Below are 70,511 nucleotides of genomic sequence, written 5' to 3'. Positions count from 1 at the left end.
CTGCTGCATTTCGCAACGATGCCATTGATCTATCCAGTGATGAAGATCTTGCAGATGACGCTCTTGAGCAACTGATCAAGAGCAAAGAAGAAGCAGAAATCTTCAACAATTTGCCTCTCTTTGACGTGGCAATCATCCACGACTTCATGATGAGTGGTTTGAAACGCCCAACCTCAGCTTTGAAGACCTGCAACTTCCCATTGGTCTCAGTGTCGCCTTCCATGGCGCCATTGCTTCAGAGCTAGCTCTAGCCCAGCGCATCGTCGAACTGAAGCAAAAGATTGACTTGAAAAGCTCAGTTCAAGAAGCATATGGCCAAGCTCAGCGTGCAAGAGGTCAAGAACTTCAAGCCCATGCTGCACGAGCTTAAAGAAGCCTTTCTCAAGAAGCGTGAAGAAGCTCAAGGTTCTCGTGAGCGCATGAAGAGCCTGGCTGACAAGTGTGTGCAAGCCTACAATGAGGCTGAGAAGCGCAAGGCCCTTGGGCGTCCTGGCATCGACCCCAGGATGGCTGCAAAGAAGAAGAAGAAGCCCGCTATGGCCAACCAGACGCACCAAGGCAGGAAGCAGATCACATTGTCTTCCCAACTAGCATGACTAGCTCGAAGCCAAAGGCCAGGTCAACCGCTTCAGAATTGAAGAAGACAGGACTGCTGAGGCTGAAGCCAGAAAGAGGAAACATCCTGAAGCCTCTGCTACTGCTCCCTCCAAGAAGAAGCGGAAGACCAAGAAGGAACGGGCTGCTCCCACAGAGCCCTTAATTGTTGAACCCATCTCCATGGTTCGCCCTGACGCTGAACATCAAGAGCGTCAACTGACTGTCCATGAGCCTGCTTTCACAGAGGCTCATGAAGCTGAAGACTTTCCAGCAGCTGATCCCATCGCTGCTGAAGACATTGGTCACCATGACCATGTTGAAGATGATGCAGTTCTTCCTCAGCTCGAGCACCAACAGGTATCATCGCCTGTGCTAACGCACAGCGAACTCATCAGCATTGGTCGTCCTCTGACGCCAATTGCTCAGGATGCATCATGGGCTGATCGCCCACAAGCACAAGAGGAAGAAGACTTTGAGGCCCAGCCAACTCCAACTCCACAGGCGTCGCCAGCGTTACGCAGGCTTCGCAAAGGACCAAGGCCTCCAGTCTCTGAGTCTGAAGCTAAAGCTGCTGAAGACATTCCGGCTGCATCAGCCGATGAAGAAGAAACCCCAAAAGCTGCTACTCCCCTCGTCCCACCAAGAAGCTGTTCTCGAGGAGAACGTGACTGTGACCGACCCTCCAGCTCATCAAGTGGAGGTTGAGAATCTTGAGGCTGCCACCGACCCACTTGACGCTGTCATGGCTGAAGCCAATGTGGAGCCTTCACCAACCCAAGCACCAGAAGTCAGCGAAGCCACTGATGCTACTGCTTCTGTTCCTGCGCCTGCTGCTGGTCCTCAGTTTGACTATCATGTTGAGCACAGGCCTCAGGTACAGAAGCCAATCCCAAGATTGCCCAGGTTTCCAGGTCCTGCATCAGCACCTGGATCCTTCAATGTCAATGGCTTCAAAGCAGACAACACTTTCTTCAATAGCTCCAGGAACCCCTACTCAAGGGAAAGAATATCATCTGATCGGTTCTGGAGCTATCCGCAGCGAAGCTATTACTCCTGCATTCTATACAATCAAGGTCGCATCTTCCCACATAAGCGTCTTGACATTGAAGCAATAGCTGGTCTGCCCTGTCTGGAAGAAGCTCTGGATTGCTTCAAAGAGGTTGGATTGCTGCCGTTGTCACCGACCAAGAGCACTGGAATGAAGAGTTGCTGCTCCAATTCTATGCCACACTTCACATCGTGGGATACAACAGAGATCCGAAGACTTGGGTCCTGGAGTGGATGACAGGAAATGTTCATCATGAAGCCAAAGCCTTTGATATCATTGAGCTCACTGGTCTGCCCACTCCTGGCGATCTCTACGAACCTGGCTGTCAGCTTCACAGTGAAGCTATGGAGAGCATCTTTCAGAAGCCTGAACCAAACATGAGTCAGATGCTCAGTAATGATGAAGCCATTGCCACAAGATGCTGCATATCCTAAGGAGTTCCTTTGTTGAAGACCTTGAGTATCTGCCAAGGACTATTTATCACATCATAAGGCGAACTCTCTGGCCCATCAAAGGACATTCTCCACATGCCAAGCTGGAAGGTGCAATGAAGACTTTGGTCTTCTATATTCTTCATGGCAAATGCTTCAATGCACAAGACTTCTTCATCCGCCAACTTGCTGCATCAGGCTCTGATCTTTTTGGCTTGAAGTTCTACGCTCCATGGATAATGCGGCTGATAAACTCCACTCCGCTATCTCATATCAGCCATCTGCTCGCAATCATCGGATCTTTCTGCCTGATGTGGATATGTCCGTTGAAGCCATTTATCCTGAGCCTGCCAAGGAACCTCTAAGTCTTCAGAATGCGGAGCATCAAAGTTTTTCTCAGAACATTGAAGGAGTTGAAGCAGTCACTCGTGTTTATCCTTTGGCTGGAACTACACGTGCACCACATCCTGCCCTTACTGAAGCCACCGATAGCACAATTGCCCAACGACCCAAGAAGCGCACTCGTGTTCTCAATGACCGAGAGCTTCTGGTGGCTCTTCATCAGAAACAGGATAGGCATCATGACTGGCTGAAAGCGCCAAATGCAAAGCCTCTTGGTGGATGTAATCGCATTCGCAATCTTGCCACCAAGAATGCCTTTGTTGCCCATGAAACCTCTCGACGCACATGGAAAGGGCTGACGCTGATGTGCTGAAGATGATCTTCAAGAGGATGGCTTCTCTGAACGCTTCAAGTTTGACTCCACACCTCCTCGAAGGGCAGTGCTGCGACGAACTCCATCTCTTGAAGACTCTGAGTTCTCTTCCTCTGCTGCAACTGTGAATGCCAGAGTGATCGAGGATGAAGACGATGCTACTTCACCGCCACCTCCTTCAGCACGCTTCGACACTGCTCCAAGTTCTTCTGCACCGCCGAACACCACCGACGACCCTGCTGCTTCACCTACTCTTCATGGGAACGAGTAGATGCTCTATGTCTTCAAACCTTTTTGGTCCTTACTGACAAAAGGGGGAGAAGCATATGAGTTTGATAGTCTTCAAGCGGGTCCATATGGGCGGTTGCTTTATATTTTGCTTCGTGTTTACAACTCTCGTTTTGATACATTTGGTTCTTTGAGTTGTAACACTTAAACTCGATGGTCGTCTGCTACTTATTTGCCACTTTGTGATGCGATGATAAATTCCGCATGTGCGACGATAAATTCCGCACTTAGATCATTTTGCAGACGTCCATTTTCCATTATGCATGTCATTATCTTCACATACCTTCACATGCATAGTGGATTGTCATCATAAGTTGAAGAGGATCTCCACAAGCACAACCTGCCATGTGCATTTGCATTCCAAAAGCAAATTACTTATATGCACATCTTCAGGGGAGCCCTTGCAACTTATGAAGACAATTCCTTATCCTTTACAATTTCACATATTATATTCCCCGTTGAAAACTTCAACTAGTTTGTCATCAATCACCAAAAAGGGGGAGATTGTAAGTGCATCTAGTGCCACCCCTAGTTGGTTTTGGAGTATTGACGACAAACCTAGTTGAGGGACTAATGTGTTTGTGAGAATTGCAGGATAACACAGGTAGAAGTCCCTCATTGATTCGGTTTTCCTACCAGAGATGACCCCTAAAAATGTATGAAGACATTGAAGTCAAGGTGGTATATGAAGATATTCACATTGAAGACTATGACAAGAGAAGACATCGCATGAAGCCTATGGAGCTCGAAGACTTAGTCTTCGTGTAGTCCTGTTTCTTCTTTGTTGAGTCATAGGAACCACCGTACTGTTAAGTGGGGTCCAAGAGAACCAGGCAGATTGACTGAAGTGATGCTTATGAAGTGATGCCTAACCAAAAACTTATGTCTTCGAGTGAAGACTATGAGAGCGAATCTTGTCCAGAGTCGGACAAGTCAGCTTTGCTTGTAGCCCAAGTAAAGTTGCCGTGTGAGTTTGAAATCTGACCGTTGGAACACGTGTCAGTTCCTTAGTGACCCAGGGTCATTTCGGACAAATCAGGTCGGGTTGCCTAGTGGCTATAAATAGCCCACCCCCTACAACCATAAACGGTTGGCTGCTCAGAGTTAGTGTACGGCTTTTGTCGTTTGAGAGCAACCCACCTCGAAGCCTTTGAGAGAGAATTCCTTGCGAGGATAAAGCCCTAACCACCCAGAGCCAAAGAGAGTTAGGCATCACTTAAGTCTTCTTGTCTATGTGATCTGAAGACTTATTACACTTGAGGACTGTGAATCCTCCAGCCGGTTAGGCGTCGTGTTCTGAGCATCCAAGAGACATTGTGGATCGCAGGTGAACGAAGTCTGTGAAGGTTTGGGAGTCTACCTTGAAGACTTACCAGAGTGATTGGGCGAGGTCTGTGTGACCTTAGCTCAAGGGGAATACGGTGAGGACTGGGTGTCCTGAGCTGCGTGTTCAGGACTGGGTGTCCGGGACTGTGTGTCCTCAGGTTTAAATACCTAGCCGCCCTAACCAGACGTACAGTTGTCACAGCAACTGGAACTGGTCCAACAAATCATTGTCTTCAACGAGTCACTGGTTTCATCCTTCCCTTCCCTTTACTTACTGTAGGTCCTTGTGAAGTCAGTGTATGATTGCACTATCTTTTGTCTTCACTGAGTGACTGCGTGTTCTGTTTGGCTTCATAATATCTTCCTACCTGATCCGCACTACATTGCTGCTATTAGTCATTGTGCTTTCACTTCTTGAATACTTGACTATGGTTTGCCTAGTGTAGTCTACCTTCCGCTGCATGGTAATAGGTTTATTTCTATCGTTTGTCTTCGAAACTTCCACGTTTTGAAGACTTTCATAAAAATCGCCTATTCACCCCCCCTCTAGTCGATATAACGCACTTTCAGGATACCACGAAAACCATTTCCGCCTTGATTCTTAGGTACACACATTTTCCACCAAGCCATCCAATGTATCCTCCTCTGGTTGTCTTTGTCTCTCCATTAGAAATGTGACATCACGTCAATAATTCCTTTGCAATTTTTTTAGGAATTTTAAAGGCCGACATTGCATATGTGGATATGGCTTGAACAACTGCTTTGAAAGAATATCCTTTCCTCCCGCTGAAAGAAGTTTTTCCTTCCAACTAGATTTTCTTAACAATATGATCAATTAAGTATTGGAAGCAGTCGGTTTTATCTAGTCCCACATTGGCTGGTTGTCCTAAATATCTGTCATTTAGGGCCTTTATCATGATATTCAAAGTTGTACACATTCATTCTCTAATCTTCACACTCGTATTTGGACTAACAAAGATACTGGATTTATCAACACTGATCATCTGCCCCGAGGCCACGCAATACGAATCTAGAATTGATTTCAGCGCTTCCACACTTTGCAAATTTGCTTTCATGAGGATTAAAGAGTCATCTACAAAGAGAAAGTTTATAACAGGAGGTGCGTCTCTACCCACCTTCACTCCTGAAGTATTTTCATTTTTCTCGCATGTGTTAGCAGAAAAGTCGGACCCTCCGTGCATGACAAGAAAAGGTAAGGAGACAACGGGTCTCCCTGCCTCATACCCCTGGTAGGTTTAAAACTCTCACTTTCCTTCGTATTAAAACAAATTTGATATTCAACAGTGGAGACACATTGCATAATAAAATTAACCCAATTCTCATGGAATCCAAGCTTGAGCATAATCTCGTTGAGAAAAGGCCACTCAACCCAATCATAAGCTTTGTGCATATCCAATTTATTGAACACAAACCTCATTTGCCTTCTCTCTCTTTTTCTTAACAGTGTGGAAGCATTCATATGCCATCAAGACATTATTTGTAATTAGTGACACGAAAACACTTTGAGTCGGACTAATAATATAAGGTAAGAACACCTTTAGGCGAGAAGTTACCATTTTTGCTATTATTTTGTGCACCACATTGCAGGAAAAGAATTCTATGAGACCAGGTCTCACGCGAGACCCGGGGGTGGGGTAGATGCTTTGTGATTTGTGAATGACACATGTCATCCATCAGGGCGGGTCTCACCTGTTAACCATGAGACCTGGTCTCATATAATTTTTTTCCCACATTGCATAAACTAATCAACCTAAATTGGGTTACCTTCTCTGGAGAATTGATTTTCGGGATCATCGCAATCACAATGTCATTCCAGCCAGATGGAATAGTACATGTATTCTCCACTTGCAAAATCTCCTCGATTAGATCGTCTCCTAACACCGGCCAAAACCTTTTATAGAAAATAGTGTGCAGCCCATCCGGCCCCGGGGGCTTTAAGGTCCCCAACATCAAACAAGGCTTTGCATACGTCATCAGCTGTATACGGGCGCGAGGAGGAGCGTTGTTCATCTCAGTATACACTCTTCTCCAAACTAGGGATAAAACATCCTGATTAGGTTGCTCAATTTGTGTAGACATACTGTAGAGACCGTTACGACGTCTCTAAGGGCATGTACAGTGGTTCTATCCTATGAATGTCATGTAGGATAAATGATGAGATGGAGGGGAGAGAAATTATAAGAAAAGACTTATTTTCTCTTATTTAAGAGAAAACAAGAGATGATCTTTTAGCACAATATGTCTCACTATATTTTTAGAAATAGCTAGTTATCGAAGATAAGACTAAGAGATGACTCATTATAAACATATTTTTTTGTCATCTTTAAATTACATGCAAGACTACCTTATCAACCGTTGTGCATTGCCCTTATCAATCGTTGTATACTGCCCTAACCAGTACTACGAAAACAAACCCAAGTAGGATTATACTACATCAAGCGCATTAAGCGCGTGACCTTGCACTTATATAGATCAGATTGATTGACGCTGAACGGCAGGGACGTGATTGCTTCCGTAAAGCATTCTCGGTTGCTGTACTCCGTGATGGTCCCTGGCATGGCAGCCGCATGGCAATGCCCATTGGCCCTTGATGTTGCTGCCACACGCGACGATCAAACGGGCCACCCTCCACAAGATACGTACGCGTGCTGGAATCCGACTGCGCTCTTAATGCGAGATGCTTGCGTCTTGCGATAGCTCGACGTACCGCCAAATTTAGGCCTTTTTGGTTTATAGGATAGGAATTTTACAGAAATAGAAAAATCATAAAAAATCAGATGACATGCATCTCAATTTTTATAGAGAAAGAGATGTCATTTGATGCATAAGATAGGAATTTTTTCATTAAATCTTAGCTAATGTTTTTTTTTCTTCAAAATGTAAAGGATTGATTCTTATCCTACGTAGAAATAGGAATTCATTCCTACAAATCAAAGGGCTTCAAAGAAAATTTTCCTTTATAAATCCTATCATATAGAAATCCTGTGATATTCCGAGGCCTTAGCCGGATTATGCGACTTGGACTACTCCAACACTGTGCTCGACTCCTGAACAACCCGTGGCATGGTTTGATCCGCTCAACACGCGATCCATATACATAAATAATGTGTCCCACACCGCCACACGGTGACAACATTGTTGCGTGGAGCATCAGCTAGCCAGCACGGTGCAAGTTCGGAGGTCGCATGTGGCATTAACGCCGGAGCATTCTTCCGGCAACAAAATATTACTATCGTCAACAGTGCCGAATGTTTGCATCCAACAGTGTCGAAAATGCGTGTCCGATCCCAGGTCAGTTTGCTTTCACCGTCGTGGCTATTGATTCCACGGAAGGTGAGACATGCACATATGAAATTAAACGTCCGGGTCCTATCGAATATCAGGAAGTCAATATTGACAGCACGACTAGCTAAAATAGACTGATGGCATCGGAAAGACAGCGATCTCCACTGCCACTACTGCAGAAACCGTTGTGACAGACTTGTCATCACAGTCGGGTGGATCACAGTATGTGTACGTGTTAAACATCGGCAAAGACGACTTTACAGAAAAATGTATGCATCATAACGGTTAGAAACGCCTGTCATGCGTAAGTTGTGACATTAGGGTAGGCGAATCCCTCAAACCACCCGCATTCATCAGGACCGGGCTGTCTGGACCGCGGGAGCCATTTAACGCGGGTTTGTATTGATCCACAGGATGGTCCGGATGTGATTTCTCTCGCAAAATAAAGACAAAAGTGAAGGAGCTTTACAGGAGTCCCAACACGCGAAACATAGGAATCTGACATCCCGGGCCCACCCAAAACTCTTCCCGGACCCCACGACTCCATCCTCCTCATATTCTCTCCTTCCTTCTTTCTCTATTGCCGTCACCGCCCTCCACCATCCCGGGCACCACGCCACACCTCTGTCGAAAATCTCTGTCTCCGTCACCTCCGGCGCTCCTGCAAGGCTTCCCGCCGCTTCTCCATCCATTCAACCCCCTGCTCTCCGACCGCCCTGCCGGGTACCATCCTCTACCGTGCCCGGCAACTGTTCAATGAATCGCCGGAGCTGAAAGCAGTTGTCCCTTCTTCTTGTTAGCAATGGATTCAGATTTGAAGTACATATAGGAGCAGTATGTTGAGTCGTCCGACGGCTCGTCGGACGAGGAGGAGTACACCGATGAGACGGCGATGATGTAGGTGGTCCTTAAAGACGCGGAGCGTGCAGATGAGCATATTCTCAATTTCAAGGGCTCGATCAAGGGTCATCGAGTGCTCAACCGCAATAGGGCGCGCAGGCATTTGACACTGATGGCTGACTACTTTGCCCCCAATGCACTATTCATTGACCATTTTCGCAGGCGTTTTCGGATGCGCAAGACTGTCTTCGATCGTTTGTACCATGGCGTCCAGTCCTACGATGACTACTTCATCCTAAAGAAGGACGCCGTGGAACGATTGGCTTCTCTGGTTACCAGAAGTGCACGGCCGCACTCCGGATGCTTGCATATGGCACGGCCACTGATTCATAGGACGAGTACCTACGGATGTCTGAGAGCACATGCGGAAATGCCATGGTCAGGTTTGCAGATGTCGTGGTCGAGGTGTTCGAACCTCAGCACCTGAGAGAACCAACTGTGGCAGACACCGAGAGGCTCCTGTCAATCTCAGAAGCAAGAGAGTGGTCGGGCTTGCTTGGATCTCTTGACTGCATGCATTGGAAATGAAAGAACTGCCCGAAGGCTTTACAAGGGCAATATCGGGGTCATGTTAAGAAGCCCACCATCATTCTTGAAGTAATTGCATCACATAATCTTTGGATTTGACACGCTTTCTTTGGCATGCCCGGGTCTCACAATGACATCAATGTGCTGCGAGGATCGCCGCTGTTTGCGAGACTGACTGGAGGAAAAGCTCCTCCTTGCCACTATACTGTCAATGGACATGAGTACAACATGGGCTACTATCTGGTTGACGGTATCTATCCTCCATGGGCTACCTTTGTCAGCACCATCTCAAACCCAGTTGGCCAGAAAAAGATTCACTTTGCCCAAAGACAAGAAGCAGCTAGAAAGGATGTCGAGATGACATTTGGAGTTCTGCAGGCCCGTTTTGCAATTGTTCGTGGACCTGCTAAACAATGGGATCTGGAAACCTTGTGGGAGGTGATGACATATTGTGTGATCATGCACAATATGATCGTCGAGGATGAGGGTGATGATGCTACTGCAGCTATGGAATTAGAGAACATGGGTGATCATATCCAACTTTCGGACCAGAATCTGGCTACAGTTGAGGAGTTTATTCAAATGCATCAACAAATTCGGCATCGACCAACTCACGAGTAGCTAAAGGAAGATCTGATTGAGTATCAGTGGGCGGTGGAAAGGGACAACAATGTTGGGATGTAATATTTGAACCTTTTTAAATTTGAACTAGTGCTACATGTGGCTATTTGAACGTCTGTACCCTTTACATGCGGCTACTTGATCGTGCGGACTAGAAAAAAACCGAAAGGCCTGATGTATGCGGGTACAGTTGAATGGCGTCCTCCCGTATCCGTATCCGCGGATTGGCCCCCCTACCCGTGGTTGAATGCGAGAGAAAATTTGAGGGTTGCCATTGCAGATGCATTTATATCCTCCCAAAAATTGTGTTCGTTGCATACATAACTTCCCGACATATAGTCACTCTACACGGCATGCTTTGTCCAGATAAAAACCAATTCTTTCAGTGTACTAGATAAGAGCATCTTCAATAGATAATGCAAATTTAGAAATGTAAAATAGAAGATGTAAAAATTTACATCTCTAAAATATGCATTTTACATCTTGGAAAAAAAACAACTCCAACAGATGATGCATATTGGAGATGTAAAAGTACAACTCCAGTAGATGATGCAAATGAAGATGTATAAAACTGCCGATAGCTGCGCGGCTGCTGTACTGTCGCATTTGGACATTCAAACAGCATCAAAAGTGCATCATATCAATCAAAGTTTGAAATCCTACAACCAAAAATGCATTGTCTCAAACAAAGCTCTTGGTCCAACAAATTAAAATCCACATAAAACATCAACCATATCACTCAATTTTCGTCCTCTCCCTTGTCACTACGACATTGTTGACGGTGGTATGATGATCAACATCAATGGCTTTGTCGACGTTTTCATGAGTTGAAGTCTCGTTGTCGCGAACTCCACCAAAAGCACCTTCATTGACACCTCACATGCCCATGTTGCCGCCAAAGCCACATCACATGCCACTCATGTTGCCTCTAAATCCAACTCCCATCCGCTCATGTTGACACCGAAGCCACATATCATCGAACATGTTGGATGCAGTTGTCACCGACGTGGCCACATCCTCCTTCATGGCTGGCGGTGGCGGCGGCAGAGGTGGAGGAGCGGCTCCTTGGCCGGAGGAGGACGGCAAGGCCGCCGACGGCTACAAATCGGCCGACACAGCCGCGTTCGGCCTCACATTCTTGGTTGCCCGGCTTTGGTTCGATGCCGGGTTGCGCCCCAGCGCCGCCGGCCGCTTCACGCCTCCACCGCAGGGCTTGGCGGCCCTTTGTTTCTTCGTTGGCGGCTCAGCCGTGACGACGATCGGTCGGGGTTGGGCACAAGCGAGGCGCCGGCATGGAGGCGGAGGCCGGATTGGGGAAAGTGGTCGTGGAGACGGCAACTGCGGTGATGTGGGTCAGACCACCGGTGGTGGAGGACGCGACGGGGTCATCGACGTCAGCCATGGCAGCGGCAGGCGGCGGGCGAGACACGGACGGGCGGGAGGCGGTCAGGTGGAAAGGAAATGAAAGCAGTTGGGCAGTTGGTGCGCGATCGCCAATTTTATATCTCAGGTAGGTGGAGATGCAAATTTACATCTCGAGGTGTTGCATTTTACAACTCCGGGAGGCGAAAATGTAATTTCTTTTCATCTATACCATCTGTTCAAGAAGGGGTTTTGGGCCTTGAAAATGCAAAAGTTGGTTATTTTTTCATCTATATCATCTATTGAAGAATCTCTAATAAGTACGAAATCACTAATTAAGGAGCACTTCTTGCAAAAGTCACTCCCATCAATGCGTCACTCGTGGCAACCTGTGAGTTTTCTTTTTTTTCATAAATCCGTTTATTTAAAAAGTTTTTGTCTCTTAAACCGAGCGTCCAAATCTCGAACTGTTTTCACTGTTGGATTCCTCACGTAGAGATCTTCAAAACTAAATCCCATGTTGATAGGTTTTGATGATTTTATCACAAAAAAACCGGACGAAAAAAACCGAACCAGGAGCACATTTTTTTTCCTTTCCAAAAAGGCACCACTGCGCCTCTCGTAAAATCAAATCTGTGCCTCCACGAGAAGTAACATGTGCCTCCACGAGAAGTAACATGTGCCTCTCGCGTAAGAAAAAAACGCATTTTTTTCGTTTCCGAGAGGCACGGTCGGACCTCTCACGGAAGCAAATTCGTGCCTCTCATGGAAGCAACCCGTGCCTCTCACGGAACAAACGAAAGAAAACATGTTTTGTTTTTCCTTTCCGAGATGCACGGCCGTGCCTCTCACCGAAGCAAATCCGCGCTTCTCGGGAAAGCAAACTCGTGTCTTTCGCGGAAGGACAAAAAATAAAATGATATTTTTTTCGTTTTCGAGAGGCATGGTTGTGCCTCTCGCAGGAGCAAATCCCTGCCTCTCGCGAAAGCAAAAAAAATACGTGTTTTTCACGCATTTTTCCTTTTGTTCAAAAGCTAAGAAAGGCCGATGAAAACCCAAAAAGCTGGAAAAACAAAAAAGAACCATCTAAAAAGCCGAAAACGCGTGTAAAATTTTAAAAAAATCCAGAGGGGACACCCAAAGCGCGACACATGACGGTGGCTAAGAGCGCGCCAAGTGACACGCTCTCGGCCCACCTCAAGTGACCCTTGGGGGGCTCCCGAAGGAGCGCTCCTTAGTTAGTTCCTCCCTGTCACAAAAGAACGTGTGTAGCCCAATCTCAACTCTCAACAGCTGTTCTCACATATAGCAAGTTTGAAATGTCAACATATCATTATTATTTTCTGTAAAGAACAATACATGGCAACAGATATTTGTATTGAAACTTGATGTAGTTATATTTGGTTGACGAACAATTACAAAAACTACCTTTGTTTTAATTTCTCTTCACAAAATATGCATAGTGCTCAATTTCCAAGTTATCAACTTCAAGGGATTTTTTTCCCAAACACGCAGCCAAATGTCTATCATTTTGACTTTGGCATTAGAAGAGAAAGTCCGTGACAATACAAGATCCAAACAACATAACCAGCCAGGAAAACTCAAAACAAGAAAGCAAAATATGTGCTATCCGAGGAAAAATAGAAATAAGCCAACAAAGAACAAATGTGAAGAGAAGCAAACTGTCCAGAACGAAGTTCAGGGACGTCAGGTGTCACTCCTTCGAACATACTCCCTCCGCCCCATAATGTCAGGCGTTTTTTGACACTATATTAGTGTTAAAAAAACATCCTATATTATGGGACGGGGGGGACCGGGGGGGGGGGGGGGGGGGGGGGGGGGGGGGGGGGGGGGGGGGGGGTATATGAAAGTTGACAGCACGACTTGCTAAAATAGACTGATGACATTGGATAGATAGGGATCTCCACTAGTACAGCACGACTTGCTAAAATAACTGATGACATTGGATAGATAGGGATCTCCACTAGTACTAGTACTTGTTATCACAGGCGGGTGGATCGCAGTATGTGTACGTGTTAAGCATCAGCAACAACGATTTTTACAGAAAAATGTATGTGTCATAACGGTTAGAAACTCTGTCATGTGTAACTCGTGACATTATCCGTCCAAGCTGTGTGCACTGCATACATAATTAACTTCCCCGACAGATAGAGGTTTCACAAAAGCGCTGCATACATAATCTCAACTCATTCATCGGATGTTCTCACATAGAGCAAGTTTGGAATGGCAGTGTCATTTTTCAAAGTAAAGAACAATACATAGCAACAAATATTTGTATTGCGGGAATTTGTATTGGAGTTTGATGTGGTTATATTTGGACGAGGAACAATTATGAGCAATGTTTTAATTTCTCTTTACAAAGTATGCATAGTGCTCAGTTTCCAAACTGTCAACTTCAAGGTGTTTTTTTTTCCTGAACATGCAGCCAAATGCCTATCATTTTTGCATTTGAAGAAAAACGTCAAGATGAGGCAAGATCCAAACAACACCACCCCGAAATATCAAAACAAGAAAGCAAAATGTTGGCTATCCAAGAAAAAACAGAAAAAGAAAAGGCTGACAAAGAACAAATGTGAAGAGAAGCAAGCTGTGCAGGCTGAAGGTTCTGCCCGCGGCCTGAAACCAGGATCTGAATTCCTATGTTCGCTGTGGACAGAGTGCCTGAAGGCTGCAGAACTATAGGACTCGATGCCATACCTGCCTCGAGAAAATGCAGCCGGTGAGCAGATGTGAGATGGTCTCATCCTCATGGTCACACAGCAGGCATGCCTCTGGATCCTGCAGGAAATTTTGCATCCTCCATTCCAAGCAGTCGACCTTTTTTAATGCTTGATTTGTTTCCTTGGGCCAAAAAAGAAATCCACACAGGTTGAAATTTTGATCAGTTGCTCCGCACCTGCTGTTAGGGTGCATAACTCATTTGGCTGCACTACTGCAGAACATGGGGAGGCTGTGCAAAAGAAACGACAATCAACTCCGAAACATAATCAATTCAGACAAATAATCTTGTTTTCAAGTCAAGATTTTGTTAAGTACAACATCATTATAAATTAAGTCGACACAGGATTTCCTCTTTATCGGCCTATAGCCATTGGCCATAGTACAAAAGATATTTCTCTTTTCCCTATAACCTTTTGGGCGACTTCGGTGCAAAGCTTGCCACAGAGAAGTATCATTGTGCTGACGATCTGGGCTGAATGCCGCAGAATGCAACAGCTGCATTCATCACTACAGAATGGTTGATTTAAGGGGCAGTTGAAGCAACTTTTGGGTAATCATTATCGGGCTGCGCTTCCCATTCTGTCCAAGATCCGTCGTAAACTGGAACGTCATGCTTACCGATTCTATAGAGGCCCTGTAAAGAGATATTGTTAGAGACTGCTGGGCAGGGTCAGTGTCTCAAAAGATATATCCAAGAAGAGCATGCAAGATTTCCAGACCAGGGCAAGTATGCAGGCAGTTACACCAGATCCACATGTGACGACAATCGGGTGATCAAGCAAAATGCCTGAAGAAACATCAGACAAGATGCTATTATTGCTATTGCTTGGTGAACTTGATGTACACATATGGCATCCCTAAGAAGATTCTGCTCCTTAGGTCAGAGAATCAAATGTTGTTCTGCTTTCAGTATTGTATAGATTGCGGAAGTTTTTTTTTCTTGCATAGTAAAGGGCTAAAGGCCATGGGTAAACCACGAGTTTTGGACTAGAACTGTTAATCAAACAGAATGCAGACCTTCTTGCTCAAACTTTTTTGATAGCTCATCTGCAGGGAGGAGCGTTTGTGCACCATCAAACATCTGGGAGAAGATCAAACAGTGTCAATTTCTTTGGTATTTGTGATTATCCAAATATTATGTGACATATGGCATAGTTGCACTATACCCACCTCAGGGAATGGAACACATTTAGTTCCAGGTATATGCCCACTTCTTACTCCTTCCCTTGGTTCTGGCATTACACCATCAAATCTGCGAATGAAAATTGAAGTCATTTCATGACAACAATAAGAAACTAGGGATAACTTTTGGGGGAGATTGACAAGAAATCAAGAATAATAAATGTCATCATGTTTAGTCACATTAAGTTTTGAAGATAAAGAGACATAAGAAAAAAAACCTTTAATACAACAGCGAGATGAAACATAATATCTGTGTGAACCACAAATACCATCGTCATCAACTTTTTCATATTATAAAGGAAATCTTTTAACTTCGTTATTGCAAGAAAGTTCTATGCAACATTAATTATGATCAGAGCTTCAATAATTAGCTCTTCCAATCAGAATAATCACATATTGAAAGTTAAGAGATTTTACCTGCCCTTTGATCGGGCAGCTACTTTTTTCTCGAACACGCGTTGTTTTTGTCTTAGATAAAGAAAGCAAGATGGCGCAAAATTTTACAGCTGAGAAAAAGCCTAGGCTAGCAAATAATTAAAAGAAAGATGTTACCTGCCCTTTGCTCGGGCATCAACTACTTGATGAGCCTTAGCAGCTACATTTTGTTTGACCTGTTACACAGACAGAATGGCTCAACATACACGTGGATAATCAAGATACTGGTATGTCCCTGAGTCATATCATCTTCATTTTTTGTTGGTTTTACAGAAGGTAAAATCCTTTCGGAATAGTTAAAAGAAATATCATGAGATACAAACAATCCCCGACTAAGACTGATGTGAACCAATTCATGATCCGATTTATCATATATCTGTATCTATATGTATATGGATGCAAGAAAGTTTTCAGGTAAAACGGAGTGACTTAGGTTTTCAGTTAAGATGGAGAGGTAACCTTTTCTAGTGTCCAGAATAGCTGAGGTCGAAACTCTGTTTGAAATGTGACAGCATTTGCCTGCAAAAATTGAAACCATAATTACTTGATAAGAAAAAGGAATTGACAGTAAGATAGCCATGCCATCTTAAGAGATATCTTACCAATTTACCATTATAAGCTGTTTCAACAGCATTATTTGCCGCTTTGGATTTCAGAACTGCATCATCAGGGCAGCTGCTTGCAATGTTGAATCCAGAAGCTTGCCACTGAGGGAAACCTCCATCTAAGACCCAAACTTTATCGTGTCCAAGAACTCTGAACATCCTTTTAGTTAATGCAGGATGCATAAAACTCATCAGTTTTTGCATATAGAGGTTGAACAGTAAGGCAGAGAATGACGTTAGGCATTTGCCAGGTAATCTTCGAGTCTGTCTGTGTTTATTCATTCATGCAGTTAACCTTTTATTGAATGGAGACAGATTCAATTTACCTTGTGCAACACACCAAAATAGATACACCCATGACATTGTAGCCTTTAAATTTGAGGCATTGTATTCGCCATAAACAAAAACTATGTATCATGTCTTCCTATTGCATGCAAACTTCACTTTTTTTTATCTCATGATCAAAGCTTTAGTGCTTGAAGTAAGTTAATTAGACTCTCGGGTTGATAAAGTAATTAACTCTATCAACTTGCATATATGTGAGGTTATGCAAAAGAGCAAGAATGTACCTTTGCATGTATAGTAAATAAAAACAAGAAAATTAATATATCAACTTGATTTTGAACATCTTTTATATCAACAGCTTAACTCTCTGTGCACTAGCAACTTTTGGTCGATTTTTTCATTTAGTTAAAGTCAACCAAAGCAGCGTTTTGCTTACCACCAAACACGAGGCGCACTGAAGAAGCCCTTTCCATCATAAACAATAACTTTATCATGGTTATTGATACCAAATGCAGAAACAGCCGCAGCAAAAGCCTCTTCTGATGGCAGCATGTGTGGCAACTGAAATAATTGCATCCAGTAAAAATAAGTCAAATGTCTATATCCATATGCTGATATGCATACAGTGAAAGACAGGAGACAGAAAATCATTGTGTTAGGTCAACTGCCAAATTTGCCATAGCTCCAAGAAACTGCTGGTTCTTATTTAATCTAGTCAAACGATTGCGCAAACGAGAAATGAATTAAAATTTGGAAGCATTTCTCACATCAGTTGTCAAATGTCTATATCCATATGCTGATATGCATACAGTGAAAGACAGGAGACAGAAAATCATTGTGTTAGGTCAACTGCCAAATTTGCCATAGCTCCAAGAAACTGCTGGTTCTTATTTACTCTAGTCAAATGATCGCGCAAACGAGAAATGAATTAAAATTTGGAAGCATTTCTCACATCAGTTGCCCGATTGACGATTCCATCGATGTCGAAGAACAGCGCACCAGGAATATGGGCCACCTGAGCATATGCAAAAATATCTTAGCTGGGAGAAATATTGCCACAAAAGGGGGAGGAACAATGAACATTACAGCTGTTCCAGAAAGAAACCTGGTATTCTTGCCATGGGTCCCTGCTCTCTTGTGGCATGTACCAGGAAGCATCCAATACCTAAAACAGAGTACTCCAATGTTAAAAGCAACACATGTTCACCCTAATCCTTTATTGGGCACAACAAGAGCAACAGAAAAACAGCATGACAGGGAGTGAAATAACACTGGTAATAGATAATTAAGTCACAGTTGCTTCTGATGGTAATCAGACAGAGTGTCCTCCACACAATGGGGATAAGCTGGAATGTAAGAAATCAAGAACAGACTGCTGAACTGTTGAACTGTTAACAAAGAAAGGAGATTGCTATTTCTGCCAGAACGGAAGGAGGGAAACGAGGAGCAGACGAGAGATTATTCCACCTTGATATCGGGCTGCCCTAGGTGCTGCTGCAGCCATTGCGCAGAGACAACCGGATCGTCCTGCGCCATTGGCCGCCGTGCTGCCTGCCGCAAGAGCAGAGAGATTGGAGAGCGGAGCTTGCAGGTCAACGAACGTGGGGCGAAGAAGTAAATTTTCTTTAACGGCAGGGGGCCAAGAAGATTGGGGCTCTCGCCTTGGTTGTCTCGAGGGGTCGTGTTTCCAGGAAGGGTGGAGATGGAGATGCGGCCGCCGCCCGCCGGAGCCGATTTTGGACTCGAAACTACTCTGCTTACGATTATCCTCGTACAGTACCATTTCAGTACGACCCACCAATGGATGGCTCCAGCCTACAGAAGAGGTGTTATCCATGGCCACTATTTTGTGTCGTATTGAAATCGTACAGATACCATCGTATTTGTAGCAGCACAGGCTCGCAGCCGCAGCCAACAAGGTAAACCTCAGCAAGAGATAATTGTTCTGCTATCTTTTTAATTTTGTCACGTTGGTCTTTACGTGATTTGTATGTTGTTCTTTACGATATGAATGAGACACGTATTACCATGCAAAAAGAAAAGAGAAATACATATATTATTTTAAATTAATAAATGATTATTTTGAGGGAATCCAAATTTGTTTGAGCATAGTACAGACGCAGACGATCATGATTTGACCGGTTGTGATTTTTTGTTTTTGTTTTGGTAAGTTCAATGAACTTTGACAAAAAACTAAAACGAGAATACGATTCAGCACCTCCACTTTAGACAACACGCTCCGATCTCCGAACATACAAGTTTCAGAACTGCGGTTGAAACGGGTGTTCTTACTTAGAGATCAAATGCTCGCTCATGAGCAGTAAAATCAAAAGAATTTTTTTTAAAAAATCTGCATTTTTCAACAACACACATGACAAATTGACTACATAAGTACACATTTTTGCTAAAAAAAACATTCCTGATGTTTTGGGAAAAAGAAAACAAAATCAATGCTTAGAAAAACCAGATGACCGCCAGAATGGATAGCCCCACCCTTGGCAGCGCCAGAAACCCACCGTCGGCCACAAATTATGTGTGGCAAGGACCTAAATGGCGGCACCAAGGTAAGAACACCATTGAGAGCTCTCCGTTGCCGGTGGTGGTCCTCGCTCGCTTAGCCGCCACCACGCAATCGCCTTTGGCCCAGTCGACCGGCGAATGGGACCGCCGGCCAGGGCGGCGGACAACACGGATGTGTCCGAGAAGACGAAGGTTCCGGTCGCCCTGACACCTTCCCCTCGGTCTCCTGCGGCGATGCATATCCCTTGGCCTCGTGCAACTGCGCCGCCACCTCGTCCACCTCTTGTGACCAAAGAGAAGCCAGATTCTGACGAGAGAAGGAGCGAGGTCGTGTGCTTGAGGAAATGCCCACAAGTTTCTTTTCCTTTTTTCTTTCTTTTTGTTTTGCAATTGATCAATTGAATGATGCATAATATGATATTGATTGCTAGGTTTTTTCTTTGCTTTTGCGCGAGCAATTGAGTGGTGATACATATGGTCGCATGGAACAACTGAATGCAAGACACACACTAAGCCTCGACGACACTGCAATGTCCATGCCATATACCCAAGAGATGACGAGAAATGTCGAGATAGTGGAGGAGGTTGAGGAGGTGGACCGGCCGGACACCCGAACATTGAAAAGGAGGAGTAGGTGGTGCAGCTATAACAATGAGGAAGATAAAGCTTTTGTGTGAAGTTTGGATTAACGTCTCTCTTGATGCCATGGTTAGGGCTAATAAAACGGCTTCGCTAATAAAACAAAGGAGTACTAGAATAGCAAATGTGTTCGTTCCCTCCAACCGCACAATCGGGTCTCTCACTCATCGTTGGAGTGTGATCCAAGACCAATGCAACCGGTGGTCCGGATGTGTTGAGCAAGTCAACCTTGCGCTCCCTAGTGGAATCCCCAAGCACGGGTATGAGCCCATCATTCACGCTCATTACAAGAAAATAAATAAGAGAAACAATGGCGAAGCCTTCACTTTTGCATCATTGCTACAAGGAGATTGTTGGAAAATGAGAAGTGGGCAAAAAGGAACTATGAAACAACACCAAAGAGGCAAAGACTGAACATCAAAGTTGATGATGGTGATCACTTGGTGGAGAACCCATCAACTCCTCAAGTCCGACAATGAAAACAAAAATGCAAAACTAGCCGGGAAGCATGGTGTTCAAGCATACAAGGAAGAGTTGATTGTGATGGTGGGGGTGAAGAGGGCATTGGCAGCCAACCAGAAGGAGGAGAAGATGACTTATTTCTATAAGATGAGGACGGTGGAGGAGGAGAAGTGAAAGGCAAAGGTGGTGACCGAGGAGAGAAAGGTGTTAACGGAAGGAAAAATATTAACTTGAGGAGCAAAGGCTTGCGTTGGAGGCTGAGGAGCAAAGAGACAAGTGGGTTATCGAGGAACGTGCTATTATGTGCATGGATCCTAGGAAGATGGACGAGAAGGCAAGACAATATTGGGAGTTAACTCATAGGGGCATCTTGGCTAAGTTTGGTGGTGGCGGCAGCGGCAATGGTGGTGTCGACGATGCCGGTGCGAGTGCGTGCAACCCTTTGTGAACTATGATGGTTTTTGGTCCACCATGTGTTTGGTGTGTGTTTTGGTATGAACTTGTTTATTCGGCCTTTTGGCACAAATTACGGTTATATTTAGTCGTTTGATGGATTGGATGAACTTTATTTACGCTCGTAGTTCAACTATGACGTGGTGCATGAATTGTTTATGTTTATTTAATAGATGAAGCATAAGGAGCATCCCACAACTAAAGGTTAGTTCAGCAGTTTGGAACGAAGTTTAGCTTGCTCTCATTTCAACCCCCACAAAAACTGCGCTTGAAGTTATTGCAACTAGGTGATTTCCCTGCGCGTTGCTGTGGGATTTGAAAGATTAATTGTAGATAAATTTTGCATGAACAAAATGACCAAAATCAAAAGCTGTTATTTTCAGCAGTATTCATGTGTGAACAAAGAGTATGCATGTAGATGTGGCACATTGGTGATGTGGAGGGTTGCATGTTGAGAAAATTAGAGTTAGTGGGAATCAACTATTTAGGTATTATAGATAACTTCATAGACTAAGTACTTGTTACAGACACACAAGCAAAGTAGTTGCAAATAACTTAGGATTGTCCTCAGAGACCCTTTAAATGCAGACAGTGAGCAAATGTGAGATGGTTTCATGCTCATGGTCACAGAGGGGGCCTTTTTAAATGTTTGATTTGATTTCCTTGGGCTAAAAAAGAAATTTGCACAGGTTGAAATTTTGACCAGTTGCTCCGCAGTTGTTGTGCATAGCTCATTTGGCTGCACTACAACATAGCATGGGAAGGCAGTGCAAAAGAACGACATCAATATAAATGTAATGTTGTTTTCAAGGCATGATTTCTTCAGTTCAGACGAATGATCTTGTTTTCAAGTCAATATTTCTTCAACAGTAACGTTATAAGTACAACACCAATATGAACTTAATTGACGCTTTCGACATAGGATTTCCTCATTATTGGCCTATAGACATTGGCCATAGTACAATAGGTTTTTTTTTCCTATAACCTTTGTATTGACTTTGATGCACAGCTTGCCAAAGGAAAATATCATCGCGCTGAATGCCGCAGGATGTAACAGCTGCATTCATCACCTCAGAATGACCGATTTAAGAGCCAGCGGAAGTAACTATCGGGTAATCATTATCCGGCAGTGCTTCCCATTCTGTCCAAGATCCGTCGTAAACCGGAACGTCATGCTTCCCAATTCTATAGAGCCCCTGTAAAGAGATATTGTTAGAGACTGCTTGGCAGAGTCAATGCCTCAAAGATATATCCAAGAAGAGCATGCGAGATTTCCAGACCAGGGCAAGTATGCAGGCAGTTACACCAGATGCACATGTGAGGACAATCGGGTCAGCAAGGGAAATGCCTGAAGAAACATCAAACCAGGTGCTATTATTGATGTTGCTTGGTGAACTTGATACACATTTGATATCCCTAAGAAAACTCTGCTTCTTAGGTCAGAGGATCTGCGTAGTTGCATTGTTCATCAATGTTGTTCTGCTTTCAGTAGTGTATACATCGCGGAACATTTTCTTTTCTTGCACAGTAAAGGCCGTGGGTAAAATATGAGTTCCAGACTAGAACTGTTAGATGAAACAGAATGCAGACCTGCTTGCTCGAACTTTTTAGATATCTCATCTGCAGGGAGGAGCGTTTGTGCACCATCAGACATCTGGGAGAATACCAAACAGTGTCAATTTCTTTGGTATCTGTGGTTATGAGTTTATCCAAGTATTATGTGATACTCCTTCGTTCCATTATTCTTGTCGTGGTTTTAGTTCAAATTTGAACTAAAACTACGACAAGAATTATGGAAATGAGGAAGTATATTGCGTAGTTGCACTATACCTCAGGGAACGGAACACATTTAGTTCCAGGTATATGCCCACTTCTTACTCCTTCCCTTGGTTCTGGCATTACACCATCAAATCTGCGAATGAAAATTTGAATTTGTTTCATGACAACAATAAGAAACTAGAGATAACTTTTGGGGGAGCAAGAACAACAAATGTCATCATGTTTAGTCACATTAGGTTTGAAGAAAAAGAGGCATAAGACAAAAACCTTTCATACAACAGTGACATGAACCACACTATCTGTATGAAACACAAATATCAACCTTTTCATATTAAAGGAAATCTTTTAACTTCGTTATTACAAGAAAGTTCTATGCTACATTAACTATGATCAGAGCTTCAATAATCAGATCTTCCAATCGGAATAATCACATATTGAAAGTTAAGAGATTTTACCTGCCCTTTGACCGGGCATCAACTAGTTGGTGAGCCTGAGCAGCTACATTTTTTTTCTCGAAACACGCGCGAAAAAGCGTGTGGTTTTGTCTTAGATGGAGAAAGCCAAGATGGCGCAAAATTCTACAGCTGAAAAAAAGCCTAAGCTAGCAAATAGTTAAAACTTAAAAGAAAGAAAGATGTTACCTGCCCTTTACTCGGGCATCAACTACTTGGTGAGCCTTAGCAGCTACATTGTGTTTGACCTGTTACACAGACAGAACGGCTCAACATACATGTGGGTAATCAAGAATCTGGTGTGTCACTGAGTTACATCATCTTCCTTTAAATTTTACACAAGGTAAAATATTTTCAGGGTAGTTAAAAGAAAGATCATGAGATACGAACAATCCCAACTAACACTGATGTGAGTCGATTCATGATCTTAGATTTTCAGGTATCTACATGGGTGCAAGAAAGTTTTCAGGTAAAACGAAGTGACTTAGGTTTTCAGTTAGGATAGAGAAATGACCTTTTCTAGTGTCCACAATAGCTGATGTCGAAACTCTGTCTGAAATGTGGCAGCATTTGCCTGCAAAAAATGACACCGTGATTACTGGGTAAGAAAAAGGGTTGGCAGTAAAGATAGCAATACCATCTTAAGAGATATCTTACCAATTCACCATTATAAGCTGTTTCAACAGCACTATTAGCAGCTCTGGATTTCAGAACTGCATCATCAAGGCAGCTGCTTCCAATATTGAATCCAGAAGCTTGCCACTGAGGGAAACCTCCATCTAAGACCCAAACTTTATCATGTCCAAGAATTCTGAACATCCTTTTAGTTGACACAGTATGCATAAAATTCATCAAATTTTGCATATAGAGGTAGAAAATATTACTTAAATAAGGCAGAGAATGTCGTCCGGCATGTTTTCCAGGTAATCTTTGAAAGTGTGTGTCTGGATTTATTCGTCCATGCAGTTAATCTTTTGTTGAATATGCAAACTGATTCATTTTCCTTTCCGAACACACCAAAATGGATAAAATCATGAAATTGTAGCATTTAAATTTGAGGCACAATACCCTTTCCCCATAATCTGAAACCATGATACTGTATCTTCCCATTGCATGCAAAATTCATCCTTTTTATCTCATGACCAGAGCTTTAATAGTACTTGAAGTGAGCCATCATTACTCAGTAGTATATCGGGTTGATGAAAGTAATCAACGTGTATAGATGTGAGATACTGTAAAAGAGTAAGAAAGTACCTTTACATGCAATAAATAAAAATAAGAAAATATTATATCAACACGAATTTGAACATCTTATATATCGCTCTTTGTGCACTAGCAAGAAAGTTGATTTTGACATTCTGTTGAACTCAACCCAAGTAGCGCGCCACTTACCACCAAACACGAGGCGCGCTGTAGAACCCCTTCCCATCATAAACAATAACCTTATCATGGTTGCTGATGCCAAGCGCAGAAACTGCTGCTGCAAAAGCCTCTTCTGATGGCAGCATGTGTGGCAACTGAAAACAATTGCATCCAGTAAAAGGAAGTCACATATCTATTTTCATAGGCATACAGTGAAGGACTGAATACAGAAACTCATTGCAGCAGGCCAACTGCCAAAGCTCCAAGAAACCGCCGATTCAAACAATAGCGCAAACCACAAGGGGATTAATATTTGGAGGCATTTCTCACATGAGTCGTCCGATCGGAAATTCCATCGATGTCGAAGTAGAGCGCGCCAGGAATATGGGCCACCTGAGCATATCTGAACATCTTAGCCGGGAGAAACATTGGCACAAAAGGGGTGAAGAGTTTACAGCGAAGCTGGTCCAGAAAGAAACCTGGTATTCTTGCCATGCGTCCCTGCTCTCGTGTGGCATGTACCAGGAAGCATCCAGTATCTGAACCAAGCAGTCAAATGTAAAAAAAAAGGACAGCACAGATTCCTGTGGCCCCTTGATATTTTCTTGGGCACAAAAACAATAATAGGAAAACAACATGACAGGGAGTGGAATAACATTGGTAAATATACTCCCTCCATTCACAAATATAAGATGTTCTAATTTTTTTTAACCGAACGTACAGACACGTTTTACTGTGTTTGTTCACTCATTTCGATCCGTATGTAGTCCATATCGAAATATCCAAAACATCTCATATTTGTGAATGGAGGGAGTACTAATTAAGACTCAGTTGCTTCTGATAGCAATCACTAAAGTGTCCTCCACATGATGGGGATAATAAACCAGATAATGAGAAATCAAGAACATGCTTCTGAAACGCTGGCAAAACTGGAGGTAATATATCCTCCGGAATCGAAAGGGAAAGCGTGAGGCAGATGAGCGGTTATTTCACCTTGATGTCGGGCTGCCCTAGGTGCTGCTGCAGCCACTGCGCAGAGACAACCGGGTCGTCCTGCGCCATTGGCCGCCTCTGCTGCAAGAGCTGAGGTGAAGAGACGGAGGGCAAGAGCAGAGACTGGAAAGCGGAGCTTGCGGGTCAACGAACGCAAAGCAGAGGGTTTTATTAAAGCAGGGGGCGAGAAGATTGGGGACTCGGAGTATGTGTTTCCAGGAAGCTGGGGTGGAGGGATATGACCGCCGGAGCCGCCCATTTGGACTCGTGAGGCTCGCAGCCGCAGCCGAGAAGGTGAACCTCAGCGAGAACAAAAGTTATATTATTATTCTAATATAATAAAGCTCTTATCTGATCCGTTCCTTGTCGATCCGATGGCCCACGCGGCGAGTTTCCAGATTTTCACCAGATACTTCACTTTGTTAGAGTAGAGTAAGAGCAACTCCAACGGGGCGACCCAAACGGACGCGCGCTTTGTCCTTTTTTATCCGTTTAGGTCGGCCAGGCGGATGCCGGCGTCCGCATTTTAAAATGGGTCGGCTTGACCGCCCAATAGAGAGGCCGACCCAAATGTGCCGGGATGAAAAAAAACAAGTTACACGAAATAAACATAATTAAACATAATAGTGGCCGGTCAAATGCCGGCCAAAGTCCACCTAGATCTAATAAACATTAAATAAAATATTAAAAAAAGTCTGCGCCCACCTGCTGCCGCCCCGCACGCTGCCCTAGACGTCGTCGGGCTTGCCCTTGCCCTTGCCCTCGACGCCGCTGTCGTCGGTGAGGTCGATGAAGACCGGAGCAGGGCCAGCCCCCCCGAACGCCGCCTGGTACGCGGCCAGGGCAGCCTCCTCCGGCGTCTGCTGGGGCGGCGGCATTGCAAGCCGCGCGCGCTCCTCCTCCTCCTCCCCGAGCCGGAGCGCCTCCGCGTCGCGTTGAAGCATGGCCTCGTAGCGCATTTGCTCCTCGCCGTCGGCCTGCTCCTGGCGGAGTCAGTGCTCCTTCCATCACTCGAGGTGGGCCGCCTCTTCCTCCGGCGTCGCGGCGAAGTGGACGGCGCGCTCACCCACTCGCGGTACTGACCCGTCCACGAGTAGGCCTCCTCCGGCCAAGTGGGTGGAGGCGGGAAGCGCTTACTCCCAGTGCCACCGCGCTTGGTGCACCGGGATGTGCAGGCGCCGGCGTCCAGGGAGAAAACGCGCCGGCGATGAAGGGGGAGGGGGAGCACGGGATGACGAGGCGTCGGGAGTGCCCTTCCCCTTGCCATTGCTTTTGCCGAAGAGGCCCATGGCGCGCGCTAGGGTTTGCGGTCGCCGGCGAGGAAGCAAAGGAAGTGGTGGGGGGCCAGATGTGGACGTGAGAAGCGGATGAGGCCGACCCCGCCACACGCATGGTTAAAAAAGGACGCGCGCACTGGCTGACGCGTGGGCCCGCTGTCGGTGGTCGTCATAAATAAAACGACCGGTGGCGGTTGGGTGGCCGCCGGATGGGGACGCGGCGGACGGCGAAGAGACGCGCGGCGTGTCCGCGCCGACGCATTCCAGGCGTAATTTTGGGCCGAAATGGGTCGGCACGGACGCCGGGCGGACACGATTTGAGTTTGGGTCGGCGCATTGGGCCGCCACTTTTGTCCACGCCGACCCAAACGGACGCGGGCGGACGAAATGGGTCGCCCCATTGAAGTTGCTCTAATACCCCTAATGAATTAAATTTTCCGTCTTTAGTCTTTCACTCAGCTCATCAGCATCTGACCAGTTGTGGTTTTTCTTTTGTATAAACAATGGATTTGATTGACTATAATAAAAGGGTTTTTGCAGCAAACAGAGAACAGAAAGCCGAGTGCAATCAGGCGCCTCCAATTTAGACAACACGTTCCAAACACGACAAGTTTTTCAGAACTGTGGTTGAAGCTTACTTATGAGAGACAAAACTGAATCAGTGAGGGGATCTCATACACACACAGAGAGACAAAAAAGACTTCGAAACATGAATCAGTGAGGGGACCTTTCACAAAACTGAATTCCCTTTTCTTTTTTTGATTTCTGAAGCTCGATACGAAACAGGGGAAGCAGAAAGAGCTTCGCACAAACCAAATGTTAGTTCAGCAGTTTGGAACATAGTTCAAACTTTTTTCTCAGAAAAAGAAAAGCCATAGTTCAGCTCTTAACTTCATTTCAACCTCCACAAAAACTGCGCTCGATGTTTTTTTCTTACATTAACTCACACACTCGGCACTTGTTACAGAAACACAAGTATATAGAGCACACCGTTTTCAAACTATTTACAAAATAGCTTAGCACTGTATTCAGAGACCCCGCCCTTTTCCTACAATTCTTTCGCTCGGTTCGCTCCTGATTTGTTGGTCCATGCTAATTCAGGTTCAGCCAAGCCCTGTGCTTCAGCCTCCAGGCCAGGGCTCATGTTTTCTTCATGCCCCGCGGGATCCCGTCGATGGCATTGTATTTGAACAGGCAGTCTGTACAGTAGCTCGGAGTTTGTAACAGTTATAGTATGAGACCAGCTTCCCATAAGTTTTTTTTTTTGGAGAAACCAGCTTCTCATAAGTAAGCTGCCATGAGAAGATAACTCTGATTTCTCTGGAGAATAATACCTGTGTTCGTAGAATACACTGGAGCCCATATACTGACAGCGTACTATGCATCTATCTTTCTCCTCACCAATCCTGTGAAGAAATCAAAGCTGCAACACAGGAAACTGTGTCAGATTTTTTTCGATCAAAACGGTAATTGTGGCAGACCATTACGTTCTTGACAGACACACATCATATATACAGTAGTACATTACGGATATAGAGTAATTATAACGAGGAAAACGTAGGTGATGGATAACAAATCGCATTACCTGTTACCATCAGGGTGCAGCTCATAGCTCTTGCCGTCCTCACCAACAGCATATAAGTAGCCGCTTGGTGTTAGCCCCTGAAACAATTTAGTTGGTGGTCAGAGAAGAGAAAATACCTGCTCATCAATCCTGTCCAAGTTCTCTCTTTACCTTAATCGTGACCACACTGTTCACAGACTGGCCTTCATGCGCATCCTGTACGACGACTCTTTGGCCACTACATAACAGTGAATATTCAGTTAGTATGAAAGGATAAATAATGAGACCATATGAAACCATATTGGTAAAAAGATTGAAGTCAAATGGTAGCAGATACATACTGCACTTAAGTAGGAAGTTTGCTAATAGAAGACCAACAAACCAATATCGAGATAATACTCCGTACCTGTGAAGCCATGAGTTGTAGTATTGCTCCTCGAGGGCCTGAAATCCTGCAGTAGAGATAGAGAATATTATAGTGCCAAATTTACCACAAAATGTTAGAAAATTCAGATTAATTCGCAAAAATCACTCACTAAGGCAAAGTAAACTTATCTACAAAAGTTCACTACACCCATAGCATGAGCATAATGCTTTTCAACTCAAGAAGAGAAACTATTGACATGAATTTACCTTGATTTGAGAAAATATCAAAAAGAATTTCAAATTTGTTGAAGAATGATGCTAGTACGTCTTCTCGTTTAAGTCTTGGTGAATTAGCCTTTAGTTCTTGGAGTGCAGCATTCAAACATGTAGTAGGCTTTTCATTGTCGACATTTAAACCAATACCTGAAAAGGGTAAAGGATTCCAAGTTTTTATAATGAATGACCTTCCGGTATTAGTATCAGCACCATTTGGAACATACTTACCAGTGCAAATATTGTAGACTTTCGGCTCATATGATGAGGTACAAAGAATGCCACCAACTTTTAACCCCTTCAGATATAGATCATTAGGCCACTTTATCCCTACATCTAGCTCTGGAAGTCCCTGGGTGTTATCACACAAATAGTACAGGATGTCATGACAAGGAAATTAGCCTTATGAAATATCATACTGCAATCAGTGAACATCACATATGCGTAAGAAACACCAAATATAATATTACTTCATAAACCCTCACCTTCGCACAACACAAATCTTTGATGGCTTCGGTCATGGCAAGGCAAACGACATATTGCATAAGGGGAAGCTTGCGGGCATCATTCATCTGTGATGTAAACGAGAACATGAGACAACCTGGAGGTGATTCCCACACATTCTTTGATCTTCCTGCAAAGTCATTGGCAGAAGATCAATATTAACGAGCTCTGCTCAATTAAGCATACAAAAACAATGAATTTCTAGAACCATAGAAGGTGGAATCAACTAGTAAAATAAAAGTTCGGTTGAAGTTGTCAAACTACAATCAGAAGATCTACAAATGGTAGAAATCATCTATTTGTGGAACTACACTTTTCACCAAGACAAAATTTGAAAACCTGTTCATCGCGTACATGCCATGGGTCATTATTTTCTCAACAATTGACTACTTTTTTAACCGTCGTTCATCGGATTCGGATACTCAGATGGACCATTTACAGATCCAAATTCATTCAAAAAATTTGCTATTTCTCAAACTATTTATCCCATACAGCATGCAGCAACTTCAGATCTTCAGTAACATCAACTGAACATACAACAAACAGAACAGCATAATTCATCTACCCACCAAAGTGACAGACATTGATCACCGAGATTGAAAAATCATCAGAGATACACACTAAAAGGGCCAACAAAAACAGGCACCAATTGGCATACATATTTGACGCACCTCTGCCTTTGAACTGCACGTCTGTGACGCACACGACGCCCACCGGAAGTTTGGCGAAGTTCCTGCAAGCAGAGGGGAAGCAAAGAGTAAGCCCAATTTGAGCGATTCAGGAGGAAATCCATCGTCTCTTTTCTTTTTCTGATGAAGCGAGACTCAAAAGAACAAAATCTTGCACTCACTGCGTCACGAGGTCGTGCGTGGATGCCATCCTCGGCGACCAGAGCATCCACCTCCCGAAGCGCCGCGCCTGGAGCGCGCCCATGTAGACGGCCGCGTCGAAGCCCGCGTCCCCGCTGGCGTCGAGCGCGAGGGAGACGGCGAGCTCGCCCCCGCCCTCCTCCGCCAGAGAGAGCTCGCCGGCGGCGGAGGCGAGGAGCTGCTGGTCCTGGGGGGACTTGCCGGAGAGCACGAGGAACGTGGTGGCGGCTGGGGCTCCGCCGCTGGTGCTATGCGCGGCCGCGGCCGCGCGGGAGCGGGAGGAGAGGTACCGGCGCAGTGCGACAGCCGCGAGCACGGCCGCGGCGGTAGCGGCCGCGGCGGTGGCCGGCGGCGGGAGGCGCGTGGGGAACGGCATGTCGGGCCCTCTGGTGTCGTCGTTCTTTGTTTCCTCCGCCGCCACTTTATTCAGAGAACAGACAGTTGAGGCTGTTGTACCTGCTGCCTACGGGTGACGAACGGGTCGAGTACCAACTATATCAAAATACAATTTTATACTGTACTCCCTCTGTAAACTAATATAAAAACATTTAGATAATTACTTTACTGATCTAAACATTTTTATACTCCTTTCATAAACTAATATAAAAGCATTTAGAATACTAAAGTAGTGATCTAAACGCTCTTATATTAGTTTACAGAGGGAGTATTAGTTTACGGAGAGAGTATGTAACAAAAACAGTACCATTGTAATTTTTTTCCAAATATAAATCTACCAATAAATTTTTTATGACATATAACTTATATTTTTCAATTAAATCCAATAGTTGAGCACAAAATACGAAGTATTTTTCTTTACTTCCAATCCCGGTTCACGGAAAGTCCAGTCCTATCATTCTCTCCATTTGCAATTGTAGTTTGTTTTCGATGTTATCCATCGAGTAACACTGTCGTTACAAATGGTCTCAAGATTCTACCAAAAGCTAAAGAAGAAGAAAAAATCACAATCCAATAGGAAAACGCATGCGCTAATGTGCAACTGCATTCGCGCTAGTCGCTCAATCCTATCAAAGTCACAAACACAATGAAAGAAAAAAGAAGCAGCAATGCACAACAGCGGCGGCGACACCCTTTACCAGATCGATTCCCCTCGCCGATGTTTCTCTCCCTAGTCCCCCTCGGCGGCGACGTGTGGGGCAAAGAAATGAAGAAAAATATGTAATTGTGGATAAAATTTGGGATAGCCATCAACACAAAATTAATTTTATGAAATGTTTCAACCAGTATCTGTTAAATCAGTTGTTTGTTCTAGTTCATATTGCTAACTCTATTCACGTGGGGAGAAGGATGCATTGATCTCAGAAGTTTGAATCTAAAGGAATGTATTCTCTTAGCTCCTTTTATGCTCTTGCTAATTTTAATTGGTGTGTTAGTGATAATAACGGAATTGATGCGCACACGACGTTTTTTGTGTCCAATATGCATCTGATAAATGCTTCGCACTGCCAGATGATGTAGGGACAGAATTACAAATGGCTGGATGGAAAACGTCGAATGTGTGTTGTACAAAAAGAGTTGAATGTATAGTAATGCTCTAATAGCAACCATTGTGTTGCGAATGTTGATTATGCAGTTGCTTTGTGGGCTTTATGATTTATTTTTCTGAATAAAAGGGAACTCCCCTCTGCCTCATTTTATTACAAGAACAAGGCAACATCCTACAAAACATGTTTACAACACTCGGGAGCAACTAGAGTATTTGCACTAGGAAAGCGACCCTCTCAAAGGAGTATCTAACAACAAGGGAACAAAACCCAAAGACAGAACAATAAATCACTAAAGGAACAACACCGTAGGGGCTTTATGAAAACTTCGCATTGACATTTGCTTCAATCGTGCCCATTGGTAAAGAATGCAGGTGATTTGGAGACAGCGTGGCAAGTATGTCCCAATGGGAGGTGTTGCGCTCAACAGTTGCAAGGGATCATCTGGCCAATGTGGAAAGGAAACTGGAGCAAATAGCTCGAGAGCCTCCATTTGATGTGCCCTCACTCTGATTAATTTAGTTTGGGTGACCGATATCTTTACTCTCCTTGGTTATGAGCCCGACACAAGGATCCAAGATGAACGTGTTGGGGAACACAATATTTCAAAAAAATTTCCTATGATCACGCAAGATCTATCTAGGAGATGCATAGCAACGAGAGGGGAGAGTGTGTCCACGTACCCTCGTAGACAGAAAGTGAAAGCGTTTAGTAACGCGGTTGATGTAGTCGAATGTCTTCGCGATCCAACCGATCCAAGCACCGAATGTACGGAACCTCCACGTTCAGCACACGTTCGACTCTATGACGTCACTCGATCTCTTGATCCAGTTGAGGACAAAGGAGAGTTTCGTCAGCACGATGGCGTGGCAACGGTGATGATGAAGTTACCGGCGCAGGGCTTCGCCTAAGCACTATGACGATATGACCGAGGTGTGTAACTGTGGAGGGGGGCACCACACACGGCTAAGAGAAGACTTAGTGTGCCCCCGTCCCACGTATATAAAAGGGGGAGGAGAGGTGGCTGACCCAAGGGGGGCGCGCCATGGGGGGGATTCCTACTTGGACTCCCGGTCCAAGTAGGATTCGCCCCCCCTTTCCTATTCCCACTAGGAGAAGGAGGGAAGGAGGAGGAGAAGAGAAGAAAAGGGGCCCCAACCCTAGTCCAATTCAGATTGGGCTTGGGGGGGGGCACCACCTGGCCGCCACCTCCTCTCTCCACTAGGGCCCATGAAGGCCCATTAACTCCCCGGAGGGTTTCCGGTAACCCCCGGTACTCCGGAAAATGCCCGAACCTTTTCGAAACCATTCTGGTGTCCAAACACAACCTTCCAATATATCAACCTTTATGTCTCGACCATTTCAAGACTCCTCGTCATGTCTGTGATCTCACCCGGGACTCCGAACAAACTTCGGTTCATCAAATCACATAACTCATAATACAAATCGTCATCGAATGTTAAGCGTGCGGACCCTACGGGTTCGAGAACTATGTAGACATGACCGAGACACATCTCCGATCAATAACCAATAGTGGAACCTGGATGCTCATATTGGCTCCTACATATTCTACGAAGATCTTTCTCGGTCAAACCGCATAACAACATACGTCGTTCCCTTTGTCATCGATATGTTACTTGCCCGAGATTCGATCGTCGGTATCATCATACCTAGTTCAATCTCGTTACGGGCAAGTCTATTTACTCGTTCTGTAATGCATCATCCCGTGGCTAACTCATTAGACACATTGCTTGCAAGGCTCATAGTGATGTGCATTACCGAGACGGTCCAGAGATACCTCTCTAATACACGGAGTGACAAATCCTAATCTCGATCTATGCCAATTCGGCAAACACCATCGGAGACACCTGTAGAGTATCTTTATAATCACCCAGTTACGTTGTGACGTTTGATAGCACACAATGTGTTCCTCCGGTATTCAGGAGTTGCATAATCTCATAGTCAGAGGAACATGTATAAGTCATGAAGAAAGCAATAGCAATAAAACTAAACGATCATTATGCTAAGCTAATGGATGGGTCTTGTCCATCACATCATTCTATAGTGATGTGATCCCGTTTATCAAATGACAAAACATGTCTATGGCTAGGAAACATAACCATCTTTGATTAACGAGCTAGTCTAGTAGAGGCATACTAGGGACACTCTGTTTGTCTATGTATTCACACATGTACTAAGTTTCCTGTTAATACAATTCTAGCATGAATAATAAACATTTATCATGATATAAGGAAATATAAATAACAACTTTATTATTTCCTCTAGGGCATATTTCCTTCAGTCTCCCACTTGCACTAGAGTCAATAATCTAGATTACATAGTAATGATTCTAACACCCATGGAGTCTTGGTGTTGATCATGTTTTTCTCGTGAGAGAGGCTTAGTCAACGGGTTTGTAACATTCAGATCCGTGTGTATCTTGCAAATCTCTATGTCTCCCTCCTTGACTTGATCACGGATGGAATTGAAGCGTCTCTTGATGTGTTTGGTTCTCTTGTGAAATCTGGATTCCTTCGCCAAGGCAATTGCTCCAGTATTGCCACAAAAGATTTTCATTGGACCCGATGCACTTGGTATGACACCTAGATCGGATATGAACTCCTTCATCCAGACTCCTTCATTTCCTACTTCCGAAGCAGCTATGTACTCCACTTCACACGTAAATCCCACCACGACGCTCTACTTGGAACTACACCAACTGACAGCTCCACCATTCAATATAAATACGTATCCGATTTGTGACTTAGAGTCATCCGGATCAGTGTCAAAGCTTGCATCGACGCAACCGTTTATGACAAGCTCTTTGTCACCTCCATAAACGAGAAATATATCCTTAGTCCTTTTCAGGTATTTCAGGATGTTCTTGACCGATGTACAGTGATCCACTCCTGGGTTACTTTGGTACCTCCCTGCTAAACTAATGGCAAGGCACACATCATGTCTGGTACACAACATTGCATACATGATAGAACCTATGGCTGAGGCATAGGGAATGACTTTCATTTTCTCTCTATCTTCTGCTGTGGTCGGGCATTGAGTCTGACTCAACTTCACACCTTGTAACACAGGCAAGAACCCTTTCTTTGACTGATCCATTTTGAACTTCTTCAAAACTTTATCAAGGTATGTGCTTTGTGAAAGTCCAATTAAGCGTCTTGATCTATCTCTATAGATCTTGATGCCCAATATATAAGCAGTTCACCGAGGTCTTTCATTGAAAAATTCTTATTCAAGTTTCCTTTTATGCTATTCAGAAATTCAGTATCATTTCCAATCAACAATATGTCGTCCACATATAATATCAGAAATGCTAAGCTCCCACTCACTTTCTTGTAAATACAGGCTTCTCCAAAAGTCTGTATAAAACCATATGCTTTGATCACACTATCAAAGCGTATATTCCAACTCCGAGAGGCTTGCACCAGTCCATAAATGGATCGCTGGAGCTTGCACACTTTGTTAGCACCTTTTGGATTGACAAAACCTTCTGGTTGCATCATATACAACTCTTCTTTGAGATATCCATTAAGGAATGCAGTTTTGACATCCATTTGCCAAATTTCATAATCATAAAATACGGCAATTGCTAACATGATTCGGACAGACTTAAGCATCGCTACGGGTGAGAAGGTCTCATCATAGTCAACTCCTTGAACTTGTCGAAAACCTTTTGCAACAAGTCGAGCTTTGTAGACAGTAACATTACCGTCAGCATCAGTCTTCTTCTTGAAGGTCCATTCATTCTCTATGGCTTGCTGATCATCGGCAAGTCAACCAAAGTCCACACTTTGTTCTCTTACATGGATCCCATCTCAGATTTCATGGCCTAAAGCCATTTCGCGGAATCTAGGCTCATCATCGCTTCCTCATAGTTCGTAGGTTCGTCATGGTCTAGTAACATGACTTCCAGAAAGGATTACCGTACTACTCTGGTGTGGACCATACTTTGGTTGACCTACGAGGTTCGGTAGTAACTTGATCAGAAGTTTCATGATCATCATCATTAGCTTCATCACTAATTGGTGTAGGAATCACTAGAACTGATTTCTGTGATGAAGTACTTTCCAATTCGGGAGAAGGTACAATTACCTCATCAAGTTCTACTTTCCTCCCACTCACTTCTTTCGAGAGAAACTCGTTCTCTAGAAAGGATCCATTCTTAGCAACAAATATCTTGCCTTTGGATCTATGATAGAAGGTGTACCCAACAGTTTCCTTTGGGTATCCTATGAAGACGCGTTTCTCCGATTTTCGGTTCGAGCTTATCAGGTTGAAGCTTTTTCATATAAGCATCGCAGCCCCAAACTTTAAGAAACGACAGCTTAGGTTTCTTTTGCTAAACCATAGTTCATATGGTGTCGTCTCAACGGATTTAGATGGTGCCCTATTTAACGTGAATGCAGCTGTCTCTAATGCATAACTCCAAAACGATAGTGGTAAATCGGTAAGAGACATCATAGATCGCACCATATCTAATAAAGTACGGTTATGATGTTCGGACACACCATTACGCTGTGGTGTTCCAGGTGGCGTGAGTTGAGAAACTATTCCACATTGTTTCAAATGAAGACCAAACTCATAACTCAAATATTCACCTCCACGATCAGATTGTAGAAACTCTATTTTCTTATTACGATGATTTTCAACTTCACCTTGAAATTCTTTGAACTTTTCAAATGTATCAGACTTGTGTTTCATCAAGTATATATACCCATATCTACTCAAATCATCTGTGAAGGTCAGAAAATAACGATACCCGCAGCGAGCCTTAACATTCATCGGACCGCATACATCGGTATGTATTATTTCCAATAAGTTAGTGGCTCGCTCCATTGTTCCTGAGAACGGAGTCTTAGTCATCTTGCCGATGAGGCATGGTTCGCAACCATCAAATGATTCATAATCAAGTGATTCCAATAGTCCATCTGCATGGAGTTTCTTCATGCGCTTTACACCAATATGACCTAAATGGCAGTGCCACTAGTATGTTGCACTATCATTATCAACATTGCATCTTTTGGCATCAATATGATGAATATGTATATCACTATGATCGAGATTCAATAAACCATTTACCTTGGGTGTATGACCACAAAAGTTTTTTTCATGTAAACAGAATAACAATTATTCTTTGACTTAAATGAATAACCATATTGCAATAAACATGATCCAATCATATTATGCTTAACGCAAACACCAAATAATATTTATTTTAGGTTCAACACTAATCCTGAAGGTAAAGAGAGTGTGCAATGGTGATCTTTATCAACCTTGGAATCACTTCCAACACACATCGTCTCCTCGCCCTTAACTAGTCTCTGTTCATTTTGTAACTCCTGTTTCAAGTTACTAATCATAGCAACTGAACCAGTATCAAATACCCAGGGGCTACTATGAACACTAGTAAAGTACACATCAATAACATGTATATCATATATACTTTTGTTCACTTTGCCATCCTTCTTATCCGCCAAGTATTTGGGGCAGTTCCACTTTCAGTGACCATTTCCTTTGCAGTAGAAGCACTCAGTTTCAAGCTTGGGTCTAGCTTTGGGCTTCTTCATGGGAGTGGTAACTTGCTTGCCATTCTTCTTGAAGTTTCCTTTTCTCCCTTGCCCTTTTACTTGAAACTAGTGGTCTTGTCAACCATCAACAATTGATGCTTTTCTTGATTTCTACCTTGGCTGATTTCGGCATCGCGAAGAGCTCGGGAATCATTTTCGTCATCCCTTTCATATTATAGTTCATCACAAAGTTCCAGTAACTTGGTGATAGTGACTAGAGAACTATGTCAATCACTATCTTATCCAGAAGATCAACTCCCACTCGATTCAAGCGATTGTAATACTCAGACATTCTGAGCACATGCTCATTGGTTGAGTTATTCTCCTCCATCTTGTAGGCAAAATACTTGTCAGAGGTCTCATACCTCTCGACTCGGGCATGAGTCTGAAATATCAATTCCAGCTCTTGGAACATCTTATATGCTCCGTGGCGTTCAAAACGTTTTTGAAGTCCTGGTTCTAAGCCGTAAAGCATGGTGCACTAAACTATCAAGTAGTCATCATACCAAGCTTGTCAAACGTTCATAACGTCTGCATCTGCTCCTGCAATAGGTCCGTCACCTAGCGGTGCATCAAGGACATAATTTCTCTGTGCAGCAATGAGGATAGTCCTCAGATCACGCACCCAGTCCGCATCATTGCTACTATCATTTTTCAACTTATTTTTCTCTAGGAACATATCAAAAAAATAAACGGGGAGCTACATCACAAGCTATTGATCTACAACATAGATATGCAAATACTATCAGGACTAAGTTCATGATAAATTAAAGTTCAATTAATCATATTACTTAAGAACTCCCACTTAGATAGACACCCCTCTAGTCATCTAAATGATAATGTGATCCATATCAACTAAACCATGTCCGATCATCATGTGAGATGGAGTAGTCTTCAATGGTGAACATCTCTATGTTGATCATATCTACTATATGATTCATGTTCAACCTTTTGGTCTCCAGTGTTCCGAGGCCATATCTGCATATGCTAGCCTCGTCAAGTTTAACCCGAGTATTCTGCACGTGCAAAACTGGCTTGCACCCATTGTATGTGAACGTAGAGCTTATCACACCCGATCATCACGTGGTGTCTCGGCACGACGAACTGTCACAATGGTGCATACTCAGGGAGAACACTTATACCTTGAAATTTTAGTAAGGGATCATCTCATAATGCTACCATCGTACTAAGAAAAATAAGATGCATAAAAGATAAACATCACATGCAATCAAAATATGTGACATGACATGGCCATCATCATCTTGTGCCTTTGATCTCCATCTCCAAAGTACCATCATGATCTCCATCGTTACCGGCATGACACCATGATCTCCATCATCTTGATCTCTATCAACGTGTCGTCATATGGTCGTCTCGCCAACTATTGGTTTTTCAACTATTTCTATCACATAGCGATAAAGTAAAGCAATTATATGGTGCTTGCATCTTATGCAATAAAGAGGCAACCATAAGGTTCCTGCCAGTTGCCGATAACTTTAACAAAACATGATCATCGCATACAACAATTTATATCTCATCACGTCTTGACCATATCACATCACAACATGCCCTGCAAAAACATGTTAGACGTCCTCTACTTTGTTGTTGCAAATTTTGCGTGGCTGCTACGGGCTTCTAGCAAGAACCGTTCTTACCTACGCATCAAAACCACAACGATTTTTCGTCAAGTGTGTTGTTTTAACCCTCAACAAGGACCGGCCGTAGTCAAACTTGATTCAACTAAAGTTGGAGAAACAGACACCCGCTAGCCACCTGTGTGCGAAGCACGTTGGTAGAACCAGTCTCATGAACGTGGTCATGTAATGTCGGTCGGGACGCTTCATCCAACAATACCGCCGAATCAAAGTAAGACGTTGGTGGTAAGCAGTATGACTATTATCGCCCACAACTCATTGTGTTCTACTCGTGCATATATCATCTACGCATAGACCTGGCTCGGACACCACTATTGGGGAACACAGTATTTCAAAAAAATTCCTACGATCATGCAAGATCTATCTAGGAGATGCATAGCAACGAGAGGGGAGAGTGTGTCCACGTACCCTCGTAGACCGAAAGCGGAAGCGTTTAGTAACGCGGTTGATATAGTCGAACGTCTTCGCGATCCAACCGATCCAAGCACCGAATGTACGGCACCTCCGCGTTCAGCACATGTTCAGCTCGATGACGTCCCTCAATCTCTTGATCCAGTTGAGGACGAGGGAGAGTTCCGTCAGCACGACGGCGTGGCGACGGTGATGATGAAGTTACCGGCGCAAGGCTTCGCCTAAGCACTACGACGATATGACCGAGTTGTGCAACTGTGGAGGGGGGCACCGCACACGGCTAAGAGAAGACTTGGTGTGCCTTTAGGGTGCCCCTCCCACGTACATAAAGGGGGGAGGAGAGGTGGCCGGCCCAGGGGGGGCGCCATGGGGGGAGTCCTACTTGGACTATCGGTCCAAGTAGGATTCGGCCCCCCTTTCCTATTCCCACTAGGAGAAGGAGGGAAGGAGGTGGAGAAGAGAAGGAAAGGGGGGCCGCCCCCCAGCCCTAGTCCAATTCGGATTGGGATTGGGGGGTGGGGGTGGGGGTGCCATCACCTGGCCGCCGTCTCCTCTCTCCAGTAGGGCCCATGAAGGCCCGTTAACTCCCCGGGGGGTTTCCGGTAACCCCCGGTACTCCGAAAAATGTCCGAACCTTTCCGAAACCATTCTGGTGTCCAAACACAATCTTCCAATATATCAATTTTTATGTCTCGACCATTTCGAGACTCCTTGTCATGTTCGTGATCTCATCCGGGACTACGAACAAACTTCGGTTCATCAAATCACATAACTCATAATACAAATCATCATCGAACGTTAAGCGTGCGGACCCTACGGGTTCGAGAACTATGTAGACATGACTGAGACACATCTCCGGTCAATAACCAATAGCGTAACCTGGATGCTCATATTGGCTCCAACATATTCTACGAAGATCTTTATCAGTCAAACCGCATAACAACATATGTCATTCCCTTTGTCATCGGTATGTTACTTGGCCGAGATTCGATCGTCGGTATCATCATACCTAGTTCAATCTTGTTACCGGCATGTCTCTTTACTCGTTCCGTAATGCATCTTCCCATGGCTAACTCATTAGACACATTTCTTGCAAGGCTGATAGTGATGTGCATTACCGAGAGGGCCCAGAGATACCTCTCCGATACACGGAGTGACAAATCCTAATCTCGATCTATGCCAATTCAACAAACACCATCAGAGACACATGTAGAGCATCTTTATAATCACCCAGTTACATTGTGACATTAGATAGCACACAAGGTGTTCCTCCGGTATTCGGGAGTTACATAATCTCATAGTCAGAGAAACATGTATAAGTCATGAAGAAAGCAATAGCAATAAAACTAAATGATCACTATGCTAAGCTAACGGATGAGTCTTGTCCATCACATCATTCTCTAATGATGTGATCCCGTTTATCAAATAACAACACATGTCTATGGCTAGGAAACATAACCATCTTTGATTAACAAGCTAGTCTAGTAGAGGCATACTAGGGACACTCTGTTTGTCCATGTATTCACACATGTACTAAGTTTCTGGTTAATACAATTCTAGCATGAATAATAAACATTTATCATGATACAAGGAAATATAAATAACAACTTTATTATTGCCTCTAGGGCATATTTCCTTCAGAACGAGCTTCAGTGTTTCCGCGTTGATGATTCGAGTTTCAACATGTGATGAATCCCTCATCTTCACTTACGGGGGCCATTATTCTTAATGATGGAGACACATGTGCAAACAAGATGGATTTGGTTGTATCTGTATAAGATAGAGCTCGAGGTGGTGTTCATGTTGTTTACCTTTTTGGTTTCGTGTATGCTATAACTATAGCATTTATTTTCAGTTGAGTGTTGAAGAAGTGCCATCTGCTAACCTGCGGGTGCTATGCAATGATATAAACACAACATTTGGTTTCATTGATTCAATGCAATGGGGAAAGGCATTGGGCTCCATTCTTCTAAAAAAGAAGAGTAAAACATGGAGCAGAGGGTACCTTGGCTTACATGGTTGCGTGGGAGAGAAGTAGGCGACTATGGTCGCAAGACGTCGAGCGAGCACATTCCACGATGATTTGGTTGTAGAGTGCTCAAATTGGCACATTTACGCCAGTGTTGGAATTACGCAAGAACATCCACAAGACGGTGGCAAAACGAGGTTGTCCAACCCTCGTCGTAATTGCTTGGGCAGTCTGGAGCGGGCTAGGAGCCACCTGTCTTCTAGCAGATCCCACTTTGCATTCATAGATATAATTTTCCAAAGAATGTTCGACAATTTTTCTAACAAAAAATATTGCTATTACTAGTCTTCCGGATAAGCTCATGAACAAGAAAATGTTTCTGCAAAGTCTATACATCAAATTTTAGGGGTTGTAGCTTCAACATAACCGTGTCTGAGGAATTGGACAATTTAGCAATGGAAGGATCATAGAATGCATGATTGCATAGAAGTAACCGAATATAGGAGATTGAGCTAGGTTTTTTCCCTTAGAGAATGTCGGGACACTCTATACGATACAGGTCCTCTCACATGCAGTGCACTGGATCATCTAATAAAGCTCGTTTCGCTCATCTGACTTTGCTCTGACGACTGTTTAGTTATTTCATCTTACTCTAACCTATGATACGATGTCACTACCATCTAGTCGGCCTCGTTGTTGGTCCTGCTATACAAATAGCTCAACAAAAATTACCTTGATCCTTCCATTGTTCTATCTGTGCTCGAAGTGGTTAAAACCCCGGCGATCAATCCCCTCCCCTCGCGTCCTCGAGCCCCACACCCCTCCACCTCCCATTTTCATCTCTCCTGCCGCGCTCCAGACCACCCATGCACCCCTCCACTTGCCCTTCGCTTCGCTCCCCTCCTCTGCTCAGGAAGCCTAGCACATTGTTGCCACCGCATCTCTTCCCATTTCACTGCAAACTGTCCCTAAGCCTCTTCCTCTCTTCTTCTCGGAATAGCATCGATTTGTTTCCACTTGAAAATTAAATATGCTTTTTTCACATGTGATATGTTACCTCTTGTCATGTGTTATGCTATCAAAGTATCGTTTGTCCATATACATATTTACATTTATGTTGTCAAATTGTAGTATGTACATTATGACATGACGATGTAACTAAACTTATCTAAATTTATAACAACAAAAAAAAGTTGTGATATGAAATAACTTTTGATTTAGATCAAGACTTTGCACCATATGGCACAGTGGGCCATCTAGTGAAAATAACGGATGAACTTTTTGCAATCGATTAACATGACCGATATTCGGGGCGAGGGGGGTGTGGTATATCTTAGTGAAATTTTGATCTGATCCTTTCCTTCACTGGACCTTCCTTATGTTAGCAATCCAAAGATAGTTCCTCGCACATCAATAGAAACCTCCATTTTCTTAAAAGATGCTTTGTATTTTCTAGAGAAGAGGCCCGAACAGAGCCCTGCTTTGAATTAACAAAATCATAAACCAACAAGGATTACAAACACAATAAACCAACAAAGAAAAAGAACAAAACAATAAGATACAAAGGCACAAGCAAGAAAGATAAATAAAGAACATGAAGTTGAAGACATTGAGGCCCTATTCCATGCACGAAGCACTACAGACTAGGAACATGTCGGCTCTTTTTTTATAAAGGACACTTTTATTATCTCGAAATGTAGCATCAAGCGGATACAAAGCATTACGAGTAACACCCGGCCTCTACATAATTAGGATGCACACATCCAAACACGTAAAGTCTGACAAAATGAAAGAAAAAAACGACAAATCGGCGACAGTAGAGTCCTATAGACCGACACTATGCCTATGTCACAAGGGACGGTCGACCGATCCGGAGATTATGCTGCCACCCATGTTGGGTAAAAACCACCGTAGCCACCTGCTCCAACTGCATACACACCGTCTTGAACAGTGGTTGGTACTCCGCTCGTTGTAGCGTAGACCACGTGCGAAGCGAGTGCGTACAACGGAAAATAACCTACAGAGGAGAAGCATTTTTATCATTGAAAACCAAATCGTTTCTACATAGCCAAAGCGACCATAGTAAGGCGTATGCTCCCACCCGTATTAGCGTTTTGAATCTATTTGGAATACCGTCCAACCAATGACCAAAAATATTGGCGACACTTGTGGGCGGATACAAATTTGATGCTATTTGAATGATTGACCGCATAGAACGTGCAAACTTGCATTGGAAAAAGAGGTGTTTGATTGTCTCTTCATGAGTACAAAAATAACACTTCTTACTTCCTGGCCAGTTGCGTCATGCGAGGTTATCTTTGGTTAGAACAACTCCCCTACGAAGATACCACATGAAGATTTTAACTTTTATTGGAATCTTTGACTTCCAGATTTTCTTGTTATTACTCATCGCTACCTCCGAATGCGTAAGTGTATGGTACATAGAGTCAACTGTGAATGATCCTAATGTAGTAAGGTTCCAGCAAAACACATCCCGACCTTGTCTAAGATTAATCGAATCCAGACGGGATAAAAGATTGTGCCATGACATAAGTCGGGGGCCAATCAAATCCCGCCTAAACGAAATGTTGGGTGGGGATGAACTAAACACTTGCGCAATAGTATTATCTCGCGAGCAATGTTGTATAGGACTGGATATTGTTCTCGAAGACTGGCATTGCCTAGCCAAATATCTTCCCAGAAACGAACCTCCGACCCGTCCCTTGTCGCGAAAAACCCAAAGCGAAAGAGATGTTTCTTTGCCGCCATTAGGCCAGCCCAAAAGTGCGAGTCGCTAGGTGTCCAATATGCCCAAGACACCGCCTTTTGGCCTACATACTTGTTGCGCAGTATGGTTTGCCAAACACCATCCTCAGTAAGAAGTTTAAACAACCATTTACTAAGTTGGGCCTCATTCTTGATCTGCAAGTCATGAATTCCAAGGCCACCTTGATCTTTTGACCTACAAACCACACCCCATTTGGCCAATCTGTATTTTTTCTTTCACCATCTCCTTGCCAAAAGAATCTGGATCTAAAATAGTCTAGTCTTTGTAAGACCCCTTTTGGGAGTTGGAAGAAAGAAAGCATATAGAGAACCATATTTTTGAGGACAGAGTTAATCAAAACCAGCCGTCCTCCAACTGAGAGCAATTTGCCTTTCCAATTGCTCAATCGTTTCTCTAACCGCTCCTCTACATGCTTCCACTCTGCAATGGTGAGACGCCGATAATGAACCGGCATTCCCAGATATTTAATCGGGAATTGTCCATGTGTGCAACCAAACAGGTCAGCATACTCGGCCGCCGCCTCGGTGGCTTCTCCAAAGCAGAAAAGTTCGCTTTTATGGAAGTTTATTTTAAGACCCGACATTTTCTCAAACGCTGACAATAAGAGTTTAAGGTTTCGAGTCTTGTCCAGGTCATGTTCCATAAAGAGAATTGTGTCATCGGCATATTGCAGAATAGAGAGGCCACCATCCACTAGGTGTGGCACTACTCCTGCAATCTGGCCGTCCTGCTTGGCGCGCTCAATCAGAATAGCTAACATGTCAGTGACAATGTTAAATAAAATTGGGGACATGCATGGAGTCACCCTATCGTAGTCCTTTTTTTGTTTGAAAGTAATGGCCTACATCATCATTGACTTTGATGGCCACACTTCCTCCAGTTACAAAATTATGGATCCACTCGCGTCATTTATCGGAGAAACCTTTCATCCTTAGGGCCTGTTGGAGGAAAGACCATTTGGCCTTGTCATAGGCTTTTTCAAAGTCGATCTTGAATACTACTCCACTCATGTTTTTTCGGTGCATATCATGGACGGTCTCATGCAGGATTACTATGCCATCAAGTATATTTCTTCCTTGGATGAAAGCCGTTTGAGATGGCCGAACAATATGGTCAGCTATCGAGTTTAACCTATTCGTAGCCACTTTGGTGAAAATTTTGAAGCTGACATTAAGGAGGCATATGGGTCTGAACTGTTGGATCCGTTCGGCCTCCTTAATCTTCGGCAACAAGACAATCTCACCAAAATTAAGTCTGAATAGGTCAAGTCTGTTGGAGTGAAGACAATTAAACAACTCCAAAAGGCCAGACTTTATTATATCCCAGAAATTCTGATAGAATTCTGCGGGGAAACCATCTGGACTTGAAGCTTTGTTATGTTCCATTTGGAACACCGCAGCTCTCACCTCCTCTTCAGAGAATGGTGATGTAAGGATATCGTTTTCTTCTGTCGCGACTTGTGGAATATCATCTGTTCGGGTCTCATCAAGGGTGAAGTTCCCTTCGGCGGTCGCCCCGAACAGAGATTTGTTGTAGTTGGTGATATACTTTTTGAGCTCCTCCTGACCTTCGATCCGCCCTCATCTAGTTGGAGACTGTAAATACATTTCTTCCTATGCCGCCCATTGGCGACCAATTGGAAATATCTTGTATTACTATCACCCATCAAAATGAAATCAGCTTTGGATCTTTGGTAGTATTTGATCTCTTCTTCTCGCAAAAGACGTCCAACCTTCTCATTAGATTGATTTTTCAATTCAATATCTTGTTGAGATAAGGTGCGCGTCTCAACAATTTTGTCGAGGTCATCAATAATGGTATAGAGCCGTTGTTTTTCTTTTTTATATATCATGTTGGTGTGTTTCGCCCATCCAGTGAGGTGTTGCCTCATGGCCCTTATTTTAAAGTTCCATCTGTGAATAGTTGTACGACCAACAGCAGGCCTCTCCCAAACATTCTTGATTATGTCTACAAATCCTTCCCGATGCATCCATCCCAATTCAAATTTGAAAGGACGACGTGCAGCTTGGTTCGTAGAGTTGGAATCTAGAATGATGGGTGAATGATCTGATAACGCCTCGATACGCTCTAGGGCTCGTACGGTTACCAGAGGAAATTTTAGTTCCCATTCGGTATCCATGAGTACCCTACCAAGCTTCTCATATGTCGGCACAGATCGATTATTAGCCCATGTGAACTGACACCCCGACATACTCGCCTCCCGAAGATCCAAACTGTCTATCACAGTGTTGAATAGGAAGGGCCAATGAGTGCCGAAGCGGTCATTATTTTTCTCTTCCTGGTATCTAAGGATATTGAAGTCCCCTCCAATAAGCATTGGGTATGGGTTATCCTTAGCCAGGTTTACCAATTCCCGAAGGAAAGCCGGTTTATGCTCATCTTGGGCAGCCCCATAGTCTGCGACTAGAGTCCATGTAAAATTGTCAGCTCTATTTCTTAGGTGATATTTTATATGAAATTCACCAATCGAAAAGGCCAACAAGTCCATGACTGTTGTCAGAATACCAAGAAGAATTCCTCCAAACCTTCCATGGGCTAGTAGACTATGCCATGCATAGTCGAAACCACCTGATAGGTGGTCGAGGACATGTGGGAGAAAATCACACTTACCAGCCTCGGAAATTGCCACAAAATCCAGTCCATGTTCCCTTACACAATCACCGACGTGCTTATGTTTAGCCAAGTCCAAGAGACCTCTGCTATTCCAAAATATGCCTTTCATGGGGAAACTCGGATCGGTATGGAACTCTTCGCCTTCTTGGGTGGTTTTTGTTTATTTTTAGAGGAGTGTGATTTAGATTTCCGCGAGGACGCTGTAAAGTCACAAAACATGGGCCCAGGTCTTGCGTCATCTAATCCAACCTCGGTAACCTCACCAACCAAGTGGGATATAAGCGGACCATCATATTTGGCATCTGCTTCATCCTCCTCCTCGGTTTCGGGGTTAGGTATGGAGGCATTACACTTCGGAGAAACCTTTAATCAGTCAATCTCCATATGTTTAAGCACCCCAACCGATATATTAATTTCATTATCATTCTTTCCAATAGAGCATCCAACATTCTTTAAGGTAGAAGAAATACGTGAATCTGAAAAGGAAAGAAAAGATTTTCCGGATAAGTTACCTAGAACGGTGTCCAAATTACATGCAACCTGATGTCGCATTGCCTTGTCCATAGCATGTTCGTCGGTCGGAGAAGAAATGTCAACAGAGACGGGGTGACGGTTACTACGCCGAAGAGGAGAGCTTCCCTCGGACATAAGGGCCACCCGTGTCACTGGGCGATCCGTCGACAATGATGAAGCAACAGCGAACATGGTAGGTGTTGAAGACGAAGTAGGTGTAGAGAGATGAACACATGGCGCCATCTGTGTAGCATCGTGAGACGGCCTGGAAGACTGCAGACCAGCCTGCGTGGGTGTGCTGACCACAGTAACAGCCGACTGCTGAACCTGCACGTCCATCAGAAAAGAAAGGGTATGCCATTCCAAACAACTAAGGACCTCGACACAACACAACCATTAATTCCATATCTGAAGAAGGCCCGTGCATCCTCTCCTGGCTCAAAAGATGACACACCGTTGGAAGATGGAGATGTTCCCCATAGAACATGAATGGATGTCGCCGGAATGTGCCACATAAAAAGGAACAATGCTGAAATTGGCTCTCCTTGAGTAGAGCAATACATCCGCACATGACCAAACCATAGATAAAGGAAAATGTTCAGGTCGGATGAAGCAAGGAAATAGCATTGAGCCGTGGGAAGCTCCGAGTACCAAGGAGACATATCTGACACTGTCAGGAGGAGCTTTGGCTCTCGTTCCACGCCATGATGTAGCCATTGGTGGAGGGAACCCCTATCTCCTCCCACCATGGAACACAACCACAAGATGCATGAATAGACACACATCGGTCACACAGAGAGCACCGAATGAGGTTTCACTATCGAGCTAAAGCATTGGACGCAAAGAACCACGCCACTGCCGCCGCCTACCATAACCCATCAGCGCACAACAACCACAAAGCTCCCAAGGTGGTGCCTTAATGAAGGACACGATGACAAGAGCACAACCACCACCCAACGAAGTTAGAGTTTTCTCTCAGAAGACTACATGGAGGGGATAGGAGGAGTAGACCTGATATGCACCTCCAAGGAGGGAAACGACACCCTCAACATCGCTGCTGTCACGGTTGGTCAAGGCCGACCTAGACTCCCAGTTTGTACTCCCCACCAGCAGCACCCCCTTTAGTTCGGGAATCGGCAACAACTTAAGCATGATCCAGATTCGGAGGGGAAGGAGTGCACTGAGTAGGGAGGGGTACGAGACGACCAAATCAGACGCTATCGCCCACCGGGGCAGTCACCGTGCCATGACCCACGTCTTACGGGATCACGTCGTCTACACAAGTAGGTTCATTGGAACCACACCCACAACGTCGCTCGCCGCTAAGATGATGGTGCCTCACCAATAAAAGGTTTCTACAAAGTCTGGACATCAAGTTGTAGGGACTGTAACTTTAACACACCAGTGTCTGAGGAATTGGAAAGTTTTTCCATCCAAATATCATAGAATGCAAGATTCCATATAAGTGAATGAATACGAGAGGAGATTAAACTAGGTTTTTTCTCCCTTAAAGGATGCCTCGGTGCCATAGAGCTCCTCTTGTGCACAACGTCTTGGTACGTCTGATGTAGCTTGTCTCGCTCCTCTGGCTTTGCTCTGGCGATCATTTAATTGATTGTGTTTTACTCTAACTTTTTAATATTGGTGTCACTAATAGTTTCGTTTTACTGATGGCTCCGATGTACAAATAGGTAAACAAAAATTTCCTCGACCTGCCCGTTGCTATATGCGAGCTCAAAGCGGTGAAAACCCTAACGACCAATCCCCTTCCCTCCCGTCCTCGAGCCCCGACCCACTACCTCCCATCTCTGTCTCTCCTCCTCCCATGTTCTCAACCACCACCACGTCCCTCCACCCCCCCATTCGCTTATCTCTCATCATCTACTCTCAAACCCTAGTATGTTGTTGTACCGCCTCTCCTCCCGTCTCACCGTCGACGGTCTCTAGGCTTCTTCCTCTCTTCTTCTCACAATTGCACTTTTTTTTCAATTATCGCATAAGTGACTCAATGAATCTAGAAAGAAAAGAAAAAAAGGACAAAAGGAAATGCTTCCATGAATTTTAGCGTACAATCAATGACATAGAACTTAGATGTGTAATACTTAGAGCACATCTAGATATGTTTTAGCAAAACTGTTAAATAAAAAAGATATGCATTTTTATTCACGTGTAATATGCTACCTCCTCCTGTCATGTGTTATGTTATAAAATTATGGTCCATCTGTACTCATATTTACATTCATGTTGTCAAATTGTGGCATGTACATTATGATAGGGACAACATAACTAAAACTATCTGTAGTTACAACTAAGAAAAAGTTGTGACATGCAAATAACTCTTGGTTTAAATCGGGACCTTGTACCATTCTGCGTAATGGGTCATTCTAGTGAAAAGAAACGGATGAATTGCTTGTGATCAATGAACATCGCAAATGTGTGGGAGATTGGGAGAGGAAAGATATGATGTACCTCGTGCTTAGTGTGATTTGTAACTGATCATTTCCGGCATTGGAAAAAAAATGCTCCCTCTCTCAATTCTTCTTCTTCCATTTTTTTAGAACCATGGATATACAATTTTCTTCTTCCATTTGTGTAATAATTTAATATCCATTTGTGTCATACCGTATATTAGAATCAACAAGGGAATCCATATATACCTAATTTGTGTTGTTTAAAATCAATCAGTCAGTCAGTGCTATTGGCAAGACAAACACATCCTGCAGAAAATAGGAAAACCTTTACAAGTTATCAGCTAGTTCCTAAAATGGAGATTTCCATGATCTATTGCCATATACTACTAGCTGTTTCGCTTACCCTAGTATTATTATGCGGCCTTGTGCATCCAGAGTAGATCGATCTGTATAGCATCACGTACTGTGCTCGTACTGATCTTCTATCTGTTCAAATCCTCACAAGATATCTGGATCAGGAACAATGGCCATTCTCCTCTTCTTATTTTTCACATCCATTTTATCCATTTCCTACTCTTCGCCATTGCCGGTCAATGCCTCCGGTAACATATCAGCGCGCCGGCAAGCCGGTTGCGGCACCGGCAACCCGGTCGACGACTGCTGGCGGTGCGACCCTTGCTGGGCCGACAACCGGCAGCGACTCGCCGACTGCGCCATCGGGTTCGGCCGCAACGCCATCGGCGGCAAGGGCGGCAGGACATACGTGGTGACGGACCCCGGCGACGAGGACCCGGCCAACCCCGCCCCCGGCACGCTCCGCTACGGCCTCGTCCAGGACGAGCCCCTCTGGATCATCTTCGCCTGCAACATGACGATCCGTCCCAAGCGGGAGCTCGTCGTGAGCTCCCACAAGACGGTGGACGGCCGCGGCGCCAGCGTCGTCGTCGGCGAGGGCGGCGCGTGCTTCACGGTGCGCAACCGGAGCAACGTGATCATCCACGGCATCACCATCCGCGGCTGCAGGCCGGCGCCCAAGTCGTCGGCGAGGACGGGCCACCTGTCGGACGGCGACGGCGTCAGCATATTCGGCGCGAGGGACGTGTGGGTGGACCGCTGTACGCTGGAGGACTGCGCCGACGGCCTCGTGGACGTGATCGCGGCATCCACCGGCGTGACCGTCTCCAACTGCCTGCTGACCAACCACAACAAGGCCATGCTCCTCGGCCACAACGACGGCTACGAGGACGACAGGGCCATGCGCGTCACCGTTGCCTTCAATCGCTTCGGGCCGGGCCTCGTGCAGAGGATGCCGAGGTGCCGGTTTGGGGTGTTCCACGTCGTCAACAACGACTACGTAAACTGGGGGAAATACGCCATCGGCGGCAGCGCATCGCCGACCATACTTAGCCGAGGCAACAGGTTCTGTGCCGGCAAGAAGAAAGAGGTGCTGCTCCTGTGTTTCATGGCGTACGTCGTGCCCTCGTCTTATGATGAAGCTGACCGTACGAACTCTGCCATCTCTGCAGGTGACGAAGCGCGACGGCGACCCGCCCAAGAGCGAGTGGCAGAAGTGGAACTGGATATCCGACGGCGACCTGATGTTCAACGGCGCGTTCTTCACGGCGTCCGGCGGACCGGGGGCTGAGGTTAAAGCCCCCAGTTTTGCCAAGCCCGCCTCTTTCGTGGCGCCGATGACGGCCTCCGCAGGCGCTCTCTCGTGCAGCAAGGGTTCTCTATGCTGAAGCGCTCCAGGCTAGACAGTCACGTAGAATAAATGGCCACCACGTAGGATTCTTTTATTTGTCCACTGCACCAGTAGAGCCTATATAGTCCTGGGAAAAGTAGGTTATACTTGATTTGTTATCAATTCCTCCTCTGTAACGTCCTACAAATTTGGGTGGTTTGAGAATCTTGAATATTGACAAGTTTGCACGGGCTTTAAGTCTGCGATAGTTATGGTTCACCTGGATGGACCGGCGGGCATGGATTGGTCTTGAAATACTACCATATTAAGAAACAGTATAATGGATTAAGCTACGGCTGCTCACAGCGTTTTGACGTCCGTGACCGTTTGATTAGATCGATCGGTTGTCCTCGAGCCTTGCATGGTGGTTCTAGGGCCGCTGCTCCATAAACTTACCTAGACCTGTTAGGCCATGTACAATGGTTGATAAGACAATATTATTTTAAGTCTTGCATGCAATTTAAAGATGACAAAAAAAACGTCTACAACAAGTCATGTCTTAGTCTTATTTTCTATAACTAGCTATTCCTAAAAATATGGTGAGACATATTGTGCTAAGAGATCATCTCTTATCTTCTCTTAAATAAAAGAAAACAAATCTTTTCTTACGAGTTTTCTCTCCTCCACCTCATCATTTATTCTACGTGGCACTCCTAAGATAGCATCATTGTACATGCCCTTATGGTCGATCGGGCTGGAAATAAAAGATGGGCCGGACCTGGCCTGATGGTACTCAACGGGGGGATAACACATGTCCCTTGCGAGCCTCCTCTTTCTGGCCCTGCATACGTACTAGAGATTCCTCGGTCGGCTGGTCATCAGTCTACATATTATTGAACGATAAATTTATTTAAATCTACATCTAGCCTGACGCAAGTACTCATGTCCTCTCACATTTCACACGTCACCAGAGAGATCTATCATGTATACTACACAACCAACCCTTGATGTTTTTCTGGCCACCACCGGTAGAACCAAATACATACATGTATTTTTCATTTTTGATATGATTTGCAAAAATTAAATAAAATTTGATCAAAATTTTGATTTCTTTGAACGATTTTGTCTTTAAAATAATCGAGAGTTTTCCAAGATTATTGTCTTTTTACCGGAATCCGCAATTCAGGAATTTTAGAAAATGAAAGTGCAACTATCCTTGGATGGTTTTGGTAATTCCTAACAACATATAGCTCACTGAGCTAATGCTATTCCAAAATAAATATTTCAGGAAAGCTCAATGTTTGGCATGGCATAGATTAGAAAAGTGAATCCTTTAAAATGCTAAGGACAAAGGATTGGCTCAAGCTCAAAGCACAAGACTCTACATTTTCTATTTTAGTGGTCCAAGATCACATTGAGTCTATAGGAAAAACCAATACTATTAAGAAGGGATGAGGTGGTGCTTAATGAGAATCTTGCTCAAAATGCCTAGTGGTATGCTCCAAAACCCTCCACTACTTTCTCACTTCCACATATGTCCTAAACCAAAAAGTACAACTCGGCCCCCACCGAAGTTTCACATCCGGAGCCACCGAGTTCAGTTGACATAGACACTGCCAGAAACCCTAATCAATTCGGTCTCACCGATAGGGATCTCGTTCTCACCGAGACGGGGTTGCAAACTCTCTGTTTCCCTTCGTAACGTTTCGATCTAACCGAGATGAGCGATCGGTCCCACCGAGATTGCAATGCAAACTCTCTATTTCCTTTTCATAACGTTTCGGTCCAACCGAAAGAGCGAATCGGTCCCACCGAGTTTGCCTGACCAACTCTCTGTTTGGCTATCACCAAAATCGTTCTCACCGAGTTTGTGTAGTCGGTCTCACCGAGATTACGTTATGCCCTAACCCTAATGACATCGGTCCCATCGAGTTGACATGTCGGTCCCATCGAGAATCCTAACGTTCACATTTTGAATTAAATCGGTCCCACCGAGTTTAATGATTCGGTCCCACCGAGTTTGGTGATTTGTGTGTAACAGTTAGATTTTGTGTGGAGGCTATATATACCCCTCCACCCACTCTTCATTTATGGAGAGAGCCATCAGAATATACCTACACTTCCAATACATATTTTCTGAGAGAGAACCACCTACACTTGTGTTGAGGTCAAGATATTCCATTCCAACCACATAAATCTTGATCTCTAGCCTTCCCTAAGTTGCTTTCTACTCAAATCTTCTTTCTACCAAATCCAATCCTATGAGAGAGAGAGTTGAGTGTTGGGGAGACTATCATTTGAAGCACAAGAGCAAGGAGTTCATCATCAACACACCATTTGTTACTTCTTAGAGAGTGGTGTCTCCTAGATTGGCTAGGTGTCACTTGGGAGCCTCCGATAAGATTGTGGAGTTGAACCAAGGAGTTTGTAAGGGCAAGGAGATCGCCTACTTCGTGAAGATCTACCCTAGTGAGGCAAGTCCTTCATGGGCGACGACCATGGTGGGATAGACAAGGTTGCTTCTTCGTGGACCCTTCGTGGGTGGAGCCCTCCGTGGACTCGCGCAACCGTTGCCCTTCGTGGGTTGAAGTCTCCATCAACGTGGATGTACGATAGCACCATCTATCGGAACCACGCCAAAAATCTACGTGTCAACATTGCGTTTGCTCCCTCAAACTAATACCTTTACCTTCATATGCAATTATTTTACATTCCGCTGCTATACTCTTAGAATTGCATGTGTAGGTTGATTACTTGTTTGTGCTAAGTTGCTAAAATCTGCCAAGAACTAAAATTGGGAAAATGCTAGATTTTTATTTTGTCAAGTAGTCTAATCACCCCCCCTCTAGACATACTTCCGATCCTACAAGTGGTATCAGAGCTTTGGTCTCCATTTGCTTTGATTTCCATAGCTTTTGGTGGTCATAGCCTTGGTTTCACAACCTAGGAGAGTATGGCGTCTAGCGAGGGAAATTATCACCGTAGAGGTCCTTACTTTGATGGTACTAATTTTGCTAGTTGGAAGCATAAGATGAAAATGCATATTCTTGGACATAACCCCGCCGTTTGGGCTATTGTGTGTGTTGGCTTGCAAGGTGAATTCTTGGATGGGAGAGAACCGAACTGTGAAGCTACCGCGGAAGAGTTGAAGATGCTACAATACAATGCTCAAGCTTGTGATATTCTCTTCAATGGATTGTGCCCCGAAAAATTCAACAAAATCAGCCGTCTTGAGAATGCAAAGGAAATTTGGGATACTTTGATTGATATGCACGAAGGTACCGACTCCATCAAAGAATCCAAATTGGATGTGCTTCAAAGTCAACTTGACAAGTTCAAAATGAAGGATGCTGAAGGTGTCGCTGAAATGTACTCTAGGCTTGCTCTCATCACAAATGAGATTGCCGGCTTAGAAAGTGAAGAGATGACCGACAAATTCATCATCAAGAAGATCCTAAGAGTCTTGGATGGAAAATATGATACCGTGTGCACATTGATCCAAATGATGCCCAACTACAAAGATCTCAAACTGTCGGCGTTCTGGGAACGGGGGTCCCTAGACTTGCTAGCCTGCGGCCTGTGGCGTGGCTCAAGTGGGGGCCCAGCGCGGCCCATCTTCATCAACTCAAGCTCAAGACCCTCGTGAGGGGCCAAGCCTCGCGGGGCGGATGACCGGAAGCTTCCTCAAAGGCAGCCTCTTCAGGAAGGCTCGCGAGGAGGCGGAGAGATCAAGGCAGGGGTACCTCGCGAGGAACCCGTGACGCAAGCCATGACGATCGAGACCAGGCGGGTGCCAGGCGGGCGCCGGCCTGCGCAGTGTCCTTGTTTTCTCTTTGGTGCAAAGGGGGTAAGCACATGCAAAGGCATCAAGCAAAGGTTACCATTTCGGTGCAACGAGACCAAGACCAACAGAGCGGCAGGACGAAGGTCACCGTGAAGCCCAAGACGGCGTCATCACCCCGAAGACCACCTTTGGTCAGGATAACTTGTACTAGATATTCCCCTTCAAAATGGCCAATTGTTGGCGCCCTTCATGCTCATTATTTGGGGAGAGGCCCAGGGCCTCTATAAATAGAGCTATCCACAACAGAGTAGAGGACATCCAGACAGAGATCGATCGATCCACCGATCGAGTGAGAGGGACATGAGCTAGAAATCTGATAGAGCCCTAGCAGAGAGAGAGAGGCGACTGAACTCACCCTAGCAGTTCATCGCGCCAGCTCAAGAACACCTCTCGCGAGGCTGTTCTTCCTTTGTACTGTTCATCATCAGCCCTTGAGGCAATCCACCACACCACACACTAGAGTAGGGTATTACACCACAACGGTGGCCCGAACCAGTATAAACCTCGTGTCCCTTGTGTTGTTCGTTGTTTCCAGCTTAGATCACGCGAGGAGATTGGACGTAGATCGGTAGGGGAGAGATCTCCGCGCGCACCCCAGTGTTCGAACCTCAAGGGTCTGCCGGAACCCGAAATTCGACATTTGGCGCGCCAGGTAGGGGTGCGCCGGAATCTTTCTTCCGCTGTTCGCGTGTGATCTTTCATCGTGTCCATGGCTGACACTCGTCGGGCTCGCGCCGAGCGCCGGGCTGCTCTCGCCACCCGCCTCGCCCAGACGGCGCCCGTCGGCGGTCTCCCTCGTCGTTCCCCGTCACCTGCCGCCAACGCCGCCACCTGTCCAGCGGGGAACGAGCAGCTGGCCTCGTCCCAGCATCCTTAGGTACGGCGGGAGGGCCGCACCACCACACTGTCGCCAACTCCAGCCGCTTCGTCGTCCCACGCCCGTCGTGCCCCCGCGGACGCGCACGCCGCGCTGCTCCTGGAAACAGAGCTCCTACACTACCGCCCCGTCGACGACCTCTACGAGGACTGGCTCGCCCGCATCACCGAGCTCGTCAGCGCAGAAGGGTGCTCCCCCTTGCCATCCTTCTCACTGCCTCGCCCTCCATTCCGCGCGGGAGGCGAAGATCAGGAGGTGCCTCCACCACCTCCTCCCCAAGAAGGCGCCCTGGCTCCAAGGCGCACAGCCCTAGGGCGAGACCCTCCGCGTCTGGCGCCTGCGCAACAAGAAAGGAGCTGCCAAGAGATCCCTTGTCCCCGAGAAGGTGCTCGCGCACTCCCAGCACCGACGCGCCAAGATCGCGTCCCTGCACCTCCACGCCAAGGCCCCGCCCTGCTTCAAGCGACGGCGCACGGCAATCCCCAAGAGCAAGCTCAGTACCAGCAAAGGGCACCGGTGGCCACAGCCGGCTGCCGCGCCCTCACCCCCGAGCTACGCGGCGTCGTATGGCCAGGAAAGTTCAAGTCTGACCTGCCCCCTCGCTACGATGGCACGGCGGACCCCGCGGAGTTCCTGCAGCTCTACGATCTGTGCATCGAAGCCGCCAACGGAGACGAAAGGGTCATGGCGAACTGGTTTCCCATGGCGCTCAAGGACGGGGCCTGCACCTGGCTCCTGAACCTGGCTCCTGGCACGATCTCCTCCTGGGACGAGATGCGCACCCGCTTCATCGCCAACTTCCAGGGCACTCGCGACCGGCCCCCGGCCGTGAGCGATCTGCGCCGCATCAAGCAGCAGCAAGGGGAAACCCTACAGAAATACATCCAGCGCTTCAACAACGCTCGCCTCAAGATCCCCAAGGTGACTAAAGAAGCCATCATCTCGGCCTTCTCCGATGGCGTGTGCGACATCAAGATGAAGGAGGAGCTAGCAATCCACGAAGACCTGTGCACATCCCTGGAGCTGTTCAACTTGGCGACCAAGTGCGCCAGGGCTAAGGAAGGGCGCCTTTCCCTCCTCGAACTCCCGGCTGCCGACCCAGAAGAGAAGAAACCCAAGGCCAAGGACGTGAAGCGCAAGGGGGCTGCCGTGCTTCCAACGGAACCAGACACCAAGCGAGGCAGGGATCATCCTGAGTCATCCAAGGGCAGCCGGTACTGCGTGTACCACTACCTCCACACCCACAACACCAATGAATGTCAAGAGCTCAGGGACGTGAGAGATGAATGTGTCGGCTGACGCCCCGAGCGCAATGACAGGGGCTATGGCCGAGGAGGAGGAAGAGGTGGCGGACGATGGGAAGACCGTGGCCCTCACCAAGGGTGGCGTGACCGACCTCGCGAGGATCGCTGGCAGGACCAGCCTCGCGAGGGAGGCCGGAGAGATCAGCCTCGTGAGGATTGCCCGCACAACAACGCATGCCTTCCTCCTCTGCCACCACCACCAAGAAGGAACGAAGACCAACATCAAGACGAGGGGGCTGGGGGCTTCCAGGAGCCACACGCAATCGCTTGCATCTTGGGTGGCGCATAGGCCCCAGCCTCACAGCGCATCTTCAAGCAGTTTGCTCGCGAGGTGAATGCAGTCCTCCCCAAGCTTGAGGCCACGCGCCCACTCAGGTGGTCTGTGTGCGCCATCATGTTCAGCTCAGCGGATCAGCTCGAGTGCGCGGCAACGGCCGGAGTCCTTCCGATGCTTTGCTCCCCGGTCATCAGCAACGTGCAGGTCACCAGGACCCTCATTGACGGCGGAGCAGGACTCAACGTCCTGTCCGTCGAGACGTTCGACAATCTCCAAGTGCCGTACGATCAGCTTCAGCCAACCAAGCCCTTCTCAGGAGTCACTGATGGTTCCACTGTTCCGATAGGGCAGGTTCGCCTTCCAGTCACCTTCGGGTAACACAACAACTACCGCACCGAGCTCATCGACTTCGACGTCGCCCACATCCGTCTGCCATACAACACCATCCTCGGGTACCCAGCCCTGGACAAGTTCATGGCAGTAACTCACCATGGATACAATGTCCTCAAGATGCCAGGAAGCGGTGGAATCATTACCGTGCCCTGTGAGGAAAGGGACGTAGTGTGTTCACTTGAGCACGCGTTCCAAGCCGCAGCAATCGAAGACCCAGACCATAGGAACGGAAGACTTCCCGAGGCGACCCTTAAGAAGAAGAAGGTTTCGCCTGGCCCGGGCCACAAGGAGGCAGGCGCCTCTGGAGGTATTGCGTCAGGATCCGCGCCCGATCAGGGAGCGCCACCCTCCCTCACATAGGAAGGCGCGCCCGGCGCCCTCCTCAGGCAGGGCTTGGGGGCTCTTTCTTGGAGAGCCACCGACCTTGCCAAGGTCACGAGGGAGGCGCTCGGGCACCACTTGGAGGGGTGCTTCCAAGCACGTTTCCCTCAGGAAGGTATAAGGCAAGGAAGACCAAACCCACATGAGTTCATCGCAAGGAATACCCAGGAGCTGCAGGAGTCAAGAGTCATGCGTGGTAGCCGCCGCTTACCCACCGTGGCCCCACATCCGGGCGAGGATGGTGGGCTGCGCGTCTGCATTGACGTGCCAGGGCTCAACCGAGCCGCGTCTCTGGAGCGCCTCTGGCCTTCGCGCGTGGGGCGTTGCAAGGGTCCACCTCACACCTACGTTCGCATGCCTTTCGGCCTGCCGAACGCGGTCGCCGCTGATCAGCGCCTGCTGAGGAGCATTCGGGAGGCTCAGGAGGTCAGGCATTGTGCGGTCCTGGCGGAGATGGAGATGGCCCTCGGAGACCCACCTGCGCCTCAGGAGCCTACCGAGGCCCCTGGGCCTGGGGGCTCGTGAGGGTCGACGTCATCATCGCGCAACGCCCACTTCTTCAACATCACTTCGTCTTCAACGGCACCAGGTGACATCTTTCTAAGTTCTGTTTTTAGCTGGGAGCGCCCACAGGGCCGCATCATTACCAGGTTGCGTGGGTCCGTCCCTGCGGCACGTATCCATTTTGCTTATGCTCTTTACTCACCTTGTTGGGGGCGCCCCTCGGGCTGCATCACCCCCGAGCTGCTCGGGCATGGCCCAGCGGCGTTTGCTTTTCTCGCATCTGCTTAAAATGAATTTGCTCTTTCGCGCTTAATTATCACCTGCTGCTTATCGCGGACTTCTCCGCTTTCATGCAAAGCACTTGCACGTTAAAAGGGGGGGTACCCGAGCATCACGACTCATGGGCTCCTACTGGCTCTCCAGCCCTCACCCCCTGGCCTTGACCCACGGCATCGCGACCTGTCATACTAGCGGCGGCTGAGCTCGCTCGAGGGCCGGGACTTGAGGACGTAGAGCATTTGCATTCTAACCACCCTGCAGGAACACACCATTGATAAAGGCCCAGAGCCTGGCGCAACCCGCCTCGAGGTAGGGCCTCGTGAGTCCCGCGCTGGCTCACGAGTGCCCAGATACACCTCTCCTAGCCCTACCGTGCCGGCCACGTGTTAGGGCGGGGCTGTACATGCCCCGGGGGCTCCTCTCGGAGGGGAGCCCCCTCCCACGTACCAGTGAAAGCACCATGCTCCGTGCTGGCTGACGACACTGCCGAGGAGCGGCTATGCCCGTACACATACGGAAGCGCTATGCTCCGCGCTGGTGATAAACAACTGAGGGCGGCCTCCGGCCGTACCAACCTCAGGGAGCCCAGAGCTCAGTGTCCGGCACCATCGCAACGCCTCCCCTCGGGAGCGCCGCGCGAGGGGGCTAGACACGGGGGATATGCCCGGGCCTCGCCTGAGCGCACGCCACCCGGCCAGGTCCCTCGGACCTGGTCGACACGCGCCCCTCCCCGTGCGGAGCCAAGGTATGGAAACCCGTTTGAACGTCAAGGGGGACTCCTGAGCATCGCGACTCAGGAGCCTAACTTGCCCCGTAGCCCCTCACTTCTTAGTCCCGTCCTGGTTTCCGGTCGGGGCTAACGCTGGGTGAGGTACGCGCGGGGCTGGGCCCTGCCGACGCAGAACGACCGATCCACTCCTTACTCCACCCTTTCCTACTTGTTGCTTGCACGTCAAGGGGGACTCCTGAGCATCGCGACTTAGGAGCCTAACTTGCCACGTAGCCCCTCACTCCTTGGTCCCGTCCTGGTTTCCGGTCGGGGCTAACCCTGGGTGAGGTATGCGCCGGGCTGGGCCCTGCCGACGTAGAGCGCGAGCAAGTAGGGGAGAAAAATGCAAATTTCAGGAAATTCAAAGCAAATATTACAAGCCATAGATTGTTTCACGACGCCAAACACAAGTTTAAACGCCTCCGCGAGGCATGGTGCATGTTGCAGGAATAAAAACAGGACAGAAGCCACAAAGGGATCACTCTCCAGTGGCACTGCCTCCCGAGGCCGCGGAGCTGGCGGCACCGCTCCCGGGCAAGATGTTGAAGGCGCGGAACCTCCCCAGCAAAGCTTCGGCTCGGCCTTTCACGGCCTCAGCGGCAGCAGCGGCAAGGTCGCCGCTCACGGGCTCCAGCAGGCCGTCGAGGTCGACGTTGGGGTCGCGCAGGTAGACGTGGATGAGGACACGCGTCAGCGCCGCAGAAGACAGGGCACGCGCCTCGGCCTCGGCCGTGGGGCCAAGGCCGTCTACGACATCTTCAAGCACACGGACCAGGAAGGGAAGCAGCTTGGCGGGGCCGTCCTCCGCGCCAGCCAACGGCTCCTCCAAGTCGCTCTCGTAAAGCGTCTTCAGCGCGGCACGAGCCCTCTTCTCCATCTTCGCGAAGGCCACCCGATCCTCCGCCAGAACCTTCGCCTTGGCGTCCAACTCGGCCCTCTCCGCCTACAGCAACCGCTCCAGCGTCTCTAGTTCGCCGTGGCGGTCATCGAGCTTGGCGTCCCGGTCCTTGACGGCAGCCTCCCGAGCCTTCATCACCTTCTCTTTCTCCTGGCGGCCGTGGACCTCCTTGGCGAGCTCGTCGCGCTGGCCTTGCAGCTCGACCTCCAGCTCCTTGCAGCGAGCCTTGGCAACCGCAGCGTCGCCCAGGGCAGCGTCGCGAGCGGCCTTGGCTTGGTTGGCGGCCTGCTTCTCCCCATCGGAGGCCGCCACGGCCTGGCTCAGCACTGTTCGGATAGAGGCAGTGGAACGGGCCCAGCCAGAAGCTAGCCCCAGGCGCCCGACCGCTAGGCGATGGTCCGCGCTCAGAAGATCCTCCTGCAGTTGGCTCAATTCGCTGGCGACTTGGTCCAAGATGGCGGAAGAGGAGCAGCAAGAAGGGATGGGCTGAAGGGGCTCGCCCGGCCCCGTACTTATAGCCAGAGGAGGCCAACCGCCGAGCACCACGATCGCAGGTAATCATGACCGTTTTCTCTGCATGCAGGGACTTGTCAAGTTGTGCGGTCGCCGAGGCATCGTGGGGAAGCGCATACGCCCACGTCCAATCAGTCGCCACACGACGCCCAAGGCAGCAGGCTGTTGGGGCCCACGGCGCTTCGCGCTTGCCCCTTCGTTCCCCTGCTAGGTCAAGCTCGGGCGCGCCTTGGGCCCGGGGGCTACTGTCGGCGTTCTGGGAACGGGGGTCCCCAGACTTTCCTGCCTGCGGCCTGCGGCGTGGCTCAAGTGGGGGCCCAGCGTGGCCCATCTTCATCAACTCAAGCTCAAGACCCTCGCGAGGGGCCAAGACTCGCGGGGCGGACGACCGGAAGCTTCCTCAAAGGCAGCCTCTTCAGGAAGGCTCGCGAGGAGGCGGAGAGATCAAGGCAGGGGTACCTCGCGAGGAACCCGTGACGCAAGCCATGTGTTGGATTTCGGGTTCCGGTAGACCCTTGAGGTTCGAACACTGGGGTGCGCGCGGAGATTTCGCCTCCTACCTACCTGCACTCCTCCGCCTTGCTAGGATCTGAACTAAGGAAAGAACAACACAAGGGACGCAGGGTTTATACTGGTTCGGGCCACCGTTGTGGTGTAATACCCTACTCCAGTGTGTGGTGTGGTGGATTGCCTCTTGGGCTGATGATGACGAACAATACAAGGAAGAACAGCCTCACGAGGGTCTGTTCTTGGCTGGGGCGATGAACTGCTGGGAGGAGCTCAGTCACCTTTCTCTCTTTCTCTTTCTGATCTTCTCTAACCTTCCAAAACCCCCGGCCCCTTTGCTCTGTGGGTGGCTGGTCCTATTTATAGAGGCCCTGGTCCTCTTCCCAAATATCGAGCAGGAAGGGAGCCAACAATGGCGGGCTAATTTGAAGGGGGACAGCTAGTATCAGCTATCGTGACAAAAATAGTCTTCGCATGCGCAAAGCTCTGGTGATGACGCCGTCTTGGGCTCCACGGTGACCTCCGTCTCGTAGTCCTCCTGGTCTTGGTCTCGTTGCACCGAAACGGCAACCTTTGCCTGATGCCTCGGTACTCCGCGGCTGCGCTTGCCCCCTTTGCACCAAAGAGGAAGGGAGGACACTGCGCGGGCTGGCACCCGCCTGGCGCCCCCGGTCGTCATGGCTTGCGTCACGGGCACCTCGTGAGGTACCCCGCCTTGATCTCTCGGCCTCCTCGTGAGCCAGCCTGACGAGGCCGCGCCTGAGGAAGCTCCGCGTCATCCGCCCCGCGAGGCTTGGCCCCTCGCGAGGGTCTTGGGTTTGTGTTGGTGAAGATGGGCCGTGCTGGGCCCCCTTTGAGCCACGCCGCAGGCCACAGGCAGGCAAGTCTGGGGACCCCATTCCCAGAACGCCGACAGTAGCCCCCGGGCCCAAGGCGCGCCTGGACTTAGCCGTGCAGGGAGGCGGAAGGGCAAGAGCGAAGCGCCACGGGCCCTAACAGCCTGCGGCCTTGGGCGCCGCGTGGCGGTTGATTGGACGTGGGCGCCTCCACTTCCCCATGGCGCCTCAGCAACTGCACGGATTGGAAAAGTCCCTGCATGCAAAATGGGTCATGATTACCTGCAATCGTGGAGGTAGGCGGTTGGCCTTCGCCGGCCATAAGTACGGAACAACGCGCGCCCTTCCAGTCCATCCCTCCTTGCTTCTCCTTTTCTTCATGGCCCCGTCAAGGAGGTTCTCGGCCGCAGAGAAGGGGAAGGCTCGCCAGGTTGAGCCCGCCTCTACCCCACCCAAGCACGGCCGAGGGCGCCCTCGCAAACATCCTGTGGCCACCACGGTGGCTCCCCGCGGTCGTGGAGGCGATCTTCAGCACAGCGACAGGCGGATTGCTATGGCCGGGGGGCGCGCTCCGGCTGCGCGTCCCCCTAGGCCACGTTTCGCGCTGCTGAAGTGCTGCCGGAGTTCGTCATGTGGTCGGCGGGGCCGACCGGCACCCGACTTCCACTTCCTCGCTTCCTCCTTGGCAAGCTCCCGGCCGGCGCCCCGGGCAGCCTCTGGCTCCAGGCCGACGGCTGCTGCAGCCGGGCCTCATGGGTCTCACTGGAGGTCTCCGCGGCCGGGAGCCTGTTCCTAGCCCGCGGTTGGCAGACGTTTGCTCGCGCGCGTGGCCTGAGCCATCGGTGCACCCTACACTTCAAGTTCAACGGCGATGCCACCCTCTACGTGAGGGTGTTTGGGGAAGATGGTCGCCGCGCTGGGTGTTTCCCCGAGGGTGACGACCGCAGCTGGGAACCCAGCTCCGGCGATGATGGAGAGGGCAGCGCTCATGCGGCCGGCGGCGCTCAGGGTTCCTCAAGCTTCTCCGGTTCTTCTTCAGGCGGCGACTCTTCTAGCGGTGGCCGCGGTCAGCCTCCACGCCGCCGTATCTTCTTGGGAGGTGGCAATGTGTCCGCCCGCCGTCGCGCCCTGGTGAAGCGCGAGAGGGAGTCCGCCTGAGCTCCGGAGGCAGCTCGGGCCTTCCCTGTGGGCCGGTGTGAGGCGAGCTGCACCAGATTTGTTCTTTCTTTTCCTTTTTCCTGCGTAACAAAGACAATAGTGTGGAGCCCCGTGGGGGCGTGTTTGGGTTATTGCTGTTAATCATTGTTTTGCTTTCGTTACCGTACCTTCCGGCTACTTGCCCGAGCGTGGATAGTTCCCGGCCCCGGCCGTGGGGGGGCGACCGACCCAGGCCCTTTGTTTGTGTCGCGGTGCCCGTGGGGCACGGACTGGAGGGGTGCTCCTGTAAGGGGCCCATGTCGCGAACTCTTTGAATGACTAGGATAGGAACACTCGCGAGGGCGCTCAGCTGCCCCCCTCGCGAGGCCCTGTACAAGAGAAATCGAGGCAGGAGAGTGAAAAGTCGAAGAACCACAAGCAAAAGACGGCAACAACTTCAATAAAACTTCGAATGAGAAGGAACAAGCCAACTGCGGAAAGCAAATGAAAAGCCGCGTCCGGCACCTAATCTAGTCTTCGACGTCTTCTCACCAGCGCGGAGCTAAGTGCTGGCACTGGGCGTGGGAGGGAGCCCCAGGGCCTGAGGCCGGCGCTCCTGAGACTCCGGGGCGTGTACAACCCCAACTCATTATTACGTGAGAGTGTCACGGGCGGCGGGCTTCACAGGCGTTGGCCTTCTTCACAGGCTCCGGGCCTTTTCCAAAACGCGATAGCTTCACAGGCATTTGCCTTCTTCACAGGCTCTGGGCCTTTTCCAAAATGTGATAGCTTCACAGGCATTCGCCTTCTTCACAGGCTCCGGGCCTTTTCCAAAACGCGATAGCTTCACAGGCATTCACCTTCTTCACAGGCTCTGGGCCTTTTCCAAAACGCGATAGCTTCACAGGCATTTGCCTTCTTCACAGGCTCTGGGCCTTTTCCAAAACGCGATAGCTTCACAGGCATTTGCCTTCTTCACAGGCTCCGGGCCTTTTCCAAAACGCGATATCTTCACAGGCATTCGCCTTCTTCACAGGCTCTGAGCCTTTTCCAAAACGCGATAGCTTCACAGGCATTCACCTTCTTCACAGGCTCTGGGCCTTTTTAGGGGTAGAACCTCCGGAGGTGCTGGATGTTCCATGCATTCTGGACTGGCACCCCCTCCTGAGTCTCTAAGCGCGCGGAGCCGGGCCTGGAAACATGAACAACTTTGAACGGGCCCTCCCACATGGGAGAGAGCTTGTGCAGCCCCTCCCTGGAGAGAACCCGCCTGAGCACGAGGTCTCCTACCTCGAGAGTTCTAGGGCGGATGTTGTGGCAGTGATATCGCCGCAGTGCTTGTTGGTACCTCGCCGCTCGTAGCGCGGCTTCTCGACGACGTTCCTCCCCCAGCACGAGGTCCATCCCCCGCATGGCGTCCTGCTGCGCCTCGTCAAACGCCAGGACCCGCGCGGAGCGACGTATGACCTCGTGAGGGAGGACCACTTCGGCTCCGTAGACCAGGAAGAACGGGGTCTCTCTAGTCGGCTTGGTCGCGGTTGTGCGGATGGACCACAACACGGATTGAAGCTCGTCGTACCAACCTCTGCCGCAGGCCTCCATCTTCTTCTTGAACGTCCTGGTCTTGAGGCCCCTCAGGACCTCCGCGTTGGCTCGCTCGGCCTGGCCGTTGCTTCGGGGGTGCACCACCGAAGCGTAGCATATCTGCGTTCCAAGGTTAGCATAGTATGTTTTGAAGAGGTTACTGGTGAACTGCGAACCGTTGTCCGTGATGATGCGATTCGGCACCCCGAACCGGCTCACGATGCCCTTGATGAACTTGACCGCGGAACCCGCAGGAATGGTGCGGATAGCCTCTACTTCAGCCCACTTGGTGAACTTGTCCACAGCGACGTAGAGGTAGCGGTAGCCCCCAGGCGCCCGAGGAAATGGGCCCAAGATGTCCAGCCCCCAGACTGCGAATGGCCACGAAAGGGGTATAGTCTGCAAGCCTCCTGCTGGCTGATGGATCTGCTTGGCGTGGAACTGGCAGGCCTCACAAGCTTTCACTAGTTCGACGGCGTCATTGAGCGCGGTGGGCCAATAAAACCCACCGCGGAACGCCTTGCCGACAAGGGTCCGTGATGATGAATGATGTCCACAGTCTTCGCCGTGTATATCTTCCAGCAGTTCCTTCCCTTGCTCCCTGGAGATGCAGCACAGGGATACATCGTTTGGCCGCTTCCGGTAGAGCTCTCCGTCCTTGATGCAGTATGTCGTGGCCTGGTGTGCCACTCGCTCCGCTTCCTCCTCCTTATCTGGCAGGGTCCCTTGCATTAGGTAACTCCGGAGCTCCGCGATCCAACATCCCTCCTGAGGTTCCATCGTCAGGAGCAGGCGTGCTCCTGAGGCCAGGCCACAGGCCGGATCCCCTGAGGCAGGTGGCTGGGGGAGCTCCTCCCGGGTCTGAGCCGTGTTCGATAATGACGGCAGGGCTGATGGCTTGAAGAGCCGCTCCTCAAAAACGCCAGGCTCCTGAGGTAACCGCCTGGACGCCCATTTGGCGTTGTTGTCGGCCTCCTGATTGGTGCCACAGGGCACATGCTGCAACTCCAACCCCCAGAACTGCTTCTCCATCTTGCGGACCTCCGCTAGGTAGGCTTCCATGTGCTCATCCTTTGGCTCGTACACCTTGTTGGAGAAATTGACAAGGAGCTGCGAATCGCCCTTGATGGTGAGGCGTTTCACCCCCAGGGCAGCTGCGGCCTTCAAACCCGCTATTAAACCTTCATACTCCGCTATGTTGTTGGAGACCTTTTCACCTTGCTGGAAACAGAGCTGCACGACGTAATAGAGCTTGTCCTGAGCGGGCGATATAAGCACCGCCCCAGCCCCAGCGCCATGCCTGGAGAACGCCCCATCGAAGTACATGACCCAGCCTTCTGGCGCCTCGCTTCCCGGGGACAGGGACCGATCCTCGTCGGCCTTGAGGCCTGGCGCCTCCGTCCATTCTGCCACAAAATCCGCCAACGCTGCTCCCTTGATGACTCTGGTCGTGCTGAATTCGAGCTGAAACGCTTGCAGTTCTATGTTCCACTCAGCGACCCTTCCAGCTGAATTAGGGCTCACGAGCACTCTCTCCAGGGGGTATGACGAGACGACCTTGATGGGGTGACCCTGAAAATAGTGTCGCAGCTTGCGCAAGGCCACCAGTAGCGTGAGGAGGAGTTTCTAAGGCATGGGGTACCGTGCCCTTGCATCCCGCAACACCGTGCTGACGAAGTACACTGGGTGCTCAACGAGGTGGAGTGCGTCAGTGCTGGTGGCTCCCTTCGGAGACCGTGGCGCCTCTTGAGGCAATGAGGCCTCCTGAGACTGGCCATCTGAAAGAGGGGCCTCTTCCACCTCTGGTGCGCCCCTCTGCGGCGGCTGATCCTCCTCAGCCGCGGTGGCGGTTTCTGTAGGCCTTCCTTGTCCCTGTTTTGCCTTGTCCCAGGCTGCTGCCGTGGTTTTGATTCGGCGCTCCTCTCTGACTGCCACCAAGGCTACGCTGGCGGAGTAGGGAGTGGCGGCGAGGTAAAGCACCAGGGGCTCTTGAGGGCGCGGAGCCACCATGACCGGTGGGCTGGTCAGGTATCTCTTGAGATCCTGGAACGCCTTGTCGGCCTCTTCAGTCCACTCGAAGGGCCCCTTTTTCTTCATTAGCTGGAAGAAGGGCAGTGCTCGTTCCCCCAACTTGGAGATGAAGCGCCCTAGCGCGGTCACGTGCCCCGTGAGCTTCTGCATTTCTCTGAGGGTCTTTGGCGGGCTCATGTCTTCCACCACCTTGACCTTCTCCGGGTTAGCCTCGATGCCTCGGTGGGACACGAGGAAACCCAAGAGCTTGCCCGAGGGGACTCCGAACACACACTTCTCTGGGTTGAGCCGTACGTTCACTGCGTTGAGGCTCGCGAAGGTTTCCTCCAAGTCTTGTATCAGGGTCCTGGCCTCCCGAGACTTTACCACAATGTCATCGACGTAAGCTTGAACATTCTTCCCGAGCTGCGGGCCAAGGTGATGTGCATCAGCTGCTGGAAGGTCGCCCCTGCGTTACGCAGCCCGAATGGCATGCATGTGTAGCAGTACACCCCACACGGGGTTAGGAAGGCTATTTTCTCGACGTCTTCTACCGCCATCTTGATCTGGTGATACCCAGAGAAGGCATCCAAGAAGCATAACAGGTCGCATTCCGCAGTGGAATCGACGATCTGGTCGATGCAGGGGAGCGGGAACGGATCTTGCGGGCATGCTTTGTTGAGGTTGGTGAAGTCGACACACATGCGCTCCTTCCCTCCCTTCTTCGGCACAACGACAGGGTTGGCCAACCAATCCGGGTATCGGACCTCGCGAATGGCCCCAGCGGCTTCTAATTTGCGGGTCTCTTGGACGATGAAGGCCTGCTTTTCTATGGACTGCCGCCTGGCCTTCTGCTTCACAGGGCGCACGTTGGGGCACACGTTGAGGTGATGCTCGATTACACTCCTAGGGATCCCTGCCAACTGGTCTGGCTCCCAAGCGAATACCTTCTTGTTTGCGCGCAGGAACCCGACCAGGGCCTTCTCCTGCTCGGGTTTGAGGTGGGCGCCTATGGTGAAAGTGGCATTGGTGGATCCATCCTCATCGACGGGTATCTGCTTGGTTTCTGCCTTGTCTTGGGTGAACAACTGTTTCTTCTTGGCGGTTGCAGCCCCCTTGGGCCCGAGGGTCTCCAAGTTGGCGGGCTGTGCCGACGCCGCCGTCTTGAAGGCGAGCTTGAGCACCCGCAGCGCGTCCCCGGTGTCCCCGTGCACAGTGAGGACACCGCTACTCCCGGGCATCTTCATGAGGTTGTACGCCGGGTGCGTCGCGGCCATGAACTGTGCCAGCGCTGGGTAGCCGAGGATGGCGTTTTAGGGGAGGCCGATGGGGACGATGTCGAAGTCGACCAGCTCCGTGCGGAAGTTGTCGTAGGTGCCGAAGGTTACTGGGAGCCGGATCTGTCCCAAGGAGCTGGACGACCTGCCCCCAACGCCTGAGAAGGGCCGGCTGGGTTGCAGCCGTTCCAGGGGTATGCAGAGGAGGTTGAAGGCCTCGACCGAGAGCATGCTGAGGCCCGCGTCGCCATCAATGAGGGTTCTGGTGACGGCCACCTGGCAGATGGTGGGGGTGCACAGCATGGGGAGCGCACCCGAGCAGGCCGAGTTGGAGGGGTGGTCCTCCGAGCTGAAGGTCAGGCCGGTCTTGGGCGCCGCCCGGTCCAGGGGAGCCCCCTGCCGCGTGGAAGCGGCGCTGACCCGGCGGATGAATGGCTTGACGTGGTGACTTGTAGGCGGCGCCTGCGAGCCGCCCAAGAGGGCCGCGACGACCGGGGGTGTTGGTGCAGCACGATGGGCGGGGGAGAGGTTGCGGGGCTCCATGGGCGCGCGGAGCGCGTGGGACGAAGAACCAGCTGGGGTGAGCGAGGGAGTTGCGGTGCGGCCGTCTTGCCGCACGGACGGATGCTGGGACGATGCTCGCTGCTCGTCCCCCGCCGGGCCGGTGGCGGCGTTGACGGCAGGTGACGGGGAACGGCGAGGACGCCCGCCGATAGGGGCCGTCTGGGCGATGCGGGAAGCGAGCGCGGCCCGGCGCTCGGCGCGGGCCCGACGAGCATCAGACATGGGCGTGATGGTCGGAGGAGAACGGGGTGGTAGAAGACGAATCCCGGCGCACCCCTACCTGGTGCGCCAAATGTGGCATTTCGGGTTCCGGCAGACCCTTGAGGTTCAAACACTGGGGTGCGCGCGGAGATTTCGCCTCCTACCTACCTGCACTCCTCCGCCTTGCTAGGATCTAAACTAAGGAAAGAACAACACAAGGGACGCAAGGTTTATACTGGTTCGGGCCACCGTTGTGGTGTAATACCCTACTCCAGTGTGTGGTGTGGTGGATTGCCTCTTGGGCTGATGATGACGAACAATACAAGGAAGAACAGCCTCGCGAGGGTCTGTTCTTGGCTGGGGCGATGAACTACTGGGAGGAGCTCAGTCACCTTTCTCTCTCTCTCTCTCTCTCTCTCTCTCTCTCTTTCTGATCTTCTCTAACCTTCCAAAACCCCCGGCCCCTTTGCTCTATGGGTGGCTGGTCCTATTTATAGAGGCCCTGGTCCTCTTCCCAAATATCGAGCGGGAAGGGAGCCAACAATGGCGGGCTAATTTGAAGGGGGACAGCTAGTATCAGCTATCCTGACAAAAATAGTCTTCTCCTGCGCAAAGCTCTGGTGATGACGCCGTCTTGGGCTCCACGGTGACCTCCATCTCGTAGTCCTCCTGGTCTTGGTCTCGTTGCACCGAAACGACAACCTTTTCCTGATGCCTCGGTACTCCGCGGCTGCGCTTTCCCCCTTTGCACCAAAGAGGAAGGGAGGACACTGCGCGGGCTGGCACCCGCCTGGCGCCCCCGGTCGTCATGGCTTGCGTCACGGGCACCTTGTGAGGTACCCTGCCTTGATCTCCCCGCCTCCTCGTGAGCCAGCCTGACGAGGCTGTGCCTGAGGAAGCTCCGCGTCATCCGCCCCGCGAGGCTTGGCCCCTCGCGAGGGTCTTGGGTTTGTGTTGGTGAAGATGGGCCGCGCTAGGCCCCCCTTTGAGCCACGCCGCAGGCTGCAGGCAGGCAAGTCTGGGGACCCCCGTTCCTAGAACGCCGACAACGATCAAGACTAGGCGGGTGCCAGGCGGGCGCCGGCCTACACTGTGTCCTTGTTTCCTCTTTGGTGCAAATGGGGCAAGCACAGGCAAAGGCATCAAGCAAAGGTTACCATTCCGGCGCAACGAGACCAAGACAAACAGAGCGGCCGGACGGAGGTCATCGTGGAGCCCAAGACGGCGTCATCACCAGTACTTTTGGCAGTCGAAGACCACCTTTGGTCAGGATAACTTGTACTAGATGTTCCCCTTCAAAATGGCCAATTGTTGGCGCCC

The 70,511-nt window shown here is 48.2% G+C and overlaps 4 protein-coding genes across 6 annotated transcripts; 1 reads left to right on the top strand and 3 right to left on the bottom strand.

Annotated features, from left to right (window-relative positions):
* Positions 1 to 14,127: 14,127 nt before the first annotated feature.
* Positions 14,128 to 18,210, bottom strand: LOC125516145 (thiosulfate/3-mercaptopyruvate sulfurtransferase 1, mitochondrial-like). Of its 2 annotated transcripts, XM_048681624.1 has the most exons (12): positions 18,033 to 18,210; positions 17,839 to 17,922; positions 17,477 to 17,536; positions 17,324 to 17,386; positions 16,808 to 16,932; positions 16,084 to 16,246; positions 15,941 to 16,000; positions 15,599 to 15,657; positions 15,035 to 15,116; positions 14,882 to 14,945; positions 14,584 to 14,651; positions 14,128 to 14,498 (listed from the first exon to the last, which is right to left on the bottom strand). In XM_048681624.1, exons 2-12 carry the CDS (start codon positions 17,905 to 17,907, stop codon positions 14,388 to 14,390), a joined length of 924 nt encoding a protein of 307 aa, XP_048537581.1. In that variant the 5' UTR covers positions 17,908 to 17,922; positions 18,033 to 18,210; the 3' UTR covers positions 14,128 to 14,387. The 2 variants fall into 2 exon arrangements, with proteins under 2 accessions (XP_048537581.1, XP_048537580.1); XM_048681623.1 differs by having other exon boundaries at positions 17,839 to 18,182.
* A 3,024-nt stretch (positions 18,211 to 21,234) lies between these two features.
* Positions 21,235 to 25,305, bottom strand: LOC125516144 (thiosulfate/3-mercaptopyruvate sulfurtransferase 1, mitochondrial-like). The gene is made up of 11 exons (XM_048681622.1): positions 25,032 to 25,305; positions 24,518 to 24,577; positions 24,369 to 24,431; positions 24,069 to 24,193; positions 23,334 to 23,496; positions 23,191 to 23,250; positions 22,866 to 22,924; positions 22,276 to 22,357; positions 22,036 to 22,099; positions 21,726 to 21,793; positions 21,235 to 21,641 (listed from the first exon to the last, which is right to left on the bottom strand). The coding sequence occupies exons 1-11, from the start codon at positions 25,098 to 25,100 to the stop codon at positions 21,531 to 21,533; spliced, it is 924 nt and encodes a 307-aa protein (XP_048537579.1). The 5' UTR covers positions 25,101 to 25,305; the 3' UTR covers positions 21,235 to 21,530.
* Positions 25,306 to 27,112: 1,807 nt separating this feature from the next.
* Positions 27,113 to 30,358, bottom strand: LOC125516143 (biotin--protein ligase 2-like). Of its 2 annotated transcripts, XM_048681620.1 has the most exons (10): positions 29,866 to 30,358; positions 29,687 to 29,748; positions 28,997 to 29,145; positions 28,743 to 28,863; positions 28,506 to 28,661; positions 28,279 to 28,324; positions 28,044 to 28,110; positions 27,894 to 27,970; positions 27,643 to 27,731; positions 27,113 to 27,507 (listed from the first exon to the last, which is right to left on the bottom strand). In XM_048681620.1, the coding sequence occupies exons 1-9, from the start codon at positions 30,258 to 30,260 to the stop codon at positions 27,686 to 27,688; spliced, it is 1,119 nt and encodes a 372-aa protein (XP_048537577.1). In that variant the 5' UTR covers positions 30,261 to 30,358; the 3' UTR covers positions 27,113 to 27,507; positions 27,643 to 27,685. The 2 variants fall into 2 exon arrangements, with proteins under 2 accessions (XP_048537577.1, XP_048537578.1); XM_048681621.1 differs by lacking the exon at positions 27,113 to 27,507 and having other exon boundaries at positions 27,630 to 27,731.
* Positions 30,359 to 49,406: 19,048 nt separating this feature from the next.
* Positions 49,407 to 51,261, top strand: LOC125515868 (pectate lyase-like). Its single transcript, XM_048681360.1, has 2 exons — positions 49,407 to 50,796; positions 50,879 to 51,261. The coding sequence occupies exons 1-2, from the start codon at positions 49,876 to 49,878 to the stop codon at positions 51,092 to 51,094; spliced, it is 1,137 nt and encodes a 378-aa protein (XP_048537317.1). The 5' UTR covers positions 49,407 to 49,875; the 3' UTR covers positions 51,095 to 51,261.
* The last annotated feature ends 19,250 nt before the right edge of the window (positions 51,262 to 70,511 follow it).

The sequence above is a fragment of the Triticum urartu genome, chromosome 6 (genome assembly GCF_003073215.2).
Source record: "Triticum urartu cultivar G1812 chromosome 6, Tu2.1, whole genome shotgun sequence".
Classification (NCBI taxonomy): Eukaryota; Viridiplantae; Streptophyta; class Magnoliopsida; order Poales; family Poaceae; genus Triticum; species Triticum urartu.
Note: the sequence above shows the minus strand (reverse complement) of the source record. Positions and strands in the feature narration are given on the sequence as shown.

Coding starts and splice junctions, on each gene's coding strand:
- LOC125516143 (XM_048681620.1), bottom strand. CDS start 30,260: ATGCCGTTCCCCACGCGCCTCCCGCCGCCGGCCACCGCCGCGGCCGCT. Junction 29,749..29,865: donor ACGCACGACCTCGTGACGCA/GTGAGTGCAAGA, acceptor CTCTGCTTGCAG/GAACTTCGCCAAACTTCCGG. Junction 29,146..29,686: donor CGTGCAGTTCAAAGGCAGAG/GTGCGTCAAATA, acceptor ATGACTTTGCAG/GAAGATCAAAGAATGTGTGG.
- LOC125516144 (XM_048681622.1), bottom strand. CDS start 25,100: ATGGCGCAGGACGACCCGGTTGTCTCTGCGCAGTGGCTGCAGCAGCAC. Junction 22,358..22,865: donor GATGCCCGAGTAAAGGGCAG/GTAACATCTTTC, acceptor TTTCATTCGCAG/ATTTGATGGTGTAATGCCAG. Junction 21,794..22,035: donor TAAAAAGTTCGAGCAAGCAG/GTCTGCATTCTG, acceptor ATGTTTCTTCAG/GCATTTCCCTTGCTGACCCG.
- LOC125516145 (XM_048681624.1), bottom strand. CDS start 17,907: ATGGCGCAGGACGATCCGGTTGTCTCTGCGCAATGGCTGCAGCAGCAC. Junction 17,387..17,476: donor ACCCATGGCAAGAATACCAG/GTTTCTTTCTGG, acceptor GCATATGCTCAG/GTGGCCCATATTCCTGGTGC. Junction 15,117..15,598: donor GATGCCCGAGCAAAGGGCAG/GTAACATCTTTC, acceptor TTTCATTCGCAG/ATTTGATGGTGTAATGCCAG.
- LOC125515868 (XM_048681360.1), top strand. CDS start 49,876: ATGGCCATTCTCCTCTTCTTATTTTTCACATCCATTTTATCCATTTCC. Junction 50,797..50,878: donor GTGCCGGCAAGAAGAAAGAG/GTGCTGCTCCTG, acceptor CCATCTCTGCAG/GTGACGAAGCGCGACGGCGA.